A 60,948-nucleotide genomic window follows, 5' to 3' on the forward strand; every position below is an offset into this window, starting at 1 on the left:
GGTAAACACTAGTTTACTTAAGACTTCAGTAAGGCATTTGACAAAGAAGATCACAACCAACTTCTTGGTAAGAGAAAAATAAGGGATAGACAGCATCACCACCAGATGGATTTTCAACTGGCTAACCAACCACTCTCAACATGAGGTCCTCAATGGAACTATATTTGGAGTACCTCAAGATTCTGTCTTAGGCCCACTTTGCCTCAACATCTTCAAAAATTATTTGGGAGAGGGGGATAGAAGGGAAGTAATCAAATTTGCAGACAACACCAAGCTGGGGGGAATAGCCAACCTTTAAAAGATACACTCAAGAAACAGAAAGAGCTTGGAAGACTTGAACACTGGGCCCTATCCCAGTTCAGTGGTGAGAAAAATAAGATCCTACACTTAGGCAGGAAGAACCAAATGCATAGTTACAGCGAAGGGGGTACCTGGCTCAACACTAGTAACTGTGAGAAAGTTGTCCTACAGACAGCCACTTAAGTATTGAACCCGCAGTGTGCTGTGGCTACCAAAAAGCCAATGCAGTCCTAGGCTGCATCAAAGAGGGATGCTATCAAATTCACAAGAAGTGATAATATCACATTATACTTCACTAATAAGACCACACTTGGAATACTTCATCCAGTTCTGATCACCACAATACAAAAAATATGCTGGACTCTAGAAAGAGTGCAGAGAAGAGTAACAAAGATAAAGAATCTGAAGGCTAAACCATACAATGAAGGGTTGCAGGAGCTGGATATGTCTAGTCTAATAAAGAGCTTAAAGGTGGCATGATAGCAGTCTTCCAATATCTGAGAGACTGTCACACAAAAAAGGGAGACAACCCAAGTTCCAAGAGCAAGACAAGAAGTAACAAATGAAAAATTATCACCTTAGAACTAAGGAGAAATTTCAGACAGTGAGAACAATTAATCAGTGGAATGGCTTAGCTCCAGAGGTTATGGGTGTTCCTTCACTGGAGATTTTCAAGAAGGGATTGAACAGCCATTTGTCTGGAATGGCATAGTCTCCTGCATGAGCAGTGAGTTGGACTGTAAGATCTCCAAGGTGCCTTCCAACCCTGTTATTCTACGTTCTATAGTTCATATGTTCTCATCTCTGTTAATCAAAAATGTTGGTGTGTATGGCACAACTTCCTCTTTACTCCATCCTGCTATTTGTCCTCCCGAGGATATATATTGCTAAAAGTGTTTTGTTGAAACTCGTCATTCCAACCATTTCCTTTGTTAGGAGAAACATTCTGTTATGCAATTTAAAGATTTATTTTTTAAAAATAAATTAGGAGATCTGCTTCAGAAACCTATTTGGACTTGTTCTTTCAGTTAATAAATGTCTGCACTGTGTAACAGATGGGGAAGAGTTTTCAGCAATATGTAACTGCTGGTGGGTGGTGGACTGTTACAAGTGTAGAAAAGTACCCTGGTCTTTTTATTAGTGAAATGTTGGTTGTTCGTTAAATCACTGGGGATCCAAATTAGGTGAAGAAAGGTCCACAAAACTAAAGCTCAGCAACAATGACATCCAGCATTTGGAAACCATGGGAACCAGCCATGGGAGGGAAGAGCCCTGCAATTAGACTTAAGTTTCATACACTCTGTAGAATGATATCAATGTGGATATCAGGTTAACCAAAGCATGTTTAGATGAAAAAGGATTGGGAAACGAAGTGGCTGAATCACAAGCTTTTATAGCTACACAGCAGTAGAGAATACTAGAAACCATTTGGGATCAAACCAAAAGCCACATCGTGCTAGAAACCCCACTGAGTTTCTACTTGTTCTAGAAACAATTGGTTTTGGAGCTCATAAACAGCCCTCAGAACAATAATAGCAGCTTGTTTTATTATTTGTTAAAAGCAGGGTTACAGTTTCACTTGGAGGATGCAGGAAGAAAGATAATTTTGTGATCTAAAAAGCCCAGTGATCTCTCAGGGATAATTGTGTTAAATTCCTCTTGACAGTTTACAATTCCAGGTCCACTAACTTCCCATTCTGATTATAGGATGAAATCAAGAGAATTTTGTTCCCCCTGAATGAGGGCAGGTACCTAGTTGCCATTCTGGCCATTGTTTCAAGTAAAGTTTTGCAACGTTTAGAATCAGACTGCGATGGAATGTAGTGAGGAGATGGATTCCCAGGTGGAAAGGAGTGCATTCCATAGGAGGAAGAGGGAACTCAGCCCAGATATTATATGTGAGGGAAAGAGGGTGAAGACAAACCTTTCCTAATAGCTCACAGGGTATATTGTAGACACAGATAGCAGAGTACTCAATCTAGCAAGATTTTGTCTATAGGTGAGAAACAATAAAGAGCTCAGTTTGGAAGAATCACCACACATCTTTCTTTGTTTTGGGTCTAATACAAACAAAAATTCCAAAAAATAAATTTGATTTAAACAAAATGGCTTCCACCACCTCATTCTAAAGACATTTACACATTCTCCTACTTCTATGCACCTCAAAGTATCTAGTCCAGTCAAAGTATGACTAGAAATTGTCTTCTAATCTAATCTAATCTAATTGGCTGTTTTTGCAACACTGAGCAAAAAGGAGGAAGAAATACTAACCTAAGATAAGCTGTTGCAGATTCTGCAACAACAATAATAACCACCAGAGTCATGGCCAAACACACCCAAAAGGACAAAATATTACGGAAAGTTCTGAACTGGGTGTTGAGGGGTGGCCACAGGAGAGACTGGGGGAGGGGTTCCAGAGTTACCCCAGCAAGCAAACCAAACTGTGTTGTGAGGAGAAAGGGTCATCATTCCCCAAAAGCTTCGGAGGTGAACCATGGACGCGTTACACGTGGGGCACTTTGGGATCATGAGAATGAAGGCATTAGCGTGGAGCTACATCTGGTGGCCCCAGATGGACAAGGACATTACTGAGTGGGTGGCCACATGCAAACCCTGCCAGGAAACACAACCAGCGCCACCACGGACACCCACTCAGGAATGGGAAGCAACCAAGGAACCCTGGTCCTGCATACACATTGACTTTGCAGGGCCAATAGAAGAACAAACATTCCTGATTGTCGTGGATGCATACTCCAAATGGCTAGAAGTAATCATCATGAAGACAACCACGGCAGAAGCCACTATCCAAGCCCTCCAATGACTCTTCGCCACCCACAATCTACATGATGTCCTGGTTTCCGATAATGGCCTACAACTGACAGTCAAGACCATGGAGGCATTCCGCATGGAGCAAGGGATCCAGCATGTACTCATCTCTCCTTTCCACCCAGCAAGCAATGGGCAGGCCGAGCGGATGGTGATACTAACCAAAGAAACCCTCATCCGAAAGGGCCCAGGGAATTGGCAGGAAAAAGTGACCAGTTCCTCCTTACTCAACACATCACCACCCCCATGCAACCACCAACAAGAGCCCAACAGAGTTGCTAATAGGAAGAAGGCTGAGGTTGCGACTTGACAGATACCACCCGGACTAACTTCCTGAGACCCCTCTGGACTCCGCATGGCCCACATGGGCATTCAACATAAAGGACTCGGTATTCACACACAACTATGTGGGGTACCCGACCTGGCTGGCGAGCCAAGTCGTGGCTGTCACCAGCCCCAAGTCATACCACATTGAGCTGGAGGACAGGCGAATCTGGAGGAGGCATATCGACTAACTCATACACCACCTGGGGGACACCGAGTTGAGAAACCAGGATGACTGTACTGCGACCGGAGGGCCAGAGCAATCCTCACAGAACCTGAGGTGTCCACCCCGAGGAGCACACTCAACTGCCGGCCGGGAAGCAGACAAGCAGGAACCAGGCCCACCCAGTGGCCCAACAAGGGAACTACATGCTAACCCGAGCCACGACCACTTATCTGGGATTGAGGGAATCCAGCAGGAAATGACGGTCTCAGAAGCCAAAGGAACCAGGCTGGAACTTGACATGCAGGCCGCGGAGCTCCAGAAGATTCCTTCCCAGGCAGCTAGAGGAACAGCAGATTTGACCACTGCAGCCGAAATCCATGGAACAAGTGAACTGCGCAGGTCCAGTAGGAAGTCAGCGTGTCCTGCCTACCTGGAGGACTACGTCACATACATAGGCAGGGGATTGGGCACTGTTCATTCTAGGAGGGGAGGGGTGTTATGTACGGATGTACATCAGAAATCTACACAAGTTGTCATGCTCACTGCGGATTGGATGTCCCAACCACGGGGAATTTGAACTGCTGTCATTGGCTGGCTGGTCTGCCTGGAGCTCCTTAAAGGGCGAGCTCCAGCAGCCCAGCCGGTAGAGCGCCGTCACATTTTGCTGTAAATAAAAAGTACTGAAATTACTAGGGACTCTCGCCTGCTGCATTCGTGCCGATCTAACACAGAGAGCAAATGCACCAAAGACAAATTTCTTGTGTGACCATTCACACTTGGGCAATAAATAATTCTATTCTATTCTATTCTTTCCCACCCCACATTCCATGTCTTGACTCCTTTGTCCCAAAGGAGTGGAAAAAATGAAGCTAGAAGAGCATCTGGTCATCCTTTCTCTTGAAAGACCTGAAGCCTAAAAGTCAGAAACTCTGGTCAGGCAACTCTTCATGCAAATGGAGAAATGGGTCACAGAACCAGTGTCCCAAAAGTGGAAAAGTTTCTTAGTGATTTCAAACACACTGCAATGCAGTAAATAGATCTTCAGTAGAGCTTCTGAAACACAATCATAATTGTGGACTTGTGGACAATCAGACTTGCTTTCGAATGATGCAGAATCTTTGTATTGAAGTGCCCTATATATTTCTTTGCACGTCAGAGATGGTATTCAGCAGCTTCTGACCAGTTCTGGAGAACTGGTAGCGGAAATTTTGAGTAGTTCGGAGAACCGGTAAATACCACCTCTGACTGGCCCCGCCCCCATCTATTCTCTGCCTCCCGAGTCCAGCTGATCGGGAGGAAATGAGGATTTTGCAGTAACCTTCCCCTGGAGTGGGGAGGGAATGGAGATTTTACAGAATCCTTCCCCTGCCATGCCCACCAAGCCACACCCACAGAACCGGTAGTAAAAAAAATTGAATCCCACCACTGTTGTATGTGTTTGATTAAATTACTTCACCAACTTAGTATTTTCTTTCCCAAAGTACAAAATTTTAAGTCAATGTCAGAAGATATTTAAATCACACCTTTTATAGTCAAGCACATGGATGGAGCTGAGAGAAGAAACAGCAAGCTTGATCTTATTGTAAGTTCTCTGACCATCTGAAAAAAAATTCTGATGAACTGGTGGGGGACGTGTAAAATGCTTAAATTTGGATTTCCTGATGGCTATTTCATCTTTACTGCAGAGCTCTAGATGACCAGGTAATGGCAGCAAAGTAAGAGTTTTCTGTGTCTCTTTATTGCTATCTAGTGGCTTTCTGGATTTTTTGTAGGCCAGATCTGACAGTCTCTTCCCCAGCCCCAACTGTTCAATTAACTCCATCCCTTTTGGTGTTTAGTAAGATGTGATTGTATCAGGTCTGAGGATCACAGGGAATCAGTGAGAGAGATTGTGAATCTACCTCTGGTATACAATACAAACCTGAATATACAAACCTGAGGCATGGAGAGAGAGAGATTGTGAATCTACCTCTGTTGTGCAGCTCATATGGCTGCACAACAGAGGTAGATTCACAATCTCTCTCTTTCCATGCCTCAGGTTTGTATATTTACTTTTAATTATAATATTAATTTCAGCCTTGATTTCATTACATTTATGTTATTGTTTTCATGTATGGATTGTTTTATTGGATTATTCTATGCTACCCAGTGTCACCTTTGGTGATATGGGGCACCATATAAATTGAATGAATGAATAAATAAAATAAATAAAAATAGTAACAGCGTATTTTGCTTTTTATTGTATCAAAACTTGCCAAGAGTCATTAATTGAATTATCTCTCAGTGTAGATTGAACTGCAAGGGGAATCACACAGCAAATGCATTAAGATAATGCAGCTTTGCAAATGGTGTTGACTCAGGGCAAAATCAATATACCCTTGAAATGCAGAGTGTGAACCCAAAATACGTTAAAATTGAAGGTATTTCACTAAGCCCAAGCAAAAATGTGTTGAAAGAGAAATCAGAGGTTTTGTTTTGTAGCCTTTCCTGAAGAAATAAATAAGACAAAGGTACTGAAGCCTGTACTTCTCCCTTTGTCTCTTCAAAAAATTAACAATTCACTTCATTGCACAGAAAAAGATGGATTGGAACTAGACTTTCCTTTTTCATTCCAGGTGTTTAGAGAATACAACGTGTTAACATCCCAATTTTCTACCCCAGATTACAGATACTGCTGGTGGTTCTTATTGACTTTCTTCAAAAATATGTTGCCAATTTATATTGCTAAGATGTGAGAAGAAGGCATGAAGAGGATAGAGTCATTACCATCCTGATGTAATCCCCAGCTCTGTTGTCAGTGTGAGATACTGAATACATTTTAGGAAAATCAATTATATAATAACTACAAGTTCTTCTCACTTACACCCACACAGTTCCAATGACGTCAACGTGGGCTGGAGAATTCAGCCTTCCTTGTTCACAAATTCACTGCAAGACCACATATCTCAGGAATCCACACTGCTTGCTGGAATAATTTAAATGTGGGCACGTGTAATGAAATGAATGATCAAGCAGCACTAGAATGAATATTGTATACTTTGAATTGCTTGTTATTTATCAACAGCTTAACAAATGGACAGATGTAATAATAGTGTGCACACTCCTTGACCACAGGGCAGAGAAGCAATTAGGAAGTAAAATAGATGAACAGAACTATCTGCTCTCCATGTTTTACTTGGTGTAAAGAAAATCTACATTTTTTTTATAAGCACAGAGAGAAAATCAGTGATCATAAAGTACTGGCTGTCTTAAAGTGTGTTGATGTAATGGTCATTTGGAGAACCACTGTAAAAGGAGTGTTATGTTTGAAGGAGAAGGTTGAAGACCAAAAAATTCATACACCACTCGTTTGATTTGTCTTTTGTTATTATAGAGCTACATTCTTCAAACTGCAGATGATAACTTATCAATTGCTGTTACAATCCTGCTATTTGGAACTAAAGTGCCCTTACAGCAAATGCTTACATGTCTGGCCCTTTAAAAAATTGTGGGGGGGGGGGAGGGTTTTGTTAGCATTTGGACCAGAAGAACTGAAGCAAATGTTTCAGACAAAGAAGGACTACTCACGTTAAGGACTGCATTTATATTTGCCAATTGTGACTCTAATGAAAGTTGTAGTCAGAATCTCTTTCTTTTTTCTGTTGGAGTTTGTAATATGCTTGGATTCATAAAATTAAAAATGTCATTTTTTTTTAATAAACACAAATACAACACAACGAATCCTCTTTCTTTACATACTATAGAAAGTGTGTCAATTGGTTACAAAAAGCTTTCATGCATCTCTTCCACAGTCATCACCTATAATACATATCAAATTATATATTTTAAATCAAATATAGATATTACTATGATCATACCACAGTTTTCATTTGACCACAATTGTTTTAACGTCCTTTTGTATAAAATATTCCAAAGTTTAAAGCATAACCACATAATGGCATTTTGTTAGCTATTTCCAATATCATCCAATAACATTAAATCCTTATAACCTATTCTAAATAAAAATCAATAATAATGTAGTAACCAAGTTTCTAGTCCTCTTTTCCAAATCACTGTTTACAATTTATATCCAATTTCCTTTTATTAAGCCAATACATATATATACATTATTATCATTATCAAACATTTATTTGACTATGTCCATTATCATAACATTTTTTGACCTAATACTCAAAGTATAACTAGATTCAATTCAATTTTTTATTATTAGCTTTTATGTCATAACAAAATTTCTAATCTTCCTTTCATAGTCACCATTTACCATTCATATCCAATTAATTCTTATCAAACCACTACATATGTATACATTATTATCATTGTCAATTATTTATTTAACCATATCAATTATCACTTCATTTTTACATAATGCTCTTAATTTTAATTAAGTTTAACTAATTTTTTATTATAAGCTTTCATATATCAACCTGTATCTTTCCAGTAATAATGCAATCTTATGTCTTTTGCCATTTGTGGAATTACTCTTCTGATTATTCCCTTAATAATATTTGTGCGGACTTTTCTTCGCAACTCATTGCTTGTTGCATCACTTATATAATCTCGATACCCTCCATCTGTTTCTTTAATCAGCATATTTTTGGTCATCAATGATGCTTCTGATAAGATTTCTCTCCTTAAATCCATCAATTCTTCTCCTTCTTCTTCTTATGTACTTTACCATCTGGGGTAGAGTTCCTGGCCAGATAGCTCCCCTTTCCATATTCCACTCTCTGCATTTCCAACCACACTCCATTCACCGTAGATGTCAACAAATTTCTTGTCTTTGTGCTCATTTTTGTCTTCAATTTTTAGGACTCTAGCCTCCACTTTTTCCAATTGAGATTCTCCGTCATATTTTGCTGTTATATGCGCTAGATTTTCCAGTTTCTCCTCAATTCTCTCTGATACTTCTAATAATTTTTGAATTTCAAACATTATCTCTTGCAATGTTAAAGTTTCTTTTTGATGTTGATGTGCCATTCTTCCGACTGGTAAACACTGCCACTCTGGCTTTCAAGGCTTTTTATTAGATTAAGCACAAATTCATTTATAATCTCTCACAATAAGACCTTGTTTCACTTTTCTCCAGCTGGCGATAAGGTTCAAAAGAACAACAGCATAAATACCCCATGCTCTTCTTATCACTCTCTGTAAACAAGCTGCAAGGTCATAAAACACAAAGTCGGAATGATCAAAGAGAGAAGTGAAAGTATGATGTTTCCAAGCCTCAAACCTCCAGCCTCCAAGTGGCAATGTTGCTTCCTTTCCCTCTAATGTTACAGCTCTCTTTGTACTCCTTTTGTATCTTTTTTGCATTCCAGGTTTTTAAAAAAGTAAAATTATTAAATGAAAAAATAGAAAAAATGAAAAAACTCTTATAGAAATGAAAAAAAGAATTTTAATCCATATGTTACAAAAATAAAAAAGTAGTAGAAGAAAAACTAATCCATTCACTTTAAAAAGCTTTGCGCAAATTCCATCCATAAAATAGCATTTTAAAAGAAAGATAACATACTGTCCAATGCAATCCAGTGTAGCTTAATTTCACCACTTATTTCTTCTGTTCTCAAATTTAATTTAGCTTTAATGTTTTTTTTTCAGGCAGTCTCTTTTAAAACAGTAAAGTTTCCTCAACAGCTGTACACACTTTCTCTTTCCGTTTCCTTCCGTTCTGGAGCTGTCCCAACTTCATCAGCTTGTGGCTGCACTTTTGTCGCAGGCTAGAAGAACTTCTCTTGGATCAATCAGCGACTTTGGGGGGTCCCTGAGATCAGCAAGACATATTCTTCCCAATCACCATCTCTGCAGGATGGTTTAGGTCCATACAGACCGTCCAGCAGCAAAGTATCAACTGAGATCTTGGGACTTCGAGATCGCAGGTCATGTCGTCGCAACGTTGGCTCCTCCCTCCTCAAAATTTTTTCCTTATTTTCTTAGCATGTCCAAACAGGCAATATTTGACAAACAGCCAATAATTGCCAGAAATTAGGGAGAGTTCATTATTAAGCAGAAAGTACCTAAAACTACAGCAAAATATGATGCCAAATAAAATTATTTTTTTAAAGGAACAAAACTTTTGAAATTTAGCAGTTTTGTCACTAAAACTGCCTTGTAAGAGACAAACCTGTTGAACCTAAGTGTTTAACACTTTTGTAACTTTATGTACATAGTTTATGCTACAGCTGGAATATTAATTGAGTAAACCAATTATTATAATAGACAATTGATAATAAGAAACAAAACTAAAGAGACTGACCAGGCATTAGATCACTTGACATGCTGAAGTACATCTGAATTGTATTCTGTAATACTACTAAAGAGCAGAAAATTATACTACACTATAATTCAGTATCAGGATAACAGATTAATAATACACCAATAATTGCATGGAATCTATCCAAAGATTAAAATCAGGATTTGAAATAGACTTTAAGATCAGTATTAAAAAGATCAAATACCTGGGAATTTAGTTTGCTACTTAATAGGTTGAAAATAAATTATAAGTTACCATGTGCCAAAAAAAAAGTTCATCTCTATAGGGCAACATGAGCCTGCAGTTCAATGTCTTTCAAATTGGTAAAGTATTTTAGTTAATTCCCAATTTAGTTTGCACCTAGAACACTGCCTGTCAGTCTCTATATCCAGATTAGAACCAGTAGATACACTACGCATTTCAGTTAGCAAAAAATGGTGGCTTGAAGCTTACTTGTTAAACATTATCAAACACCAAACCAATTAACTGGCAAAAAAAGAGAGATAAATGAACAACTGGTAACTTAACTGGGGACTTTATGTTATCAATGTATAAAAAGGCTCAAAACTTTCTAGAGACATTGAAAACAACACTGAACATAAAGCAGCAGAGAAAGATGGAAAACCAATGAGCCCTTCTCTCTTCTGGTCCATGAAGGATACATTTAGGTGGATAGGATGGTATATTCAATAGCTCAGTTGCTTCTGGCAGATCCTTGAGGTGAAATAATTTCCACAAGGTTATGAAGAGTTGGAACTATAATAGCTTCTCTTTCTTGTAAGTTCACAATTGTGTTATTTTTAATAGTATTGAATCATCTGATTTTTTGTTGGACTTTTTACTGCCATTGACTTTTCCAAATTTCAGAGTTTGCTCCAATAACTCTGCCTTCACATGACACATCCATATTATTTAAGCCTCAGTTTCACTGTTGGTTTTTCCAGTGAACAGTCTGGTTTTAGTTCATCTAAAATTGAATAGTTTGTTGTTCTTGCAAACCAAGTAATTCAGAATAATTTCGCCAGCATAGCATTTTAAAAGTATACCTACTTTCTTTATTCAGTCTTTCTGATGAATCAGTTTTCACACCCATATGTTATCATGGGGAAAACAATAACTTTGACAATCTGTATCTTTGCATTAGTTTTATATCTGTACTTTAATATTTAATCTAGCTCCATTATAATATTTCTCTTAGTATCATATTTTAACTTGCCTGAAATACCAAGAAACAATATTTGATGCTTATGAAGTTAAAGTCTGCTGGTACCTCAGTTTTTCTGCTTAGCTGCACTAGCTTGATATTGCCTGTTAATGTTGTTTTTATCTTTGTTTCATCTAAATTTTGGTGGTTTTTTTAGTACTGAATAGTAAATTGGCTTTCATCTTCTATAAGAGAAACATAACTTTAAGTCTTCCTCACTTTAGCCACAACATATCTAAGTTTATCAATTTTTCTAAGTTTTAATTCCAATGTCTATTTCTTACAGATGAGCATTTGTTATTGTATATTGCATTTTATACCTAAGTTAAATGAATAAGATGAGAGTATATATTCCTTTCCAATTTGATTGCGCTATATTCTATTCTTACTTTCTCTTTCTGGTCCTCATATAATTTTTTCCTTAAGCAGATGAGGTGACCTGGAATAAAATCTGCATTTAGCTTGTTCTTCGTTTCATTCTTAATTACAGATGGAAATTATGGAGATCACCCATCCACTATGACTAATGCCACATCCAACTGTTACTACATTTATACCATTCTAGGATAATCTGTCTAAAGTCATCCAAAACTTGAATATAGCATTAGCCTTTAGCAATAGAACTTAGATTTATATACCATTTCATAGTATTTTACAGCCCTCTCTAAGCAGTTTACAGTGTCAGCATATTGCCCTAAACAATCTAGGTCCTTATTTTACCAACCTTAGAAGGATGGATGCTGAGTCAACCTTGAGCTGTTCAGAATCGAACTACTGGCAGTGGGCAGAATTAGCCTACAATACTGCATTGTAACCACTGCACCACCACTGCTGTTATATAAATAGACTCTGGGCTATAAATACAGTTTAATGTGATTTTTTTTAAAAAACAACAACGGTATAAATCTTAATCAGAATCGGCATCAGAACACCCACAAATCCTGGCAGATATTATGATTCCATGGGATTATAGTCTAAGAATTCCAATGATCTAGTGCTTGTTAACATATCTTCATATATTTGTGTTGAGTAGTACATTCCAGCCTTTTTTGTTGCCTGATTAATCTTCTACTGAGACAAAACTTTATTCCTCAATAAATGGAAATAACTTTTTGAAAGAGATTTATGTAGCTTCCTGAATGTGCCAGACAATCTGCAGACCATTGCAGTTGGCCTGAGCCAAGAATCAGTGAAAGCTTAAGAAAGGATTTCAGCAAGGAGAATAATACACAGTTAATTCTGAGCTCTTAAACACAGGTTGTCACGTCTTTAGAATGTTGGCACCTTGCACTTGAACAAATTGTTCTGAGGCAAGTTTATTTTTGCTAAAACAATGTTCTTAAATGTTCATGTTAGGCATATTAGTGGAATTACAATAGTAAGTAATGTACTACATCTTTCTCTTAACATATGACTTTCAGATATATTGGACTACAGCTTCTACAATCTTGCAAACTGCATGAGATATTATCTAGCAGCAAAGCCGCCAGGAAGTCTTCCCACTTTGCTATAACTTGGCAAGTAGAGGAAATAAAAATCCCAATTGACCTCAAATGGCATTGTATAATTACTGAGCATCATTAAATATTAGAAGTATCTAGAATCAGATTTGAACAATTTGGATTAGTCCCAGACGGATCCAAATATTGTGCTACATATATCACTATGCAGCAAAGACAAATTCCTTGTGTGTCCAATCACACTTGGCCAATAAAGAATTCTATTCTATTCTATTCATTACAGAAAGACTGATTCTGAACAGATTTGTTAAATCACTCATTCACAGTTGTGCTTACTCTCAAGCAGGATATGCAGCCTCAGCCTAGCAACATCAATAAATATGGCAAGTAGATCTAGAGGGTTCCACCACAAAACCGCGGTAGACTAAAGCGCGCTTGACGAAAGCGCGTACGTGACATCATCACAGCGCGACGAAAACATCACGCTGTGAGCGGTAAACTTAAAATTAACGCGTAAATCTAAACCTAACCCCCCCAAACCTAACCCTAAACCTAACCCTAAGCCTAACCCTTAACCTAACCCTAAACCTAACCCTATACCTAACCCTTAACCTAACGCTAAACCTAACGCTAACCCTTAACCTAACCCTAAACCTAACCCTAACGCTTAACGTAACCCTAAACCTAACCCTAACCCTTAACCTAACCCTAACCCTAACCCTAACCCTTACCTTTATGTGAATCGGCTTGCTTTAAAAGCGCTTTTTAAAGCGCCCTTTTTTCTCCGCGGTCGTATTTGTCGCGCTGCTGATGATGTCAGGTACATGCTTTAATCGGGCGCGCTTTAGTGGACCGCGGTTTTGACAGGTCACGGATGATGTCAGTTACGCGCTTTAATCGGGCGCGCTTTAGTGGACCGCGGTTTTGACGGGTCACGGATCTAGAGGTTCTGTAAGTGGATTGTAGGATGCTTTGCTAATAAAGAGCCTCTTTGGTATGGTCATTAGGGCACCAGGCTAGAAACTGGGAGACCATGACTTCTGGTCTTGCCTTAGACACACAAAGCTAGCTGGATGTCTATGGGCCACTTGCTCACTCTCTTTGTCCTAGGAAGAAGGTAGTGGCAAACCACTTCTGAAATCTTGCCAAGAAAACTGCAGTCACCAGGAGATATGCCTTCAAATCACATGCTTTGTTAATGTACGTATTGTCGGAGACACATGGGGTGACAACTCATGCCTCATGGAGATATATGTTAAAGAAACAAGCTAGGCTTCTCTGAAAGTTGTTTCCCCCAAAATTATTTCAATTGTAATGATTAAAAAAGATAGCTATATAATCGTGCAACTGAAAGAAAGAATAGATCTATAATCAAGGATTTGAAAGAACTAACATGTAAAATGATGCCAGTGTTAAAATTGCTTTTTTGGCATTTTAATAATCAGTCACATAGCAGAGGATACATACCAAAGAAAAAATGCATTAATATGCTTATAATCTGCTTTGAGAAGCATAGGTATATGCCACATTGGACTATTAAAAATATATAGTAATATGTAAAATATTTGCCTATTATTGCTTTTAAATTTAAGGGTAGCTCTTCCAATAAATATAAAATGAATGAAATTTGGCAATAAAATTCTTTGGCAATGTTTGTATGTTATACGTATGCATGTGGTAGTGTGAAAGTGTAGTCCAGGATACATCTACATAAAGTTCAGATGAAGCACAAGATAAATGCTAATATATTGTAATAAAATAAATAGAAAAAAGTACTTAGAGTAAATATTTCATCTAGCAATTATCTGACTAGTGATCCATAATAAGGTAAATAGAGGTTTCTGTATATATAGGAAGCCTCTCTATTCCATATATACAATGGTGGGATTCAAATAATTTAACAACCAGTTCTGTACCCTAATGATTTTTTTCCAGCAACCAGTTCACCAAACTGCTCAGAAAATTAACAACTAGTTCTCCCGAAGTGGTGTGAACTGGCTGAATCCCACTGCATATATGCATGTACACTTTAAAAAAACCAATAGCTGGAGAATCCCATCAAAAATATTCTAGACATATGCAATAGGTGGGAAGAGAAGGTTAAATAGACAAAATCTTAACAATGACAAAACAAGCATCAGTCCAGGAATATCAATATTCTGATTCTGATTCAACAAAAATATTCCTCCTGTCTTTAATAAGAAAAAAATGGACTTGCCCAGAAAATATAAGATGGTATCAAATCTGCACCTTGAAACTTCCTATTACCAATAGATAGCATAAAAGCCATGAGATTCAGAACTCAAACAGATTTTTGCATTTCCAAACCTTGAATTTTTTGATGCAACATTGGTAAAAGTTTAAACATGGTTATGCTTAGTGGCTGGCAATCTGCAATTAACTCTCAAAATTTAAACCATCAGCTGGCCAATTTAGGATGCTCCTTCAACAAGGATGACAGTTCTCTGTAATGCAGAGCATATGGCCACCTTGTATTGAGAATGCATATCAAATTTCAATCCTTGTAACCAAATTTAATAAGTAAGATTGCATCAGATTCTGAAAGACTCCAGACCCACCAGTTGAGATTAAGTGAAAGGCTATTATGAAATACTATTCAGCAAACTGGAGACTTAACTTTATTCTACAAGGTTTATATCTTCATGACATTCCAATATGAAAATAAGTTAAACTATGCAACTCTTTGCTAGGTAGTCTCATTAAGTGAATCTGCCTAATTTGAAAGGCCTGTTAGAATGCAAATACATTCGAAGACAGATGAAAAACTCTGAATACTGGAGCATAATTCTCCATACAGAATTTAAAAAATAATTACACTTTAAAATGGAATTATCCTTACAAGATGTATTATCCTTAAAAGATGTATTATCCTTACAAGATGTAAGGATAATTCAGCATGTTTTGTTACACTAGGAATTTTGAAATCTTAGACTAGAACGGATAAGTATTTTCTGTAGGCTTTTATGAGCATCATGCAACCCCAAAAGTAGGGCTTGTGCTATAGATTAAGGGACTAACAGCCAAAAAATGCATTATGCTAATTGCATTTTTTCCTGTATGTTGTTTAATAGTGCCATTTTTATCCCAAAGACAAAGCAGCAGCTATGGCCTCAATCCAGCATTGTGCTTTCAATATGGAGCTAAGCCAGACACTGGTTTGTGGTCAAACAGTGCTATTAACCGGAAGGTGCCACTTGTTATAAACAGTCTAGGAATGAACAAAAGTAAACAGGCTACAATTCATTTGGGTATATATGTCATTAATTTAAATGAATGTTTCTTTTAAGCAAGTACATAGAGTTGTCATGAAATCTGAAGTGAACCCCTTAAAAGTTCAGAAACTGCTGCTCTCAACAATCAAACATCATGTATGAGATGATATTTGCTAATTTTGTATAGATAAAAACGTATATTTACCCATATGCACAGTATCTTATACACAGTCGCGAAAATCCTATTTTACAGCAGTGGGATTGCTATCAATTACATTACTTGTATCAAAACACTGGCAAAATCCAAGGAAGTTTCTTTTTTTTAAAAAAAAAATCTCCTTGCATGCTAATGATATCTGTAACTTAATAGATAGCACAGAAACATATCATGAAAATACCAACATGCACTCTTAATTTAAGTAAAAAAGTAAAAAAGCAGAAGTTCAAATTGCACATCCAATTGCTCATTTGCTTTAATGATTCTGAAAGCGATCCTTTGAAGATAAAATGGTTTTCCACCAGTGAATCGCCCATTGGTGGACAACAAACCCTTTACCTGTGCTATGATACCGCTTGCTGTCCTCAAATAAAAGATGTCATACTGATGAAGCCAATTCCTGCCATTTGTCCATCTCCAGCTGGCAGGCTGCTACTGTCTTTCCAGCAAAGTTGCCCCCCTTGCAGTCCCCAGATGAAATGGCATCCCACTTCAGAAGAATCCAGGGGATTGGATTACCTGTCTGTACCAGATGATTGTTTTGAGGAGGTAATCCATCAATTATTAATCTCCTAATGTTCTTCAGCAAGTAAGGAAGGATGCCTCTGACCTATTTCAACCTTTTCTACAGCTATTATAAGAACAGCCTTGTTGTAGCAAAACAATTGGCTAACCTCAGCCCTGCTCTCATTGGACAATCGCCTTCGCTTGTGGCCATTTTCTTTTGGCAATGGCCATTTCACACCCACAATGTTAACTTAAATTCACAACTGGGAGGGAGACACGACAGAAAATTAAACAGTTCCTTTATGCAATTTGACTAGTACTTTATTACATTACATGCCTTCAATTATTAATGATTTTTGTAATGCTTTCTACTTCACGTTGTTTCTTAAAGGATTTCCTCAGTTTCATAGAACAGAACAAATAGCATATTGATTCATACTGACTTTCCCACACTTTATATTTCCCAAGAGGCCTGGAGGTATGTGAAAGATGAAGTAGAAAGAAAAAAGGACAATTAAACTGCATAGTTAAATCAGAAAGCTATAGTCATGGTTTTCTCCCTTTATGATTAGAAGAATATTTATTGTGGAGACTGCAAATAAATACTAATCCAACAACTACATTATAGCTCAACTCAAGGCACTTTCACATAACCAACACTTTTAACAACAAATCCCTTCTAAAACATTTTGAAAATGAGTTGTGATTGTTTTGGCTTCTGCAGATCCTGAAGATATACAGCAAGTACATAAAATGAATCTCTGTTCATTCTTTAGTTGACTAACAGAAAAGCACAAAAAAGAAAATTCAGTCAATGTCTCATCTCCTGAATTACCACTAATCATGGAATAACAAAAAAACCTCCACAAATTACATATCTCGCTTGCATACTTCACCCAAAATAAAAATAAAACTACTACCATTCACTTTGGGATTCATGTTTTTCTATGAAGATCATTGTGCAAGGAACCTAGCTGCTGGAAAATTGATTTAAATAGTAAGGGGTTTGATTTATTTCAAAGATCAGATTATGCAAAGAAATTAAATTTAAAAACAAAATAGGTAAATGAAAGAACTTCATGCATCAATAAACACTAACGTAGGCTAGATTTAATAGCTTCTAAATCAATGCAATACAAATAGATTAAACCTTGAGATTCTACTGGAGATCTTAGGTTGTTTGTGTGAAAGTATGAGGTTGCTAAAATCCTCATCTATTAAGTATGAGGGAAAACATATAGTTAGAGCATATACTATATCCTATAGGGAGAGCAACACAAAAGTTCAGGGACTGGAGCTCAGTTTCTTGACCTTCATGTGGGAGTACATTTGCTCTGAGATGAGAATGCTTTCGCTTCAGTGCCTCAAAGGATGCAACCTTAAAACAAACAAGAAAGAAACCTTTGAAGTGGCTTTAAATATATAATATTAGATACTTTACCAGGGAGCAGGTTGCTATTAATTCCCAACCTGCAAAGGCTACAGGTTCATTGATTCTTCTGGAAGGCTCTACTTTACCTAGGACATGTTTTTAAAGTGTCAGTTTTAGCCCTATTGAACCCCAGTACTCTCAAAAATTGGCTTGAAAAAACACTCTAGTAAGCATCCTTTTGGAACAGCATCTTCCAGGTCAAATAGAAATAATCAGGAAGAATCAAAGCAGCTAGATTGGGAGCCCTGGTGGTATAGTGGTTAAAGTGCAACATTGCATGCTAACTTAATCCACAGTCTGGAGTTCGATCCTGACGGGGCTCAGGTTGCCTCGGTCTTCCATCTTTCCAAGGTCACTAAAATGATGATCCAGAGAGCAATATGCAAATAATACTTCAACATTATAAACCAACCACTATGGGATGGTAAGTCTAAATGCTATCACTATTACAAAACCACCCCTAGTAAATTTTAGTTGAAGCCAATAATTAAGTTGACAAATACAGTCCATTCAGCTTCAAGTTGGGTGAACAGAGTAGCAAGGAAAAAAGGGGGGTTGAAAAATTTGGATTGGATGTTTTTCACTGGATTTAACTTTTTGTAAATGTTCACCTGGAAAACATTGAGCATCTGGGAAAATGTTTTTGCTCTGAAACTTAGTAGCCTCCTCATGAATAGAATAAACCCGAAATTAGCCACTCCTGTTGGCTATTCAGTGGTTGTTCCCTTTATATTCCAAAGGAATAGACAATAGATTCTAGGTGGTTCAAAGATCTGTCTGGCTTTATTAAGTTTATTAAGTAAATTATGTACAGGAAGGACAATCAAAAACATCTAAAGGCTTCCTACCATTCCTCACGTTTAAAAGTACCTATATGTTGCAAAGGTGAAAGAAAGCACTTTGCCAATTTTAGAACCAGGTACTTTCCAATAGTTCTTTCCATGATGTGTACTATTTAAGATGAGGGTGTTGAGGAAGTAAGAAACAAGAAATCAACAGTATATTTTTTTTAAAAAAAGGATGTTGAACTGCCATGGTTATGTCTGTAGAGAATAATGGCTGATTTGAATTCAGAAACTAGCAAACCATAAAATTCAAAAGAAAATATTAGTTTGCCAAACTTTACAATGTATCAGAGTCAGAAATAAATGGGTTCAGTGTCCCCAAACAACTCTCACTGTGAGATTAATCAGGGCCCTGGTTCATCTTGAAGTGATGCAAAATACTGCAAGTGGAAATGTTCTCAGCGTTTGAATCTAGACATTGCTCTCACTTCTTAAAATAGCATAAAGCTGGCAAAACAGAGTGTAAGTTAAAACACTCCTATTTCCACTCAGTGCAAAATGGATTTTTAAGTAAAATGTAAAAACCCACTTGCATGGCTACACTGCCACCATTGAAGAAAGGATGTTAGACTTTTAAATTCTGTTGTATAATCTCCGTTGGTATAGATGGTATAAAAATATTTCAAATAAGAAGCAAATACATTTGCAAACAATAGCAATGCACCAGCAAAAGATTATCCATGCCAAGGAATCCATAAAACAAATCATCCTGGCATAAAGTCTTGAGATACATTAATAGTGTAAGGAACATTACTGGTGAGAATTGTGCTGAAAGAGGACTTGTTGTTAGCAATAGCAATAGCAATAGCAGTTAGACTTATATACCGCTTCATAGGACTTTCAGCCCTCTCTAAGCGGTTTACAGAGTCAGCATATCGCCCCCACAGTCTGGGTCCTCATTTTACCCACCTCGGAAGGATGGAAGGCTGAGTCAACCCTGAGCCGGTGAGATTTAAACCGCCGAACTGCAGATAACAGTCAGCTGAAGTGGCCTGCAGTACTGCACTCTAACCACTGCGCCACCTCGACTCTTGCAGATAAATTTGTTTTTGGTGGCAAATAATAAGCTTGTGTCACTTTTGCTTTGAGCAAGTAAAATGTTGACAACCAGAACAGAAGCAAACTAAAGACAGAGTTTCATTGCTGACTTATAACATAGGCCAAAAGAGATGAATCTCCAAGTGTTGAATAGAAAGCAAGATGGCATTCTTTACATTTCCTCATTTGTTTGTTTCCATTTAAAGATGGGATGGCCCGGATTGGGCGAACCGGTAGTGGCGGTGGCAGGAAGCTCTGCCCACCCACCCAGATGTGCATGCATGCGAGCGCTTGTGAACATGAGCAAACCAGTAGTGGCGGGATTTACAACCCACCTGTGGTGTAAGCAGTTGGCAATATTTTGGGAGCTGAAAGTTACATTCAACATTTCAAAGAGTAGGTGACAAAATGATGCAAAGCATTTAAACTACGCCACACATGACGGGACCAGTATTCTTTTGTTTGACTATCTCCTTCTGGGCTTTTGACAAGAGACATTTGGGGTTTAAAAGCCCATTTAATGACTACATTATATTTTTGAGTATTTTCCACTTCCTGTTTTCAGTCTGTTCCATTGCTGAACAGTTCTTTCCATTAGGACTTCCTGATTTCTCACTGAAATTTAATTCCTTGTAACTCTGCCCTGTCTCTTGCATTAGAGATCTTCAGATGCTTGAAAACATCTATCATGTCTTTGTAGAATCTTTTCTTCTCCAGCTAAATACGGGTATCTAGTCTCCAACTGTTATAATTTTTTTCCCTTCCTGACCTTGATTCCTTTCTTCTGGATATTCTCTAGTTTATCAGCATCCTTCCTAAAATACATTAGCCAGAGGTGGAAACCTCATTCTAGATATGATATGTCCAAAATAGAACAGAGAGGAACTATAGCTTTCCTTGCTATGTTCACATACTGTGATGGCCTGCAAATTGAAGTTCTCAAAGGGAGATTCTGGAGAATCACATAAAATGAATGACTGTCACTTTAAATCAGGAGTCATTGAAGCAACAGTTCACTATCTTCTCTACTGTCAATCCTGCCAAGATTTGCAACACAAATTTATCACACCAGCATTAAATCAGCATCAAGCTGTACAGACTCTTTTTATTTCAATTATCTTTTAGCTGACCAGAGTGATGCACTCTAAGAATGTTGCCAAGTTTTGATTAGATTCAGTATGACTTCACTAAGAACAGTTTGTCTTGGTTAAACCTGTTCCAAGTTTAGTAATAGCAATAACTCTGAACTTTTCTGTTTACCCGTTTCTAGTTATAATGAGGATCTTTGACTAAACCCTTTCTTGATTATGCTGCCTGTGTTTAGTTTATTTTTTATTCCATTTTATTATCATATTTTATTTTATTGTTTTATGTTATGTAAAACTTGGCAGTGACCAAAATAAAGTATTTTTTGTATTTGACTCCTTCCTCTGTTGATACAGCCCAGGCCTAGAGCAGGAATCTTGGTGCCACATAGAATGTTGAAGATTCCATTTGTGTGCTGCATTCAAATTTCCCCCCATATTTTAAAAAATATTACTTTCTTGCAGCCATTATATTTTTGTGAATGTGGAAGCGTCTGCACCTCTGATTCTATTTCTTTTTCACTTCAGAAGTTTTGCTGTTAGCCCAGGATCTGCAATTTCTTCAACTCTCTAGCCCATGGGTCCTCAAATTATGGCCCATGGGCTGCATGCAGCCCACCGAAGCCATTAATCCAGCCTGTGCAGGACCATGAGGCTGCCCCACCCACATTGTCCCCCCTTTTTGCTAAGTGCAGGACTTACCTTCATGATTCCCATTGGCTGGAATAGAAAGGCAAGCCCAACAATTTTGGCTTGCAGAGATGTTCTGGAGGCGGAGGAGGTGAAAAATGGGGCACATAGACACCCTAAGAGACAAAAAAAGGGCAGTTTTTGCCCGTTTTGGCAAAAAGAAATTGGCAATTTTTGCCTGTTTTTGGCCTACAGAATGCTTCTGGAGGTAGGGGGTGAAAACCGGGATACACAGACACTCCAGGAGGCCAAAAATAGGCAGAAATTGCCCTTTTTCACCTCCCCCACCTCCAGAAGATAGATAGAGACAGAGGGAGGGAGGAAGTGGGAGGAAGGGACAGAGAGAGAGAGACTGAAAGAGAGACAGAGGGAGGGAGAGATATAGATAGAGAGAAAGAGAGAGACAGAGAGAGATTTCTAGGCCTCCTTGGGGCTGAGAAAAATTACTGCAAAACTGAGTTTCCTGGACCACTAGATTCCTAAATAATTGGAAAAAACAATTTAGTAAAAAGAAAAGGCAACCCAAAGAGCAACATGCAAACAAAAACAAATAAATTAAAGTTTAATTTGTGTGCATTGATCAATGGACTGTTAAGTTGCCCATGACCATCCAGTCACATGACTGCCTAGCTACGCCCACCCAGTCAGTCTGGCCCCAAGCAGTCTGAGGGACTTGAATTTGCCCTCTGTTTAAAAAGTTTGATGACCTCTGCTCCAGCCATTTAAACTCCAGAGAAGCTATAGAGGTATGTATCTAATATCTAACCAATGTTCTTGTTACTGCTGGTGTGAAAAAATGATGCTGTCAATCTGTACAGTATGTGTTGAAGAAGTAAAAGTGAAAATAACAGTTTGTGATGATTTACAGTCCCAATGTTGTCTTTTTTATTTCTCCCTTGCCTGTGGATGAAAATGGAAGTGTCAGTGTGTTTAATACTACCAGGCAGTAGAGATTTCTGCTTTTCTTTGCTGCCATCTGATGGTCTCCAGATTTTTGCACACAGATATTATTCCTACCAAGGATACAGTATACATTTTGCACACAAGTCCTAGGTTTAGTACTCTGTGTATACTGAAAGAGCAGAAAAGTCTGTGAATACAGCCAGACAGCTATATAAAAGGGCAATCCAGCGGTTCTTCAAATAGCAGAAAAATATGTTAACATAAATGCCAAGCTTTATTTTGGCTTATTGACCAAGCTAACTTTATTGAGCACAGATCTTTTTCTTTCTTTCTTTCTTTCTTTCTTTCTTTCTTTCTTTCTTTCTTTCTTTCTTTCTTTCTTTCTTTCTTTCTTTCTTTCTTAATTAATTTATTTATTTATTTATTTATTTATTTTCAAAAGAGTGCTAGATTTATGTTCAAAGACAGCTGGCAGGTCACAAACACAATGGAAATGTTATGAGAAGCATTAAGTGAACTTTTTCAGCTTCACCTTGTACCCCTCTTTATGCCTGTGATTGGTCAGCTGGAATGAGAGAAATAGAGAAGTGGGGGGTGAAGTGGGAGGAAGCAATCAGTAACCATTCTTGATTAGTTCATACTTTTTCCACATCTAATGAAGCCATCAATGCTGTTTCAGTATTGTCAGCATACAATCTTAGCTGTCTACTAACAGTCTAATACCGTGATGGCAAACCTATGGCACACGTGCCACGGGTGGCACGAAGAGCCAATTCTGCTGGCACGCATCAGCTCCAGCATGCACGTGCGTGCCAGCAGTTGGTTTTTGGACTTCCAGAGGTCCAGGGAGGCCATTTTCAACCTCCCCAGGTTTCAGGAAAGCCTCCGGAGCCTTGGGAGGGCGAAAAACAGGACTTCAGGAAGTTCAGAACTCCTCCTCCGAAGGAGTCTGGAGCCCAGGGGAGGCTGTTTTTGGCCTCCTGGAGGCTTGAGGAAAGCCTCCAGAACCTGGGGAGTGTGAAAACTCCTCCCTGTATGGGGGGGAAGAGTTGTGCATGCATGTGCGGGGGTCACATGTGCATGCGCAAGTGGGTGGGGCGCATTGCACTGTGGGTGTGGGGCACGCATGCATGCACTATTGCACGCTGCACACAAATTTGGCACGGGTTTACAAAAAGGTTCGCCATCGCTGGTCTAATATTATCACAGGTGTGACATTGTTTCATAAAACTCTTTGTACTGGATGAATTATTGTTGGTAGTATCTCTTATCTGTATCAAAGAGAGGCAAGTCCTTACAGCAACTGTCAAAATCTTTGTCTCCATGATTTAAAAAAAAGATGTTGGATAATTTTTACAATCATTCTCTATTTTTAAAATAAGTTGTATATGTTTTGTAGAAAGAAAAAAAGAGCAATATAGCATAGAGGACAGTGCTCAGCAAGTAAATGAAAATGGCCATTAGTGGCAGGCACATGCCAGCTCTTAATGATTTAGTCATCAACCAAAAGCATAATGAAGTATGCTGGGTTGTATCCCTAAGAAAAACTGGGCTGAGAAGAGGGGAAAATTTTTACTTCAAACTGGAACAAAGCTTCCTCAACTGTGGGAAGAGGAAAAATGTAACATGCTGAGGACATCTCATGTACAGGTGAAACTCAAAAAATTAGAATATCGTGTAAAAGTTCATTTATTTCAGTAATATGAAAAGCAAGATAGTTCAAGCCATGATTTGTCATAATTGTGACAATTGTGCACATAACTGTGCAACTTTTCCATCTCATTTGGAAACCAAGGACTCAGAGTATGGAGGAAGAATGGAGAGGTTCATTAAGTGGACCAACACCAGATTATGACATGGCTCCCCAAATCAACAGAGACTGTGGAAACTTTACACTGGACTTCAAGCATCTTGCAGTGTGTGCCTTTCCATTCTTCCTCCATACTCTGGGTCCTTGGTTTCCAAATGAGATGGAAAAGTTGCTCTCATCAGAAAAGAGAATTTTGGACCACTGAGCAACAGACCAGGTCTGTTTTTCTTTAGCCCAGGTTAAGACGCTTCTGACGTTTGATGTTCAGGAGCAGCTTAACAAGAGGAATACAACATTTGAAGCCCATGTCCAGGATCCATCTGTGTGTGGTGGCTCTTGATGCACTGACTCCAGCCTCAGTCCATTCCTTGTGAAAGTCCCCAACATTTTTGAATGGCTTTTCCTGACAATCCTCTCCAGGCTGCAGTCATCCCTGCTGCTTATGCACCTTTTTCTTCCACACTTTTCCCTTCCACATAACTTTCTATTAATGTGCTTTGATACAGCACTTTGGGAACATCCAACTTATTTTGCAATTACCGTTTGAGGCTTTCCCTCCTTATGGAGGGTGTCAATGATGGTTTTCTGCACAACTTTCAGGTCAGCAGTCTTTCCTATGATTGTGATTCCTGAACCAGACTGAGAGGCCATTTAAAGGCTCAGGAACCCTTTGCAGATGTTATGGCTTAATTAGCTGATTAGAGTGGGACACTTTCATCCTAGAATATTGCACCTTTTCACAATATTCTAATTTTCTGAGATTGTGGATTTGGGGTTTTCATGAGCTGTAAGGCTTAATCATCGCAATTATGACAAATCACGGCTTAACTATCTTGCCTTGCATGTAATGAGTCTGTCTCATATATTAGTTTCACCTTTTAAGTTGCGTTACTGAAATAAATGAACTTTTGCACGATATCCTAATTTTTCAAGTTTCACCTGTAAACACAATTACCGTAGTATCTCTATGCCCAGATAGATGAACATCAGGATGACTCTATGCTGACCCAGAAATTAGTATTATTCAGTGTAAATCAGGTTCCTGTTGTTGCTACATTTGCACATCATACTATTACAAAATATAATGTATTAGTCTGGGGCCAGTATGTTGGATTTACTTCGTCATTATGTCTTATTCTATAAGTCATAGTTTAAAAAAATATAGTTCAGTGTACTATATGAACCCAGTTTTTATGTAGTTTGTAGTCCTTCTAAATTTAATACTTATATACTCGAGTATAAGCCTAGTTTTTCAGCCCACTTTTTGGGCTGAAAAAAGCCGCCTCGGCTTATACTCGAGTCAGTGAAAAATTTGCCCGAAATGGAGGAGAAAAAGGGGCGGGGCCATGCCGCTGGGTGACACTCGTGAATGGCCCAGTGCCCCTGTGAGTTTCCCCTCCCTCTGTGTCAGTTTGCCGCGCAGCGCGCACCGCACCATCCCCCCTCCTCACGTTCTAATGTAATGCAGGGCTGTCTTACGATTCCCCTTCCTCCCCCTCCTGCCGCTCTGCAACAATGTCCCACCTCCTCCTTGTTATGGCAAGCAGCCACATAGCGATGTCCCACCTCCTCTGGTACAGTGATCCAATGATAGGAATCACTGTGCCGTGTGTCATAGGAGGCGGGACATCGCTCCCGCGGCTGCACGGGACATCATCATCACAGCGGGACATCAGCATCATGAGGTGAGTGAAGTATTTCATTGAATACACCGCTAGTTTACTGTTTTTCTTTGAAATAAATATTCAAAAACATTATTGGTATCTATTTTTATTTTTGAAATTTACCGGTAGCTGCTGCATTTCCCACCCTAGGCTTATACTCGAGTCAATAACTTTTCCAGTTTTTTGTGGTAAAATTAGGTGCCTCGGCTTATATTCGGGTCGGCCTATACTCGAGTATATACGGTACCTGGAAAAGTCTTAAAAGCTGACTACGCAGTACTGACATTACACCAGACTAAACATGATAATGCTGAATCCATTGTATTATCATGGTCAGGAAACCAAATCTCTAGCTTCTGTGTTCCTTTACCCAATTTTATGGAATCAATGATTCTGAAATGTTTAAAATACATTATAAGTTATGGCAGTCTTTTACAACTTGATGCTTCTAGAAATGTTGGAACTTCATTTGTCAGAATTCCAATAATGACACAGTTGGGGAACCCAGTCTTCCCCAATCTTAGCAGAAATTTTAGGTATTGTCTATGTATTTCTACAGCATACATAAAAATATAAACCATTGATATGGACAGCAAAGGATAGGTTTTCTCCTACAATTTATAGGAAAAATATATAACAAAACCAAATGACGGTTGTTATTAATCCATTTTTCAATTTCAGTAGCAAATGTACTATCTTTCAAGATCATACTATTTCCAGTACAACACTTTCACAGAATGACCTGCTGTGGGATCTGGAATGTTCTGATGGCAGACTGACAGCTTCCATGGTAACAACTGACTTCAGACAATTTGCACATCTTTTTTGTTGTGTGTTCAGAATGTTAACTTCTCAAGTCTTCCTTGGTATATCTGTAGAAGGTTGCCAAGTAATAAAAGTACCATCCCATTCCAATTTAGATAGATTTGTAAAATCACACTTAAGACTTTTAATTGGATAGAAGTTTAAAAAATGAATAGTCCCTTTTGATAGAAAAAATAAATTAACTCAGAAAATGTCATAAAAACCATTCTTGTTGCACTGGAGTCTCATATCTATAGACTTCTTCTCCTCTTATCGTTCCCTATTAAAAGCATTTGGTCTCCACTCCCAAAATATTGCTTATTAAGATCCATTGCTGTTCTGTATCTGTCAGCTTTTCTAATTTATATGGAATACTGTACTTATTTCCATTTTATTATTTATTTATTTATTAATTAGACTTCTATACCGCTTAATAGGGCCTTTAGCCCTCTCTAAGCGGTTTACAAATTTTTTAGCAAATTGAGTCAGCAACTTGCCCCCACAGTCTGGGTCCTCATTTCACTCACCTCGGAAGGATGGAAGGCTGAGTCGACCTTGAGCCGGTGAGATTTGAACCACTGAACTGCAGATCACAGTCAGCTGAAGTGGCCTGCAGTACTGCACCCTAACCACTGCGCCACCTCGGCTCCACCTCATTTTCCTTTTAAATATTTTAAATAAAGCAACACTCACATTAAAAACAAACTATATTAAAACTATCTTAAGTATTAAAAGTTAAATTAATTAAATTAAAATTAAAAGTTGAATTAAAAGTCGACTTTTGAAGAAAACTTGATAGTATATTTAACTGTAGCATCAAATGTCTATGGAGATTCTCAGCCATCCAGGTCATGGTGCTTTTTTTCAAGCAGCAACTGAACTTTGTTTTTCTTTGAAGACTTTCGCTTCTCATCCAAGAAGCTTCTTCAGCTCTTCATCAGAACGAAGTTCAGAACATGTTCTGGTTATAAATTACCCAGTAACAAGTAAACGGTCTTCCAAAGGTTTTTTTTAAAACCTAAATTCGAATTTGTAGCTGAGAAAAGATCGTGAACGAAAAAAATGAGGAGAAACGAAAACACGTCGGCGACTTTCCCAATGCCCCAAGCCCCTGCCCCTGCCCCTCAAGGACGGAACGGAACGGAAAATCCAGGGTGGAAATTCCCGCCCGGCGGAGAAGGAAGGTTGCGCGCAGAGCGGAATATTACTGCGTTCCCCTCGGTTTCCGCTCCCCTGTTTCTTTTTCTCTTCCTTCCTTTCTCCGCTGTTGCCGAGATCCCGGATCCAAGATGGAGTCTCTGAATAAAGCGGGGCAAGAGATGAGCCTGGCGGCCTTAAAGCAGCACGACCCCTACATCACCAGCATCGCCGACGTGACCGGCCAGGTGGCCCTTTATCGCTTCAGTCCAAAGGCCAACGAGTGGGTGAGTGGGTGCCCTCCAGGGCGAGCGGGGCGGAGTAGGGTCTTGAGGAATGCGGGGCTTTCCACACCGCTTCCCGCGGCGTCGCCTTAGCGGTTCGTGGGGCGCCTCTGCTTTCTCGCCTTCCCTCGACGGAGCGAGTCTTTTGCTGGATTGGCGGAAGGGAAGGAGGGCGACTCTTTCTAGCCCCATCCCTGCGGCAACGGAGCTGCTCCTCTCAAGAGCTCCGAAACACACCCACTTTCTTGAGGCAACTGGTCGCCGTTTGTCGTTTCCTCCCCCCCCCCTCCTAGCAATACGATGGGCTCAGCACTCAGGTAATTTGAGTGGGTCCTGCGTAACCGCCACCGCTGCCTTTCAGTTACTCCACGGATTAAAATGAGAATAAAGCTGAGCTGCGGTGGTAGCAACTAACCGCAATCCATGTCTTGTCTATCTCAGAAGGGATGGTTTATGTAGTTGGCCTGTTTCGCAGGTAAACGAAATGGCTGCTCCTGGACTTTTTGACCAGTAATCGTCCAGGGCATGGTTGACCCAAAGATTTTCATATTTGCCATCCATACCGAATAATGTAGAGGTTGAATAATCCAAAGGTTGAAATCCCAGAGGTGCTTTTTTTTCAAGAGGCAACTGGACTTTCTGGTTTTTCTTTGAAGACCTTTATATTCTCATCCAAGAAGCTTCTTCAGCTCTGACTGATGGGGAGTGGAAGGATTCTACCATCCAGTCAGAGCTGAAGAAACTTCTTGGATGAGAAGCGAAACATCTTCAAAAAAAAAACAAAGTCCAGTTGCCTCTTGAAAAAAAGCACTTTTGGGATTTCAACCTATGGATTATTCAACCACTACATTATTCGGTATGGATGGCAAATATGAAAATCTTTCAGAATTGAAGAACAGTTGTCTGCAATATTGTGTCTAAAAATGTATTCTGATATGTACTCTGTCTGCTTATGGTATACAGAAACATTAAAAATATCTCAAATGTAAAATGAGTCCTGACAACTTTACTGTATTTTTGGGGGGGAGGGGGGTTACAGTTTTTCTTTCCTTCCTTGCCCTAGCAGGAATCCTATTCTTGCATTAAAAATTGCATTAGTTCTTGCAAGTATGGAATTTTAAAATGTTGGTTAATACTGTATTCAAACATGAAATAAAATAATCTTTGATGGGCATGAAAACTGGTTGTGGCATTGAACCTTATGTACACTATTCCATTAATAAATCCTAACTAGCCTAACTTTAGGACTTTTTCCTCAGATAGTTGAGGATATTTTGAACATGTAGTAGCAAAGCTGTAGAGGGTGTAGGGAATTGCTTTGAAGAACAGGAGGAAGAGCCTCTGTCTACTAAGACAAGTGGGGATTGAGCCCATTCCAAGAAGCTAATTTGAATAAACATCCTAGATTTTTCTAGAACCCTTCCTAGTTCACACAAAGATAAAAGAAGCTGGAAGAAACACATCAAGATTTGCAAGATTCTGTTATTTTACAATAAAAGTAGTCCTAACCTATATGGTATAGGCTTCTTAATCTGTTCTACCTGATATTGTTCTATATAGGGTGAAAAGTTGATAAACCTCTCTAAGAAAGCTCCTGGGATCTACCTCCTCACTACTCTCCCTGACTTAGTACAGTAGTTTGATAATACTGTTGCCACCACCTATTTTTCAGGGAAGCAGTTCACCTAATGTTCTCTCTCTAATTGTGTTTTGTGGTAGTTCCCCATTCCTTTATAGGGAGACGAACTGATAACTTATGAGGTAAATAAAAATAAAATCAAATTTAATTTAAAAAGAAAGAAATAGAGGTAATCTAAGAAGTCTTTTTAAAAACTTTAAATGTATTTATGTGGAATAGAGTATAATATAGAGCAGGGGTGTCAAAACTCTCAGCGCCACGTGACATATTGAGATTCCCCCCCTTTCACTAAGCCAGGCGTGGGCGTGGCCAGTGCGTGATGCATCCAGACCAAGTTTGACAGCCATTATAGAGCTTTCTAATTACAAACAATTTAAAAGCTATAGAGGGAAATATCAGAAGTGTCTGACACACCAAAATACTATACTGTTTTGTTTCTAATTTGAATAATTTCTACTCTAAAGGAATTCTCAATGGCATAAAGCAAACAGTCATTGAGTTTGCACAGAGAAACTAAAACACTAGAGAAAGCAAATTTAAAAAGCACAGGCTGAAAAAAGAATACATTGAGCTCAAATATAGCACATTCTGAAAAAGTAATACAGGTAGTCTTCAACTTACGACGATAATTGAGCCTAAAATTTTTGTTGCTAGGTGAGACATTTGTTAAGTGAATTTTGTTCCATTTTATGACCTTTGCCACAGTTGTTAAGTGATTCTCTGCGGTTATTAAATTAGTGACACATTTGTTAAATGAATCTGGCTTCTCCATTAACTTTGCTTGTCATCCATTCGCAAATGGTGATCTGGTGACACAGGGAAATTGCCACCATCATAAATATGAGCCGGTTGCCAAGCACCTGAATTTTCATCACATGACCATGGATATGCTGCAACAGTTGTAAGAGTGAAAATGTCATAACTCACTTTTTCAATACCGTAACTTTGAACTGTCACTAAATGAGCTGTTGTAAGTTGAGGACTACCTGTACATTGAATTTAAATAGCGCACACTGAAAAATAAATTAAATTTAGTGCAATTCTTAGTTAACCTTTTCTTACTCCTAGAGTAGTGTTTCTTAAAATATAGTTTCAGGATTCCTAGGGGTTCTCCCAAGACACACTCAGGAGTCTTCAAAATCAAAATTATTGAAAAGTAATATATTAAAATTTCATTATTGGTAGCGTTTTAAATCTATTTGGTGTAGCTTGTTTGGCAAACTTAAATGTTTCAGGTTTAATTGTTTCCTCCTCTGAACGAAGTATGTTTACATGGAAATAATGTCAATATATAAATCTCTATTTTGTTTTTAAAAAGAAATATTTGTCTTCATTTTGTTGTATGAATAGAACAATTTTATTTATCAAATCTGTATGTAGTCTAGTTCCCAATTATTTTAAATTATGCCATTAGACTCTGTGTTATGTTTATCAAGACTGCCTTGTTTTAACAAGAATAGCCTCATTAAAACTGATCTGGCAGTAAAGGTTATTCGAAGGATTATCAACTGAGATGTTTTTGTACTACAACTTCTTGATGTTGGAAATCAATAACTTTTACTGTAATTTTGGAAACATTTTTGTTCTGGATTCTTAGAGATTCTTGTTATTCAATTTTCCTGCTGACTCGTTTCAATTTGAATGTTGTCTAACAAACTTTGGCCAGCCCAGTTTCAGAAGAGCTAAGCAAGATGAGATCTGTTTAGTACTTAAATAGGAGACAACTAGGACATATAGGTTAGAATGAGAAATCAAATTTTTAAAAAGAATGGGAGAACACAGTGGCAAATGTCTTCCATGGAGGGTTCTTTGTCAAGAAAAGAAATAAACTATGTTGACATCATCACCAGAAACTGTAAGACCTTGATAGAATCATTGCTTTCTTTGAAGTTGCCTTTGATGCTCATAACAAGCAGAAAATCATCTACCTTAAAAACATAAAATATTGTTGATGGTCTCTTACATTTTTCAGACCCTTCACTTCTTAATTTTTGTATCTTCATCATTTTTACCTGTACACCTTGTCCCTGTAGTATTTGAGCAATATAATGTGGTCACTCACATATGAACTGAAGTCTTGCTATTGAAAGTATACATTCTTTTTCATGTTTCAGATTTTAGTATAACAATTTAATACTCTGTGATACAACATTGTGTGATAGAAACTTCTTTACATTTGTAATCCATCAGTGTTAGCATTTTCTGGTGACTTTACATATAAAAAAAGAAAAAATGTCTTACATAATTAACTTCTGGTGGTTATTGGTGGTATGATTAATATTAAAAATTAACTCACTTTCTTTTACTAATATGCTTGAAGAAATTGCTAGACCATTAAATGATATAGTTTTTTTAAGTCTTATTATTACAAAATCTATGACTATATAAATGATTTGAAGACTAATTACAAACGTTTTAATGATATATTTTCCAACTCTACTATTATGCAGTCAATATTTTTGAAATTATTTCTAGTGAAGGTATTAATTAATTATCAGTGTGAATCTTTGATCTCAGGTATAACAGTTCTATCCTCTACTGTTGAATTAAATAAATCCCATTCATTATTCTATAGTTATAATTTTTTATTTAATGAAATTTAGGAATGTATCAAATGACCTGCTTGAGTTAATTTGTTGTTATTGTTTCTCTTTGTTATAGGAGAAGACTGACATAGAAGGTACCTTATTTGTGTATAAAAGGTAATGAAATAACTTTCAGGAATAATTGGATTAATTGTATAATAGAACAGTCTGTGAAATTTGTCTCTTGCTGATATAATATTGTATTTACTTAGGGCAATTAAACAATATTGCATTATTCTTAATCAGTGCTATGGCTTGTATAACGTGTTGAAATGAATCCAGAGATGCTGTGTCTCTGAATGGTGGTTCTGTTTAGCAATAGGTATTTTTAAAATTTGGTATAGTATCTTTGAAACTGTGCTTCTGTTTGCACAAAGCACTTCATAGTCTCTTGCAGAAAGTCTCAAGAATTGTGCTAATGCAGAATATTGTTCATTATCTTGCTCTCTGTCTTTTTTCATTTTTCAACTTACTCTTCAATGGCACTTTAAGAGCACTGCTACTATCAAACTTTCTTCTGCTTTTGCAGATCAGATTATCCATAATTTGTTTCCCTTGAAATAATAGGTCTGCTTCACCTTACCATGGTTTTACGATTGTAAATCGATTGAACATGCACAACTTGGTTGAGCCCGTAAACAAAGACTTGGAGTTTCAACTTCATGAACCTTTTCTTCTTTATAGAAATGCCAACTGTAAGTATGCCCTTGAATATATTATTTAGGAAATGCCACTTGTAGAAGTTTAGAAAATTTCTCCTGTTTTAAGTGCAATAAAATCTCAGTTTAACATCCTTTATTTAAAGGATTTTGGATTTAGTTGCACAAAGTTTGACTTCACAAATGCTACCAAGTATGAAATCTGCCCAAGCAATTGATGTAATCTATGTAATTACAGTAATTATGGTAATGCAAATTTATGCAAATAACATCAATTAATGTTTAATAAACATTTATGTTTATGAAGCACCTTTCTTCCAAAAGTTATGTTGAATCAGGATTTTAGTGTTTTATGTGTGACATGATCTTGGAGAGCGACTGTCCCAGTGGGGAGGAGGAGTAAAGCTGGAATTAGTCTGAACTCATCAGTAGTCTAACACAAGAGGGCAAGGTGTAATTCCCCCCCCCCCCCCCCCCCCCGGTTCTCCCTAATGCCTTTGAGCCTTTTCTAGTCTTTCCCAAGCAAAAACTGCCAGTCTGGGGAGATTCCTGTGAAATAGACATAGAACAGTAAAGTAGCTAATTTGAACTTACATGTGTAGGTCTGGTTTGTTCATGCCTGGCGTACAATGAAAACAAGTTAACATTCAATTTGGGTTGAATGGATGCAATGAGCTGAGGAAAATACAAAGAAAAATTAAAGAGCTTTGAAAGTATTACAATGGGAAAGCCTTTACTCTGGCTCAATGTCATGTCCTTCCCTCAGCTGTTCTTGAAGGCCAACAGGAAAATTCCCTACCCAGAGAGACAATGCCCCTGTGACTCTGGATACATAGAAACAACAGACTTTGTACTCCTCCAATGCCTCTATTACAGAGACATTTGTATTACGGTAGCTGTATGCAGTTTTATTACTGCACAAATACTTAGGGCGAACAAGACAATTCTACGCCACCCTGCTACTTGCAGATACTAACCCTGCTACAACATATAACAGTGATGGCTAACCTTTTTTCCATTGTGTGCCAAAAGTGGGGAGAGCGCAGGGGGGTCATGCGTGGGCATGCCCACACCCATAATGCTATGTGCGCAACCTCCCTGCGCGCATGTGTATGCGACCCCTGCCCTTCCCCTGCTTTTGGAGTGTGATGGACCCATTTTTCACCCTCCCCAAGCTCCAGAGGCTTTCTCTGTCTCCCCCGCCTCCCCAGAGGCCCTCCGGAGCCTTCTGGAGGCTTCCCTGAAGCCTCTGGAAGGCGAAAAACAGCCCTACGGGCAAACCGGAAGTCCATTCCCGAACTTCTGGTTTGTGCATTGGGTTGTTTTTCGCCCTCAGGGAAGCCTCTGGAGGGCGAAAAATGGCCAAAAAAGAAGGCCAAAGTCAGCTGGCCAGCACAGCGGATGTGCGCTGGAACTGTCAGGGCAACACCTCGCATGCCCTACCAAATGGCTCCACCTGCCACCTGTAGCACATGTGCCATAGGTTCGCCATCTTGGACATATAATATTGCCAAGTTCTGCACAGCAGTGTTTAAAATCTGACAGAAGATGACCTGTGCCATAAACTAACCTTAATGAGCAGTTAGTTCATTATTCAAGTGTGTTTTTAATTAGCCATATGCTAACTTTTATGTTCCCTTTCTTACATCTGCTTAATGTTTCTATCCCTCCTTTAAAAATTTTTGCTCTTGATTTTTACAGTTTTTAAATACTTAAACTTTTTAAAAATTAGACTTGGATGTATCTACCTTTTAAATCTTTTAGTGTTTTTTAAATTGCCAATTGTTTGTACCCCATTATCCTTATTCTAGTCTATGTTTGTAATAAGGATTTGATTTGAAAATATTGTTATGCAGCAGGTAAATAGCACATACCTCATATATGGTAGAACCTCTTTTAGTAACATATTGAGTGTTCTCAAGATTCAATTGGAATTGCTATTTTAGTCAATTCATTAGTCACTATTTATGTAGTATTTCAAGAAGCCATGATTCTGAGTAAATATCTGAATAATTGCTCTGCTGCTTGTTTATCTAAAATGCCTTTAAAACTCACTTTTATTTTAAAAGCCTGCATTCACGTTGATTTATTTCTGTTTAATTTGCTAAAGAAATGCAAATCACCATAAATTGACACTGAAGTTCCAGTAATGATTCCAATAGAAGAACTATATGTAGCTTAGGATTGAACTGTTGAGTGCTGGGTAATGTCTGGCTTGGCTGTCTGCTTGCAGATATTTGATTATCTGACTAGGTAACAGTGCTTGTGAATGTAGAGTTTGCTCCCTGTTTATATATATAGTGGCTTGCCCTGCCAGTATTGGTGAGTGATGTTACCTCATCAAGCAATAAAATGTTTGCAAGCAAACACTAAAACATGATTGCTAAATAATATATGATTAATATGTATTTATTTAAGAAGGACGCGGTGGCTCAGTGGCTAAGACGATGAGCTTGTTGATCAGAAAGGTCGGCAGTTCGAATCTGTAGCAATACGTAACAGAGTGAGCTCCGTTACTTGTCCCAGGTTCTGCCAACCTAGCAGTTCCAAAGCATGTAAAAAAAGCAAGTAGAAAAATAGGGACCACTTTGGTGGGAAGGTAACAGTGTTCCATGCACTTTCGGCGTTTAGTCATGCCGGTCATGTGACCAGGGAGACGTCTTTGGACAGCCCTGGCTCTTCGGCTCACTTTTGACTACTCACTTGATACTATGCCCTGCTGCCTCCATAAAGGATTTGGTTTAAGTGTTCTTTGATAAGTGATATTAAGAAAACATTGTATGAGAATCTAAGGAAAAATTGCAGAGGCTTGATTTCTTTTTTAAAAAAAATCAAAATATTTTTAACTCACTCTTAAAAGTCACTAAGAAGCATGTTTCCATATCAGTTTCCTTTATACCTTTTTGTTTATATCTGATGTTTCTATCTGGAGGTAAAGACCAAATCTCCATGATGTTAAAAGGATGGATATGGTATGAATCTTTAAATCAGAAATGAGGTTTACATATTATTGTTTTCTCTTTCTTTTTTGCTGGATTTCCCATTGCTTTTGTCCAGTTGAAATGCAGCAGCAAATAGTTTGTCCTATGTGACTATACTCAAAATGTTCTGATAACACCTTACTTCTTTTGAGCAGAGCAATGCTGTTTCCGTCATTAAAAATATCAAAGTAGGTTCAGGAAGAGAAATAAGAGTCACTCAGGTGGTGACAGAGAAAGTGCTTACCACAAGGAGGTAAAGGGTTTAATGCATTGGTGTTCACTTGAGAACAGGCAACAGAATTTCATTTTTAATGTGGGCCAGTCTGCTCACAGAAAAAAAAAGGCAATAAAGTTATCAGGAGATTGGCAATGTTGGTAGGACACCGTGTGTTTCATTGCAGAAGATGAATGAATTGGTAGTTATCTTAAGCATTTTCAGCCAAGATAAGGAGGGGAACTGTTTTGCTATTTCTGTAGACAGAAACGATGGAATTGCATTAGGATTTGTATAATGGAATTTAAATTGAGAGCAGTCAAATATGTACAGTTGTGTGATGCACTGAACTAATGTGTCAGCAGCCGTCACTGCAATCTATTGCAAAGTATTTATCTCTCTCCTTTCTTTGATAGCTATGCTTAGGACAAACCCATTAGCTCTTGGCTTTGATATCCACTTTAGACACACTGTATGTTTTATTTCATCATGCTTATACCTCTAAATTAATTATTCTTCATCATCAAATGCTTAAAATGCCATCTGGAGAACTTAGGGTTCCATATTGTGATATCTTTGCCTTCCAGTCAGAACATTTATTTCTGTTTCATAAAAAGATATTAGTAAGAGAGCAAAAATATTATGGTTCTGGTGGCCAAAATCAGACCAAAGGGTTTTTCTTTATTGTCTGCTCATGCCATTGGTCAGCAGAATCACACTGAAATTCACTGGGATTCTATAAATTCCAGATTAGCCTTTATTCAGCTTCTGATTGAAGTTGGATTAGTCAAACCACATAGTCCTAGTCTTCTTAAGAGTTGAGCCAAATGAGCTCTTCTATTAAGTGTCCTTGAATAGGTGGCTTCATATATTGAAGTTGTATCTCTTCCAGGTGGTGGATTTACCAACACATTTTCATCTTTGTAGACTCTTTGTAGACCATTATTTCTACAGTCCTAGAAAGAGATAGTCTAAGGTGTTAGTTGTTGTTGCACTTGAATATGTATTGCTTTTTCACATCACAGGAATTACAAGACATCAGATTAAGCATCATACCCCAAATGATCTGAATTAGCTCCAAATTGGCAAGCGGAAAAAGATGTAATAATTGGTTGTAATAATTGTTAAAAGTGGTGTGTAAGCATTTTGAATGTAAACCATTTTGCATTTGAAATACTCCAGTCTGAGTTTAAAAACAGCTTTACCAGAAGTATTGCAGCACTGTTCTGCCTTTCTATAAGCATCTTTTTTGCTCATAATGATCTGCCTTGAACTTAAAATACTTCAGGAATTTTCAAAATAGTGTTAGAAATTAAACATCTTCATAATGGGAGATGTTTAAATAGATTGCACACTGGTTTGGTTAGAACAAAAGGCCACATGGAATAATAGGGGTTTCTCCCAGAGGACAAGAGTATTTACTGCTAATGTGGCACTATTCAAACAACTATCCATCTTTTGCAATGCCCCCTGGGACTGACATGCACAAAGAACTCTGGTCAGAAATGTCTATGCCATAGTGTGGCCCTTATTGGGCTAGAATGATATAAAGTTGTTTTTATTAACAGTTTTTAATCTTTTTAAATTTAAATTAATAATTTCCCTTTTCTAATTATTCCATGTCTGACACCAAACAAGCATCAGAACTCTTCTGGGAAAGTTTGAATAACCTGTATCAAACAACAAAAGTGGAATTGAATAATTTGAGCTTGAAATGTTTTATACAACTCTAGCTTGTAATTAATGTTATATAAATATTAATCCTGTATTATGGTACAGATAGTGCTTGCTTACCAACTGCTCTTTTAGCAATATTCAAAATTACAATGATGTAAAAAAAAACAAGCTATGCAATCAGACCTCACATTTACAACTAATTGCAGCATCCTGCAGTCATATTATTGCCATTTGGGTGCTTTGCAATTGGCCTGCAACAAGCAGAATTAATAGAGAACACGGAAGTAAAATTTAAGCTGCCGTCATTTGATGTTTTGCTTAATGACCATGGTGGTTCCTTTAAGGACCAAATGGGAAGTGATGTTATTAGTTTGTCATAGTCACATGACTTTTCACTTAGTGAATGCAGCACATGGTGATGGAGTTGCCGGTCCCAATTTTAGTTGTTAAGCAAGCACTACCTGCATTATGTTATAGTATTGATTCTTAACATTGCAAACTACATAGTAGCAGTACTTAGTTTTGCATAATGATTTTAAGTAAATTGCAATCTATTCATTCTGCTGCTGCTTTACATTTTTATTCACATATCCTCTGTAATATTTCTTTAAAAAATAACCACTTTTTAAAAATATCTTCCAGTGTTAATTTACAGTATCTGGTTTTATGATAAGAATGACTGTCATCGAATAGCAAAACTCATGTCTAAGTAAGTACCATTTTTAAAAAATATATAACTTGAAAGAATGAATAAGCATGCTTAGGTTATTTTTAGCTTTATAGCATCTCACTGCAAAATTTATTTTTGCGTGATTTTTTTTTCTTCTCACCTACCTTCTAAAGGTGCATTATGACTTAATATGATACTTTATGATAAAAATAGATTGTGACAATGTTTGGAACAGATATTCAAATTGTAATTCTGTATCCCACATTTGGAATCAAGGTATGGTTTTATGTCTGCTGGAGATAATTTAAAATCACAATGAGTGGTAGCACTGATTGACTTTATAATTATATTAATGTATTTAATCTTAATATAATTGTACTGTAACACTTTTATAGTATCTGGAAATGGAGTGGTATATGAATTATAACTTCAAACATCTTGATCTTAAAAATGCCAGATACAAGCATGCATTATTTCCTGCATTATCATGAGGCTCTGAATTCTCAGGAAACATTCAGACATTCAGCATATAAAAGATCTTGTGATTTTTTTTAAAAAAAACTATGTAACCTAAATATTTCTTAAGAAATACATATTTCTTTTTGATCAAAAAGCATTTAAACAACTGTCCATGGAGGTTATCATTCACTCAGGTCATGGTTGCTCCAAAGGTGTTTCTATTTTAAAGGCATTTTAAAGGCAATTGGACTTTCTGATATTTCTTAAAGACGTTTCAGTTCTCATTCAAAAAACTTCTTCAGTTCCAACTAACAGTTGGGAAAAAGAAGGAATTTATACTCTCTGCAGTCAGCCAGTCCTTAACATTCTGAGGGTTGTTGAAACAACCTAGACGCTAATCTGTGTCCTCAGGGTCACCTGAATAAGAATGCAAAGAAGGACAGAACCCCATTGGGACTGGGCTGCATTGTAAATGATGATACTGTAGATTGGTGCTCAGATGGGATGAATGGTGTGGTGCCATATCCCTCCCCCTCTGTTGAGAGAAAACTGTTCAATTTTAACATAAATAAATTTAAACAACTATCTCTTTCAGTTTTCCTCATCCTAACAACTTTTACAATAAGTGTATAGTAAAATAACGAATTGATCTGTGTGTGCTTAATCAAGCATTGCTAAGTTTTTATTGTTATTAGATTTAATATAGTAGCTCATTCCAGTTGACATTTTCCTTGCTGGTAATGTAAATAATTTAAGCTTTTAGTTATATATGCCTGGATATTTGGTCACTATTTCTAACTCACTCACTATGTTATCTGCTATTGTATTTTAGATTTATCCTTTATATCCAAGATGGAGTTGGCCTTTTTCAAAATAACCTCAAATATTTTATCAAGCTATCTATCACAATTTATTTTTATAAAGACACTATGAGCTGAAATTCTTACCCAGCATATTCCATTTAATATGCCCCCCTACAATCCAAAATGATTCTCAGTGGGTTATAAGACCATCTTGTATTTATTTATTACATTAAACAGTTCATCATTTTAATGTTTGCTCGATTTAATAAGATCATTTAAAAGGTTTTGCTGCCTTTTGTATTTTTATCATTCTAAATAGTTTGGTGTTATGTTCATCACCAAGCCCAGATATTTATAAAGAACCTAAAACCCAATATAAATCCGTATATGCTTTCTTCCATTTTGAGAACTGTCAATTTATTCCTACACTGTCTTTAACTAGAAAAGAATATGCCTGTAAGTTTTTGGTGAAGGAATTTGCCAAAGCCTTTTGAAAACAAGTCACCTGATTGGAGTCATTACTATGTTTATTGAGATTTTCAGAGATGTCTAAAAGGTTAGTGAGGTTGGACTTATTACAGAAGCCATATTGATTTTTCTCCAGAAGGGTTTGCTTTTCTGTATGTCAATTTAATTGCTTTCTACCAATGATACTGAACTGCCCTGCAGTTGATTATGTGCCATCAGGTCAATATCAACTCTTAGGGTCCACATAAAGCAGCACCTTAAGGGTCTTTGTAATTTTATCTGTATTTTAAGAAATGTTTGTTTCTGAATGTAACTTTAACTTTTTCTTAATAACTTCATTTATTCTTGTTAGCAATGCTGGTGACATTTTGGGTAGCATGTTACCTTTGCACTGTATACTGTACCTGAGTTTTTATTTTAGGTTTGCAATGGAGAAAGTTAATCCACTTGGTTTTCTCTTTTGGGTTGTTTTTCATAAGTTTTTCCTTTTGAAATTGAATATGACAGTATAAAAATTTCATAACAACCTTACTAGTATTGGTAGATTTGGTGTGAGGAATTGGTAAAAATACACATATGATTTCCTTGACTGTGCTTCAGATTCTTAATTATACTTTCAGTGTTGGAGATACTGTACTAATTTTGATGATATATAATACATGCAATGATATAGTGGCATATGAATCTAAAATGTATTTATGTAATGACATAATCCAAATTAAAAGTATTTTAAATTTGGTATGAATTACAAGCTTTTTGCATCTTAAGGTCCATTTGTACTCCCTGATGCAGTTTAGCAACTATATTACAAAATATGTTAAATAATCCACATTATAGCTAATGTAGGCTATGTTTCAGAAGATAAATGTATTCAGATTTTGTTTTAGACTAGAAATAGCAAATGTGGGTTTTACAAACATAGTATTCCCATGTTTAGTGTTACCTTTATTTAAATAATTTCTCTTAAGTACACAGACATCCTTAGAAAATGCAGCCTGGTACTTTATTTGCTTTGCCCACTCTCCAAAAAAGGCAAAGATATATTGATATACTATAATATAGTTAATCATTGAGATTAGAGAAAATATCCTCATCATAACAGTAATAGGCTAGCTCTCTGCTATGGCAGCCATTTTGTGAGAATGCAAAATATTAATTTTTTTTGTTCAATATTATTTTAATATTATTACATATTCTCATCATTTCAAATGCATCCAAAATGATTCATAGCATCCTTACCTGGCTTTATTTTTAAGACTATAATCTGTCCCATTTTTTCTTTGAAAAATAAATATCTGCTCCATTACTGTATGTCATACTAGTTTGATCTATATCCTGTCTTTCCCCCATTTCAGTTTACCTGGGACCTTCACTTCATTTTATCCTCATAGCAACATCTCTATGAAATGGGTTGAGCCCAAATTATCAGCCATGATTGAGGGTAGCCTTAAGTCTGGGTTTCCTTAGTCCTAGTCTAATACCTGCTTTGTCTTAATTTCAAGTTGTTTGAGCCAATTTATTTTAAGTTAGTTCTAAATCAGTGAGAAAACTGAAGATTAAACATTGCATTTCTTTTTATTTTATTCTAAAGCATTCTTTATATTTCTGGCAAATGTCAAATTGGTGTATAGATATTTAAAGTAAAGTTAACAATAATATATTCAGCTAAGTTATAATGGAGGTAGTAAACACAAATTATTTGAAAGTGTTCAATAAATTGTGGAGAAAACATGAGGTTTCTAATGCAATGTATGAAACAACCAGTTACATATTGTACAGTGGTTTGGCCCAGTATTGTGAATTAAGGCACTATTAACTTATTCAGCAAACCTTAAGTCAGAGCAAATGCTTGCTTATTTCAATTTGTAAATCCTTTTATTAAAATAAAATGGGCATAGTAAAGATCAGTGTAAAAAGGAATAAATAATGTACACTTTATACTGATTAATCTTTGTTGCCTATTACATTTTAATCTTGTTGGTTGTTAATTGCATGTTATGTGTTCTCTTCCTTTCATTAAAATCATGCTTTTCCAAGAATGGTATATGTTTTTAAATATAAGTTTATATTTATAAGCTAAAAATAAGTAGTATTTTGTTATCTTTTGTGATAGGGTGGTCCAGGAAGAAACTCAGAGATCACAGCAACAATTTCAGGATAGAAAACATGTCAGTCGGGTTAATGGTTGCACAGATATCCTAGAGTTGCTTAGTAAAGCAAAGGTTGAATATGAACGGGTAAGAAAATTGTGCATGTTATCATTTTAAGACCTGATTAATTCTGATTTTAGGATTTTATGTATTTAAAAACAAAATAATTACCTACAAATATGCTTAAAAGGGTCCTCAAATTTTGACCATTCATTCAGTAACTGTTTGAAGTTGCATTGCTACTGAACTACTTATAATCAGTATTCAAAGTTCCAGCGCTATCCTCGCAGTCATGTGAGCAAAATTTGGTTGCATGGCATCCAGTTTGCATTTACGACCAATTGCAGTGTCTTGCAACAACATGGACAACCAATTTGTGACCTGTACCAGCTTCTTCCAAGTAACATCTATGAGAAGTCGGCAAAGATGGTCACACATATCTACAATTTCCCTCTAATCCCCCCCATGCCGTCTTTCATTCTCCCTGCATACAGACAGGAACACACTCTGTGACTTTTTCCCAAAGTCACCCTTTGATTGCAATCAAACTTTGATTGCATTCATGCATGCACATCCCCGTGCCCTCTTTCAATAGTTTCCCTGGAATTGCACACATGCACCCCAGGCATCATACCCCGGCCTTTCTGAATTCACACCACACTGGGCATCTCCACCCATGACTTGGGTATGGCCTGCGCCAGTCCTCCCAGAGCTTTACCTATTCACTGTAGCATTCCTGCACTCCTTACCTGGAATTTCCTCAGCTTCCCACTTAATGAGCCAATGCATCTTGGGTTATAATAACAAGTGGAACTGCCTGTGTTATTGCTAAAGAGTGTCCTGTGATGTCATGCTTTCTGACCACATCCCTAGCAAATGGCAATTCTGGTCTCAATTGCAAGTTCCTAGTCCCTACTAATTGCTATTAGTATTCCACGCTGTGAAAGTTTGTTTTGTTTACAGATCTCTGTTGTTTATGGTAAAATGCATATTCAGTAACTGATTTAAATCCTTTTGTAACATTTTGTTCATCACAATAATAAAAAGCTTTCTACATTTACATCTACATTTCCTTAAGTCTTTTCTAACACTGCACATGCAGCACAGAACTACAATTACTTAGGTTCTAACAATGCATGGCAACTTGCCAGTCCAAAAACCCATAGACCAGAAATATCCAATCTATAATCCTCATTTAATGGTGAACTTTGTGTGTTAAACAGGTAGTTTATAAAAATGGAAATGATACAGTACCGTCCCATTTGCTGTTAAACTTGACCAGTGTAATTGGTTTAACTTCCTTACATTTGTTAGTCACTTTTTATATTTAGGCTAGCTTCATAAAGTGATGTAGAAAATGAAGTTTTTTCTCTATAATCAGTTCATTTCTTCTGAAATATATCTATTAAGTTTATAGATGATTTCAGTCACAAAACTAACTCATTTATTTATTTTAATATTATTAATATGTTTGCCTAATATATGAAAACACATTCGGCACTTGCTGGGGTAATTTTATAATGGTTTTGCAGTCAGCATGTTTTTGGGAAACTTCTTTTTTAACTTTAGAGTAATCCTGTGATTGGAATTATTATTGTTTAATTTAATTTTACTATTTGAATATTTGCATAAAAGCTTTCATTAAACACTTGGGAAACATAGAGATTTATTTGACACATCATCATAATATAACAACATAATTTATATTTTGTATGAGCAAGTTATGTGAAGCCAGGTAGCACATTTATTCATCATAGCATGGTTAAACAAAGTGTGTGATATGTGAATTCTATCAAAGAGTTATGGGCCTCTAACAACAGTTAACAATTGGGTAAATAACATCCAGAATCCATAATGGCAGGACCATTGGTCATGAGGCAAGATTGTTATTAAAAAAGAGGTAAGAAGGGAAAAATGGATGAGTCTTGAAATTGTGTCTATATACAGATAATGTTCAATTTATGACTATTTGTTTAGCAACCATATTAAATTACAATAATGCTAAAAAAAAGTGAGTTACAAATGGTTATCACACAATGACTCTTGCAGTGTCCCCATGGCCACATGAACACAATCCAAGGGAGAAAGCTTATTGAACTCTCCTAAAGGTATTACATAAATCGTAATTATTTCATTCAGTCCAAACTGGAATTTAAAAATAACATTTATTTTATTCTTTTAGAATCAGAAAAGTGACTTCATTTCAGGGACACAAGAAAGTGGAAATCTTACGCAGACTGAAAATACAGAGGCATCTGAATATGAAACACCAGTGTTACAAGTCCAAGATCATGTATGTTAAAATCAGAACCTACGAGATCTGCCTTTTTATCCTTATAAAATGCTATTTTAAATGGAATGGAAGTACAGGTAGTCCTCGAATTCATTTAGTGACTGTTCGAAGCTACAATTGCACTGAAAAAAGTGATTTATGACCATTTTTTACACTTATGACCGTTGCAGCATCTCCATGGTCATGTGATCCAAATTCGGACACTTAGCAACTGACTCATATTTATGACAGTTGTGGTTTCATAGGGTCATGTGATCCCGTTTTGCAACCTTCTTACAAATAAAGTCAATGGCAAAGGCAGATTCATTTAACTATAGTACTAACTTTAACAACTGCATTGATTCACTTAACAACAACCTAAAATGTGGCAAAATTCACTTAGTAAATAGTTTTTTATTAGCAATAGAAAGTTTGGGTTCAATACTGGTCATAAGGACTACCTTATTTCTTTCCAAATGTGTACATCCGTTTGGAACCCAGCCTGCGCAAGTGGCGGGTCAGACTAAATAATGCTTTGGCAGCAATAGGAGGAAGATGGAGAAAGTCAGCCATGCATGGCGGAGCCTGTGGAGGGTGGGCATTGGAGGCAACTGGGGGTTTCTGCAGTGATGCTGGGATAGCTGGTTGCAGTATAGGGCTTGACGCAGCATTTTTTAGTAATGGCAGTGGTAGCACTGGGTCTGAAGTTGAGACCTGGGATGATAATAGCTGCCTGAGACTCCTTCCGCCCCAGCCCAGTGCTGCTTCTATCAAGTACTATTGTGCAGGAAACCCAAACGGGCATAGATCGGAGGGGGTGGAGAGATAGACAGGTAGGGGCAAGTTGAAGCATTTCTGTGTTTGTAAATAGCTTGAATTGTGTTCATGTGACTGGGCATGCTACAGGGGTTGTAACTTCAGTCACTGAACAAGTGGACATAAGTTGAGGATTGCCTGTATATTTGTATATTTCATTCTTTTTGTAGTGATGAGTTTTTGATAAATAGATTTATCGGTTACTATACATGTTATAATTGTTTCCCTTTAATGGATTACATATATATTTGTGGGTATAGTATATGTGTATATATTTGTGTGTGAGATTGATTGAACGAGAGACAAGACTAGGATATAAGAATTGTTCATTATTGTTGATATTAGGGAAATGTGCTTCATTTGAATACAGTAATACTTTTCCTGCAGTAGATGGCTTTGTAGCAATCTTTTTGTTTTTTAAGTAGCACTTTGGCATTCATTTGTATGCAAGGAAAGAAGTGTGTACATTCTATATTAAGCTAAACTTGTACACTTTTTTCCTAGTCATGTCAGTCCATCCCTAAACATCTAACAGTGGAAGAATTATTTGGAACTTCATTACCAAAGGAAAACTCCACAGCTCCCATGTCCAATCCAGAGAGGATAGAGAAAACTGATACCTCATGCAGAGAACACAATTTGCTTTTGCCCTTTTCATTTGAACAATCAACAGTGATCCATCAGCCTCTGGGGAAGCTGGATGCTCCAAGCCTCAGAAATAACTCTTTGACTTTATTATCACAGGAATGTGTACCATCTGTACTAACTTCATCGCCTTCAGTTTTACAACCTGAAGTAAATAAAGTTTCAAACTATAACGTGCATTTAAGTCCTATCCTTAATTCGACTTTGGCAACAGAAGCACCTTGTCGTCCTGTGCTGCAGAATATCAATGCAAACAATAATGTAACACAAGTCATGCAGCAGACTACCAAGCAAATACCTTCACTTGTGAATCAGCCATTGTGTGATATAAACCACGGTACACAAAATGTAAGTTCTGGTCAAAACCAATTCCTAGGATCAATGACTTTGCCAAATACAGGAGATGCTTCAAACACATCACTTCCCAGTGTGGATCTTCTTCAAAAACTCAGGTTGACACCACAACATGACCAAATGCAGCAATCTCTTATTAAACCCCCAGTAGCACCAAATGCTTCTTCTGCTATTAGCCAACTGGCAACACCAGATTGTTTCAAGGAATCCCACATGAAGCAACAGGCTTCGACTGGTAAAGTCATTCATCCCTATCAGGTGGGTATTTGTAGGTGAAAAAACTTCTTGTGAAGTCATTTGTAAGTCATTACTGAAAATGGCTCCTGTGTCATTATGCTATGGTCTTTCTTGAGTCTGGAAATGCCATTTGAGATACAACGCTACATATCTTTGGTGTGTGTGTGTGTGTGTGTGTGTGTGTGTATGTATGTATGTATATATGTTTTGTTGTATTTGTGCTGATAAATAAATAAAGGGAGACTACTATAGATCTATTTCAAGCTATTTAGCTCTCATCAGCTAGCCATACCCTTACTGGGATTTGAACCTGGCTATATTACATACTAGGCAGACATCTTAGCCATTAGGCCACAGGCTCCTAGCCGTTATCAGCGAAAATGTAACAAAAAGGCAACAGTAAAAATATTGGGTTTCTGCCTGGATGGTCTCTTGTGACGAGCCGAAGGACAGAGTATGGAAGTAGTGATCTTCCTCCCATATTTGGGCATACCGGGGGTTGTAAAAAATCTTTGTATGTATGTATGTATGTATGTATGTATGTATGTATGTATGTATGTATGTATTACAACAAAATCAGTGTTGATGACGGATAAATAAATTAGTGTGTGTATGTGTGTGTCTGTATGGTGAGATTGGCTATTTCAGAATAGTACTATATCTGCAAGAAAGAAATTGTACATAAAATATTTTATTTTCATTTAAAATTTTTAGGTTTCACAGCAAAATAAGGAGCCTGAAACATTTCCAAATCCTAAAGTGTTGTCAAAAGCAAACCAGGTACATATTAAAAACCAGGCATTGTAACATTGTCTTCATGGAAAAACTTCCCTCTTCAACCTCTCTTAATTAACTAATCAATTGAAGCTGAATATGCAAAACAAACTTATTTGTCAGGTTGTGTTTTGCTGTTCTAAAGAACAAATATTGTTACAACTTTAATATATTCTGTTGTAATATTAATACACTTTTCTTGGAGAGAGTTTCATATCTTGCTAGAATCAAAAAATGCTCTTTGTATACATCTCATAAAATTATTGCAGCTAACTATATTCATATATTTTTCTTAATGCTTTCTATTGTTGTCTGAGCATATACTAGTATCTTTTATTTGTAAGATTGAATCTATTTGTAATAAACTCAATAAAATATAATACATCCATATTATAAATTGCAACGTAATAGTCTTTCAACTAAAGTGTCAGTATATATAAGAACCTTGCATAATTTCAAGTCATTTAATTATGTCCTCAAAGAGATTCTTTTAACTTTGATATATATAATTTTTGTTATGTACTTTCACTTGACATTTTTCATTTTAATTGGGAATCTCTGCAACCTCTTTCTGTTATGATAATAATAGAAGTAATGGACTTAACATTATGAGGACTGGATTTATACAGTGTTCTTTGAAACAATAAATAAGGATTCTCAAAATTGTTTTTTTTTTTAGGTTGCTTCTACACAGTTTGCTACCACTACAACTACAATTGCACCTTCTGTCCTCCTTTCACCTAGTGTGTTTCAACAGTCCACTATGAAATCCTCTGAAATTGAAAACAAAGTTGGCTTACCTTCTCCTGTTACACTTGGTACAGATGTTCAGGCATTACCTTCAGCGGTACTTAGCAGATCTCAACTTCAGCAAACTTTGATACATCTAATAAAGGTACAATCACTATCTTGAGATAATAAGCATTACATAGAACCCATTGTTGATGGAGCTGCTTCCATAAATAGAAGTAGAAGGAGCTGGTTCCCCTTGACTCCCAGAGATGTTGAATATTGGAAGTCCATAAAGCAGGGAAAATTACTTGCTTTTGGAAGCAGTCATATTTTATTTATTATTCAATTTATTTTCAGAGTGACTCTTGAGTGGCTTAAGCATAATGCTAATTGTTTCTTAATATCAGTATTGCAGCAATATTGCAATATTCATGCACCCCGTGCAAATTATTTTAAAATATAAGCTTCAAACTGAAAAATAAATAAGATTATTTTCAGTACAGGTAGTCCTTGCTATACATCCTAATACTTAGCCACCATTTCAGGCTCCAACAAACCTACCTGGAAGATACTCATGACCCAGATTCAAAATGACCAAAAAATGAGCCATTTTTTGCCCTCCCAGCAGCACTCTATAAGCCTCCATAAGGCTATGCATGCATTTTTTTGACAAAAAACAGACCCGTTTTCACAAAAAATGGGCCATTTTTTGCTCATTCCCCCCTCCTCCCGGAGCATTCTGCAAGTCCCCCCAAGGCAATTCATGCCTTTTATTTGATAAAAACGGGCCCATGTTCGCAAAAAATGGGCTGTTTTGGGGAGGTTTGCAAAGTGCAAAAACTTTTTTTTTTCCCTTTTGGAAAGCTCTTTAACTGATGAGAATTACATTGACCCAGTGCTGTGGCAGCAGAAACAAGTCTTAGGTCTGCAGGTTGTCTGCTATTTCCTTCTCCAGCACATGGATAAATACACCTGGAAACATCTACCTACCTACCTACTCTCTCTCTCCCTACCTACCTATATACTGTATTTCTCTCTCTCTCTATCCCTCTACCTACCTACCTACCTACCTACCTACCTACCTACCTACCTACCTACCTACCTACCTACCTACCTACCTACCTACCTACCTTCTCTCTCTCTCTCTCTCTCTCTCTCTCTCTCTCTCTCTCTCTCTCTCTCTCTCTCTCTCTCTCTCTCTCTCTCTCTCTCTCTCTCTCTCTCTCTCTCTCTCTCTCTCTCTCTCTATATATATATATATATATATATATATATATATATATATATATATATATATATATATATATATATAGTTTTTATTTGTGCTGATAAATAAATAAAGGGAGACTAGTATAGATCTATTTCAAGCTATTTAGCTCTCATCAGCTAGCCATACCCTTACTGGGATTCGAACCTGGGCTGTATTGCATCTTAGGCAAACGTCTTAGCCATCAAGCCACAGGTCTCCTCCTTATCAGCTGATAAGGACATATATATATATATATATATATATATATATATATATATATATATATATATATATATATATATATATATATATATATATATATATATATACATATATATATATATATATACATACATACATACATACATACATACATACATATATATATATATATATATACACATACATACATACATACATACACACACACACACACACACACACACATATATATATATATATACACACACACACATACATACATACATACATACATACATACATACATACATACATATATATATATATATATATATATGTTGTATTTGTAACAAAAAGGCAACAGTAAAAATATTGGGTTTCTGCCTGGATGGTTTCTTGTGACGAGCCGAAGGACAGAGAATGGAAGTAGTGATCTTCCTCCCATATTTGGGCATACGAGGGGGTTGTAAAAATCATATATACACACACACACACACACACACACACACACACACACACACACAGACATACACCTACCTACCTATCTACCTACCTACCCTCTCTCTCCCTACCTACCTACTGTACTTCTCTCTCTATCCCTCTATCTACCTACCTACTTTCTGAAAAAAATTGCCTCTTCAAAACCTTGGTGCGTCTTATACTCCAAAAAATACAGTATATATGATTCTTGCTAGCTGATACCTAGGCAGCATTTTTGCCCGTAATAGTTAACCACTGTAGTTTCTGTTCTCTAGTAAACAATAATAAAATGTACAGTGCCTACAATTATAGAAATAATATATTCTTTTCATGCCTCGTAGCTAATGACAACTTAGTTCTGATAAATATATCTTGCTTTCTTGTAATGACAAGAACCACTGAATTAAATTCTGAGGTAAATATACCGGTAAATAAGTTGTTATCTGTTCATCTTTTTTGATTCTGAATTTGATTTTACTGATTATGAGACAAGGCAAAAAGTTAAGCTGTATTGTATTTTGCCTTTTGGAATGTTGTACAAGGCAGTAAAATCCTTGATTTTGTTATATGTAAAATGATATGTCCTTAATTATTTATGTTAATGTTCTGTATTTTTTGGCATTTTTTTGTTTCCATACAAATTAAATTTGAAGGCAGTATAGTCACTGCCTCCCAATCTGTTTAGCAGTGCTTTCTTTTCAGATTTGGACATCCCTAATGATTTAAATATCTGTTCTCTCTGATTTCACAACCAAGTGGTTTGAAACAAATTGTTGTATTTTGTATCTAAAACATTTTATCTTTTTCAAAGCAATGGAATATGCATTTAACCAACATATATGAAGTCATTTGAATATTTCTCAGATTTAATTTTAGTGAATTATTCAAAATTGCCTCGGCAAATAGGTCTATTCCAATTGCTTCAATAAATGCTAAACAGGAGTGAGGAGAAAGTCAAATCCTGAGGCACCCTACACAAGAGGGCTTGTGGGGTAGATTTTTCCTCCCCATCAACACCAACTGGAATTGACTTTAAAGGAAGGAGGAGAACCATAATAACGCTGGCTTCAATTACTAAGTGACAGTTGTCTATGGAGATTCTCAGTCATCCAGATCATGGTTGTCCCAAAGGTGCATTTTTAAGAGGCAACTGGACTTTCTTGTTTTTTCTTCAAAGATTTTCGCTTCTCATCCAAGATGCTTCTTCAGCTCTGATCGGATGGTGGGGAATGGAAAAATTTATATTTCTTGCAGACAGCTGGTCGTTTGCATTCTTTTAGAGGCCACTTGGAGGTTTAGCTATGTCCTCAGGGTCATGGGTGTAGAGCCTTCTTGGAACTGCAGACCAGCTGTTCACAAAGAATATAAATCCTTCCATTCCCCACCATCCAGTCAGACCTGAAGAAGCTTCTTGGATGAGAAGCAAAACGTATCCAAAGAAAAACAAAAAAGTCCAGTTGTCTCTTGAAAAAGCACCTTTGGAGCTTTTAAGCACCAGAGTTAATCTAGTATAGTAGCTTTCTATACCATAGTATAGAAAGCTACTGAAAGATCAAGGAGAGAACAAGGATGTATGCACTGTAGCCATCCCATTCCCACTAAAATTCATCTGTAAATGTAACCCCTGCTGTTTCGGTCACATGCCCAGCTTGAACCTAACTGGAATGGACCAGATGATCCAAAATTGTATTTTCCTCTTCGTCATCAATCAAGATACCAATGTTTAGTGCTATATTAATACATTTTCGTGAATAAATAGCAATTCACTGAAATATAGTACCATAATAATAACATTGAAATATTCCATATTAACTCATATAATAATTTTGCTGCCAGTACTTTGTTTTGTGCATAGCCTGCTGTTTCTTTTTTTCTTCAGGACCACTGTTAAAACAAAAATCTTGCTGACTTTGAAGGGAGAAACATTTTCTGAACACAGGCTGAACTGTCAGCAATTTTACATTGTAATAAAAGTAAAGTCATTTTTTTCAGATTCCTGTCCATTGTTTTGACATATTTTGCATTGCATTAATTGAGATTTAGACTGCTTGTCTTATGTGTTGTGTGCTTTTTTTGTTCATCAAAACCCTACTCCTTTTGACAATCAAGGTCCACGCAAAAAGAAAAGAGAAATGTTCTGTTTTGGCTTAGAACGGTCAATCTAGAATGTGCAAGGTTATTATTTCCAAGGGCTAATTATGAATATGAATAATTGAGGAAATGTTAATTGTTGTAGCTTAATTACAATGCAGCAAAAATAGGGTATAGAAAAAAATACTAAAATGAATAGATGGTTTTACTGGGTAGATATAACAGAATTCAGTGTTCTTTGAATTACAAAACATCTAAAGATTATTGGGTTAATAATACTGTCAAAATACCGATAGTCTTTAAAAAGTCACCCTGTATGAATGCACCATAATCAGTATACAAACAGTAATCTGCGGTCCAGAATATTTGCTAAAATCTTAATATCCAATATTTATAAATTAAATTGTTTTAATTATTGGGTATATAGAGAGTATAAATTCTTCATTTTGGGAAGGATTAACAGAATTCAGATTTCTTTAAATTTTGCAAAATATTAATTGAATATAATTTGGGATGATGACTTATGATATAAAATTGGAACTAAAGCTTGATTTTAATCTAAGATAGTCTTCTGATCAGTGCAAAGATACGGAAAACAATTATGCATTTGCTTTAGATAATCACTGATTAGGCAATATTGATTCAGGAATCCTAATTGTGTTCCTTTTTTGATATTTCTTATTCAACCATCATCTTAGAAAATTTACCAATCCAAATGAAATTGCACCATGTTTTGAATACTTATTATTACCTCTTGCATAGACCCTTTTCCCCTTTCCCCACTCATGCTCTCTGTAAACGCTGTTTATCATAAATATAAAAATTTTAAGGGGGGGGGAGATTATCACTTTCTAACACTATTTAATAGTAGAAACATAACAGAAAGAAGCACACACACACACACAAACATATTCATTCTACTATATTTTGTAATATACACAGCCATCAATATACAACATTATACATTTATATAATGTTAAATTGATCATTCTGCGACTGGGAAGAAAAGATATATTGAACAAATAAATTATTCTGATGGGCAAATCTTTTATTGCTGCAAATGTATTAAATTTAATATTCTCCATGTTCTTCCATAATTCATGCCAATTTCATCCATTAGATTTTGTTTATTTGTACAAACTATTGTCTAAATTCTAGTCCAGTGTTTTTCAACCACTGTGCCGTGGCACACTAGTGTGCCGTGACATAGTGTAAGGTGTACCGTGGGAAAAACACTTTATATATAGTCAATATAGGCACAGAGTTAATTTTTTTTAACATTTTCTAATGGTGGTGTGCCTCGTGATTTTTTTCATGAAAAAAGTGTGCCTTTGCACAAAAAGGTTGAAAAACACTGTTCTAGTCAAATATCAGCATTTCTTATACATTCATGACTAGTGTAACACTGATACAATTCAAAATGATTTAATGTATGATTTCAAAACATGTAATCTATCTGTGCTGAATTTGTGCTGCTCATTTGACTCTCAAAATCTAGGCTTGACAGCATTGCTATGTATTGTTCCTGGTAAAAGCTTTGTTCTTGTTTCTTTCTTCTTTGACCATCTGAATTCTTCAGTTTGTTCATTAAATGTGTTTCCCGGAGCGTCCAATTCAAATATGTATTTATTTAGAAATGATGTTATGAAGTATTTATCTCATTGGCCTGATTATATTCTTTTTTTCTCTCAGAACGATGCAAATTTTCTTAATACTCTACATGAAGTCTATTTACAAGTCTTGACCAAGGATACGGATAGCATCAAGCTATAACTGCAATGAATTGAATCCTACTGATCACCTATCTGCTTCAGAAACATTATGCCTCTTCTGTACAACTCTTATATTTTAAAGACATTTTTTTGAGTACCTGAAGTCTTTCTAAGCCTCCAGGGAATACTGTTCCTTAGAAATATTGTATAAATAATGTTCTAAGAAATGGTGTGGTTTCACTGTGACCAGTTACCAGCAGGATTTTATTTCTGTGTTGGAAATATGGTCTTACGTTTAATGGCACATTTTTCTTATTGTTTTAAGCAGTGTAAAATATTTGATATAATTCTTTACCATATGCACCCTGACTGTTCAGGATAACTAAATTAAGAACATCAACAGTTGTGAAATCAGCTTCAAATTTAAGGAGCCATGGAAGAGTTTAAGTCTAAGGCTTTTGAAGGAATGGACATGCAGTATAACATTTCTGCTTTTAGCCTTAACATAGCAACAGGATGACTTCTGGGTCATATCAACCACAAATTGGCTCTTCTGTATGCAGAATACACATTCACTTTTACTAGGAATATATGAGATATGATTTCCCTTGAACAATAAGTTCAGTGTGTTTTGTCAGATATATATATTTTTAAAAAACATTTTAAAAAATTATTTCAGTGGAATATCATTTGCCTCCCTATCCAGGTCAAATGCCAGTTTTGGTATAGATTTTCCTGTAGAAAGGTTGAAGTGTTTCTAGATAAGCTGTTGTTCAGTTACTGTTTGGAATAGTATTAAAAACTCTCCCTAAACTTGCATTATATACTGCTGTAAAGATCAAACTTCTTCCCAAAATAAGTCAAAATCTGATCTCTGTTTTATATGCTGCTATTGGTCTTTTGTGATTTCTATTTATTTCATTCTAGCATGTTACAGTAGCTAGCAATACTTAAGTGATAACATATACCCAATTTACTCAAGCAATAGCAATGTAAAAATTAGCATTTTTAAAATTATGTCTTTGTTTTATATTGTGAAATGTAATTTTGTAGTCAGTTTAGCCATTCAAGTTGCACTGCTTATTTTTCAAAGCATGGTTGAAATGGAGGAGCATAGTCTTCGCTCTGTATATTATGGTACATTTCTGTGAAGCCATTGAAAAAGAGGGCTGGCAAAAAAATAATAGCCTACTATATATGCCCATTGTTTCAAGAGAATCTGTAACAAAGTTCTGGAGTAAATCTTACTGGTCACTGTCAGTGTGACAATGAAGATGGCATCATTATCCAGTTGTTATTTCTAATTCATCAATGAAGTTTTGATTATTGTGACTCCATCACAAATCAGTGTTTTTGATATAAACAGTGTGTTATTTTTTTTAACTAATCAATATGTATACTTAGATTTTAGGTAGAAGTTTTTATGTTTAGCAAACTGCCTTCTGAAAGAACCTCTTCAGCCTTTGAAAGTGTTTCTAATAACATAGTATTTTATATTGGTTATATGTACAAAATTCAGGGAAATATGTGTATAGTGACACATATTTGACAGGCTTTAATAGTGAAACTCAAAAGTATCTTTTCGGGCTTCGTAGACTTTTTATAGAAAACCAGAGAGCTCTCTGCTTGTACACTGGATTTGTTGTAGCACACCCATGTACGTATACCAACAACAAATTAGCTTAGTGCAGCATTCTTCCATGTATGATTACAGGCTATTGTCAGACTATTAAAACTGAATTTTGCTACCGTGTTTTGTTTATGGACAAGAAAGAAATACAGTCATAAATTATTGTAGGAAAAAAAACTCAGCCATAAATGTGAGATTTGCAGTGATGAAATATATGAAGTATAATAACAGTGAATGCAAGTATTATATTAAATATATAGAGAAAAGGTTTCCTTGACATTGAATGTATTGTTAAGTTCCTCAGTCTCCAAGAATTAATGAGAAAGGGAATATTGCATTAAACAGCAAAGATATATCTTTGGTATGTTTGCTCCAATAAAACTTTTTTATTCTTTTTTACTCTTTTGTGTTGACAAGCAGTGCAAAAGTTAGTTCATGGCAATTCTCAATTCTTCTTATATTCTCAATATATAAGGATCACAAAATAAGCCGCTATTCTCTAGAGAATGTCCTTCATTAGAAGGTAGTTTGAAAGCTTAGTGATTTTTAACATTTTTCATTGATACTGAGACCTCTACGCCCATTAACATTGCAATACGTAGCTTAAGGTAGAAGAGGGATGTACTGGGTAGTACAAAGCACTATTGGCAGCATTCACTGTTATCACACTAGTGCTCTTATTGCTTGTGGTCATGTGACAAAATGAAACGCTTTTTAAGAATTGCTTTGACAAACTAAACTGCAGAGTAAAATCACAGATGTTTACAAAATGTGAAATCACTGGACAGCTTTAGCCTGATTATCTAAATTTTTAGTAAAGGTTTCACTTTATAATCTCTTATTGTTCTCTGCATGCACCAATAACAAATGCTTAAATAACCAATTTAGGCTATTGATTTTAATTTTTCTTCTGTCAAAATATCTCTTGAAAGTAGCTCATATTTTAGACTAGATTCTAAAATGATTATACACTATCTAAGCATGTATTTTTACACTGCCTATATGCAACTTCTAAAAAAGTTTATTTGTCTAAAGTGGCTTTCAAATATGCAGCTTATTGAAGATCTGATTGTTGTTTTGTAGGTAAAGATATTGTCTTTGAATTGTGCCTAATAACTATACATTTGTGACACATTTTACAGCATCTAAATATTTTGCAATGGCCTAAGGCACAATATGACAACAGAAAAGCAATTTGTATTTTCAGTCTTGAAATGGAACTTATATTTCAAACTGATTAAATTTTAATTTTTCCTATGTTTGTTTGCTTGGGTCTATTGCATTCCCAGAACTTTCTAATATTATGTGTTAGCAAGGATATAATTATTAAGGGACTTTCAATAAAAGTATTTAATATCAAGTGTTTGGCACAAATAACAAGAAACCAAAAAAAAAAAAAAAGCCCACAAAAAACCCTAGCAATCTCTTCTTGGCTATTTAATTGCTCTTTTAGCATATCTTAAAGAGGAAAGTGTGCAATATATATACATATATATTTCACCTCATTTTTGACATTTGCAAAAATGTTAAGATGCAATATCTTCACCTTTGGTGGGGAAAAATTGCAATAATTTTTCCCTTGTAGTTTGCTTTTGTAACAATAGCATGTCTTTGTTTGAAATCCATACGATATTCAATACGTGGATTTACTGCTTTAGTTTGCACTCCCATACTGATTGTGAGTTTGGGGAGCTTCAGATCTTTATTATCTTAATAACTTTTAGAGATTATTGGGCATACTTATATCCCAGTGGTGCAGCACCTATATCTGAAGAATTGCAATAAACAAAATATGACCTCAGTTTCCTAGGTCTGTGGACATAATAGAAAACACTAAAGGCCATTAAGGAAGAAATACTTGTGTATATTCTCTTCCCAATCTCCTTGACTGTAATATAACTTGTTTATGACCCTGTACACAGTTATTGGTGAATCAGCTTGTTGGAATACATGTGTTGGAATCCTTGATCTGTTGATGCTCCTAGGATAGACTGAATTGTGCCTACTGGTTTTCAAGCAGTTTTTAAATTGTCATCACAATGCATCAACAGTTCAGTATATGGGTATGTAATTGGTGCCACCATATTATGTTGGCAAATATTAAGTTATTGCATAAATGTTTAAAAATGAACATTTTCAGTGGAAATTTTGTATGTTTTCAAATATATTTTTGTAATAAAAGCTCAAAAAGACAAAAGTTTCAATCTGTCCTGAAACTTTCTTGGTCATAGTTTAACTTTGTGAGAAAAAGCTTAGCCAGGCAGCATATTGAAATACATCAATTGGTTTTATAAACGGAACTGGAAGATGAACAAAGCATTTTTGTTTTAAACCCCCTTCCCTTTTGTTTTTTTTAGTATTGTTTCCAGTGTCTTATAGCATTTGACATAAAGGGGGATTAATTTTGGTTTTTTGGTAAAATGATAGTCAAAAATATAGTTTAACTTCATTATACAGTACTTAAATGTGCTGAGCTATGCTAGATTTATTGGTAGGTTATCTATATCACTACAATTATTCATAATTAAGAGCTGAACTGTGAGGATGTTATTTTCCTTTGGCATTAAAATGACAAAGGATAAAGATTTGTGAGTGAAATGCTAATTAAATACTAATGAGTGAACCATTGTGATTTCATGATGGATTGTATCCAACTGCATTCTTCTGCCTTTAATTAAGAAACTTAATTAAAATGCCTTCTTCTGTACTTTCCTATACCTCCTAGATTTCCAGGTATACACCATACATTCAGCAACCATTCAGAATTCCAACAGTGCTGATGTACCTGTACTTGAAGTTACAACTATTGCATCACACACACTGGTCACATCATTAAAAAATTGACTCTTAGCAGTTTGGCTACTCTTGCAACTTACTGAAGGGATGCTGCTATTGCCCCACTCACCTGCCTTTCCCTCATCTCAGTCACACACCCAGCCCACCAATGAGACCAAAGTTGCTGCAGTCCTTGGGCCCTGCTTCCTGCCCTGCCAGGGCCCTAAGGCCTTTGGTTACCTCCCCAGTCATGTGTGGGAGGTATAAATTGCTCCACTTCCTTTTTTTATTTTTCTGCAGCTGCTGACAGGAGCATCCAGCCAATGCAACATATAGCCTTACTGCAGATGCCGCCTTGCACCGTTTGTGAAACAGCTGCTATTCTTGTGATCTCTCAGAAGGATCCTTTTCCTAAGTTGCATGAAGCAGCCCCTGTAGGAAGGCCACTCCTTGCATCAGCTGAGTTATCTTTGGAAAGGCAACTTCTGATACATACATACTTATTTTCCACCATGATTACATAGAACATTGCATCTGATAAAACCTAACTGAAAAATGAGCTATTTGGACCTGGCAGAAACAGATTGAGATAATTAAGAGCTTTTAAAAGTCTTAATTAGATAAATAGTGTGATTAGGGGGGGGTTACTACTAATGGAAAGGGGGGAGACAATTTTGAGGACAAATAAGGAATTTTGTCAATGTTAATTACTACAGCTTACCCATGTACCTATGCAGGTCTCAATTCATTATATTTGATTAAAAGTTTTAGAAAACTATAGAATAAACGAAATGAAAAAAAAATAAGGCAAATGTGTGGAAATGTGAAAATAGAAGCTTTCTTTTCAGTAAATATGATTACAAAGCTCCCTAGTGTTCTCAGTCTTCTATATGGGAACATGAATCAACCTCTTAATATAAAATAGGAAATGACCAATCCAGACAACATGATGGATTTATTTTATTTCCATTTTTAAAGCATCCTAATTCCAAACTTTAAGCTTGTTAATTGCCTATCATTTCAAATTTATAGTGTGGGATTGGTAGGGGGAGCAGATCATGAGGTTAACAAGTCTACCAAACTGAACCTTGTATCACAAAAGTTTGTTATAATAAATATTTAAGTCTTTGAAGACTTTCACACAATTATTAGCTTAAGACATTGCATGTTAAGTCAAGGATTATACCATATTTCATTGGGTGAGTCAAAAACTACATTCCAAACATGGGTACAAGCAAACATGGGTGGAGGCTGTGTTTTTTTTTTAATGTTATTCATACCATATAGTACTTGCAAATTCCTCTTCTCCCCCACCCCAAAAATGGCTACAGCTGTTTTTGCATTTGTAAAGGGCCATGACCAACTTGGATAAAATACTGGAATTGTGTTTTCTCTTAGAGCCAGCAAGCTACAGAATTGATAAAACCCCAAGCATTTTGTGCTTATTTTGTTTGGTTTTAGGGGACAAAATGATTAAAGTTCTGGTTTATAAATCAGGAGACTGAGTTCTAGTTAGCCTTATTCATGAAAAATCAAGGTGACTTTGGCCCAGGCAACCACTCTCTCAAAGCAAATAGTCTCACATGGTTGTGGGAAAAATAGGAGTATTGGCACGTTCGCCATCTTGAATTGTATATGAAAAAAAACTGCTGAATCAATTAAAAAAAAAAAAGAATAATCTTCCCACATTTAAAAAAAAACCCCTCTGGTGGAAGAAATGTCCTTCTGGGTTCAGCTCCAAGTGGGAAAAAAGACACTTGAGACATGGAAGCTACTTGCAAAGATGGTTTAATGGTGGACAGGATCACATGGCTTGAGTTCCTGAACAGAAAAGGGGGTCACATGCTTCCAGATGTTGGGTGGAGAAGAGAGAGTTGCTGGGTTTTTTATACTCTGTTCGGCTCCACCTCTCTATTTCCTGTTCCTGTGTAAGAAATGTATGCTGATTGGTTGTCAGACTCCCAGGGGGCCATGCAGGGACAACTCTCTAGGCTGTTTTGAGTGCCAAATTTGATTGAGTTTCCAGATGCCATGTGGTGAGTTTCTGTGGAAGGCTGGTCCTACCTTTATTATGTAAAGTAGACTAGCTCAGGCTTTAATGGCTCATTGACAAAGGGGGGTGGGTTTTAACTTCCTACAACTCAATCTATAAATAAGGGTAATTGGGTATGTCATCAAATCTCAAAACAGACCTAAAATATTACACCCATCAGTTTCAGGAGATGCCTAAATTGGTGGTTCAGTCTTGCTGCATCAAATTGGGCAAGAAAGTGCATGGCATATGGCTCCTTTTTACGTGACTACCTAAACCTGAATACGGAAGGTTTTTAATCAGTACGATCGTTTGCGTAGAGAAAGTGAATGAAACCAGCAGCATATCAGCCCTTGCACAAGCCAGCCATTTCCGAGAACTACACTTCCCAAGATTCTTCGAGGGGAAAAAATGGCAACAATCTGAGCAATCAGTACGGTGGGTCAGAGGTGCAACTTTCATCT

General features: G+C 36.6%; 1 protein-coding gene across 1 annotated transcript; it reads left to right on the forward strand.

The window, feature by feature from the left end:
• The first annotated feature begins 27,992 nt into the window (after positions 1–27,992).
• DCP1A (decapping mRNA 1A) lies at positions 27,993–57,874 on the forward strand. The gene is made up of 10 exons (XM_014056930.2): positions 27,993–28,182; positions 32,480–32,520; positions 32,971–33,098; positions 38,577–38,643; positions 42,448–42,571; positions 44,667–44,777; positions 46,077–46,829; positions 47,523–47,588; positions 48,262–48,477; positions 54,028–57,874. Exons 1-10 carry the CDS (start codon positions 28,048–28,050, stop codon positions 54,106–54,108), a joined length of 1,722 nt encoding a protein of 573 aa, XP_013912405.2. The 5' UTR covers positions 27,993–28,047; the 3' UTR covers positions 54,109–57,874.
• The last annotated feature ends 3,074 nt before the right edge of the window (positions 57,875–60,948 follow it).

Source organism: Thamnophis sirtalis, unplaced genomic scaffold (genome assembly GCF_051295495.1).
Source record: "Thamnophis sirtalis isolate CommonGarterSnake01/CBP01778 unplaced genomic scaffold, rThaSir2_p1.2 scaffold_3, whole genome shotgun sequence".
NCBI lineage: Eukaryota > Metazoa > Chordata > Lepidosauria > Squamata > Natricidae > Thamnophis > Thamnophis sirtalis.

Excerpts from the sequence above, each read along its gene's own strand:
- DCP1A (XM_014056930.2), top strand. The coding sequence starts at position 28,048 with ATGGAGTCTCTGAATAAAGCGGGGCAAGAGATGAGCCTGGCGGCCTTA. Across the intron at positions 28,183-32,479 it reads GTCCAAAGGCCAACGAGTGG|GAGAAGACTGACATAGAAGG; the intron begins GTGAGTGGGTGC and ends TCTTTGTTATAG. Across the intron at positions 32,521-32,970 it reads ACCTTATTTGTGTATAAAAG|GTCTGCTTCACCTTACCATG; the intron begins GTAATGAAATAA and ends TTGAAATAATAG.